Source organism: Callorhinchus milii, unplaced genomic scaffold, assembly GCF_018977255.1.
Source record: "Callorhinchus milii isolate IMCB2004 unplaced genomic scaffold, IMCB_Cmil_1.0 Scaffold7, whole genome shotgun sequence".
Lineage (NCBI taxonomy): Eukaryota > Metazoa > Chordata > Chondrichthyes > Chimaeriformes > Callorhinchidae > Callorhinchus > Callorhinchus milii.
The window spans coordinates 3900667-3972755 of record NW_024704748.1 but is presented as its reverse complement, the minus strand read 5'-3'; the positions used below and the strand labels follow the sequence as shown (position 1 = coordinate 3972755).

The 72089-nt window shown below is 41.8% G+C and overlaps 2 protein-coding genes across 2 annotated transcripts; both read left to right on the top strand.

The window, feature by feature from the left end:
• Nucleotides 1–13094: 13094 nt before the first annotated feature.
• Nucleotides 13095–41907, top strand: shoc2 (SHOC2 leucine rich repeat scaffold protein). The gene is made up of 8 exons (XM_007903610.2): nt 13095–14044; nt 23410–23547; nt 32172–32302; nt 33005–33193; nt 34885–35007; nt 35699–35836; nt 38811–38928; nt 40028–41907. Exons 1-8 carry the CDS (start codon nt 13345–13347, stop codon nt 40234–40236), a joined length of 1746 nt encoding a protein of 581 aa, XP_007901801.1. The 5' UTR covers nt 13095–13344; the 3' UTR covers nt 40237–41907.
• Nucleotides 41908–59678: 17771 nt separating this feature from the next.
• adra2a (adrenoceptor alpha 2A) lies at nt 59679–61831 on the top strand. Its single transcript, XM_042336880.1, has 2 exons — nt 59679–60946; nt 60986–61831. The coding sequence occupies exons 1-2, from the start codon at nt 59908–59910 to the stop codon at nt 61438–61440; spliced, it is 1494 nt and encodes a 497-aa protein (XP_042192814.1). The 5' UTR covers nt 59679–59907; the 3' UTR covers nt 61441–61831.
• Nucleotides 61832–72089: the final 10258 nt, after the last annotated feature.

Sequence of the window (72089 nt, the reverse complement as noted above, 5' to 3'; positions counted from 1 at the left end):
TAATTGTGCAGTATCGAGTGTACTGCCCGTGTTTTTGTCGGCAAACACGTCAGCCAATTTGTGCACAGCAAATCCCACAAACAGTCATGAAGCGAACAGACAGCAATGATTGTTGGGAAAATGTCTCATCCAAAGGACGACGACACCTTTTGACAACGAAGCGCTCCTCCTGTACTGCCCTGGATTGTGATCTTTGACTGTGAGCTGAAAGTGCTCAAATGGGGCTTTTGACCCAGAGGCAAGAGCTTACCAACTGAGCTAAGATGACACCCAGCCTGTGTACGTCATCTGATCTATTTTATTGTGAAAAGTAGATATTCCATTTGTGTACGCATGTGGTTATATTAAAGTTGTCCGTGTCACTCCGAACATAATTACTTCACTTAGAATAATTCAGGATTTTATTAAAGTGTGTGTGAAATATTTTGTGTTGTACTCGGGTGAAATGTGTTAAATGCTTTAGTGAAGATCACCCTTCCAAACCTGGGCAGTTTAAACGGTGTTTTAGCCACATTACGTCAAGTTCATGTACTGTGAGTGATTTACTGGTAGCGAGTTGAGGTGACAAATTTAAAGGCATGGCAAGTTGGTTTATTGGCTTTGGCGTTTTCCTGTTCTCCATAGTATTTTTGGTGCTAAATAAGTTAAACCCTATGGTTTTTGTCTATTTTGAAATTTGGGCCATTTTAATTTTCAGTTACGCTTGACTTGACTATTTCAGCTATGCCTGAATTATTCTATTTTTATTTTATGGTTTCCACAATTAATCTTTCAGTAAGAGGGAAATGTTTTTTCAGCGACCTCTACATATCTCTTTACAGAGGGTAATAATAAATTGTTACATTTGGTATATCTTACCACGTTGAAACTTGTTGAACTGCTTCATTCAGACAGAGTGATTTTGAAGTTACATGGGCAAATCCAGCAGCTAATCTTCACCAGGAATATCCCACAAAGGGCAATGTGATGAATAAGCACTTTTAATCTGTTGTGACACATATCTTTAACATCAGCGTCAACTATCAGAACCTCATTTGAAGTACAGCATCACCAAAATGCAGCACTTCCTCAGCACCAGACTGAAGTATTGGCCCGTATTACAGCTTAAATCTGATGTTGGCATTGAGAAGCTTCTGATGCAAAGCTGAGAGTGCTCGTAATTGAGCCAAGTTGAAGTAGATGGGTTGCTGCACCAGACAATCTACTACAACAAAGTCCCTGTGTTGGTAGCCAGTAGCTATTTCTCTGTTTCTTTCCAGTTCATTTTAAACGGAAATTGCTAAACTGCAGGCTCGATGTGTACATTGCAGAATGATTAAAGAACAAATGTTAGCTTAGACGGAGATTAACTCTAGGTTGGTCTCCACGTTCTGTAATATTAAATTTAGCTGTTGTCAGTTGGGGAAGTTGTGGTAACTGGGTAACTCGTTTTTGCAGAAGTTTATGAAAACTCACACTTGACAGCTGATCAGTGGCGTCCATCTTGTGTTTTTAAAGTATAGCAATGCAGTAGTTTAAGGCAGTGTTTTTACCTAAGCAAACACGAAGACATTACTTTAGTTTAGCAATCGTAATGAAGATCGGTTTTAGCTCAACATTCTAAGTTGTCACCCATGCTTCCCACATCATGGTCTCAGTAAATAAGTACATATTGTGCTATACACAGTGTGACTTAAAAACTGTGGTCCACCACAATTAGCCTCCTTTGAATCTGGTATTCACCTGCAAACCTGGCTTGAGGTGTCAGACGGGCCTATATTCTGATCTCTGCCGTTTTGTGATTATTGCAGATTTAATGTGATTCTTGGTTTAAAATGATAGCAAACTTTTATACGGGTAGGTTGCCACTACTGAACATTGCGGAGTCTTGTAGCATATTGGTTAGAGCACTCACCTCGCAAACGAGAGGACCCGGGTTTGATTCCCAGGCAGGGCGAAACCTTACGCAAGTTTCCTTACTCAACACGCCTCTGTTTACCTAGCAGTAAATAAGAATCTGATTGTTAGTTGATTGATCACTTTCAGGGTGTAATAATCCTACAAATAAAAATGGTCATTCAATCCACAACTGTTTGTGAGACACTGTTTGCAATTGGCTGCCACATTTTGCCCACAAAATGTACAGCCACTTTACAATATATTCTGTAAAGTGCTTTGAGATGTCTCGCCCAAAGGGTAAGCCACTATATCAAATGCAAAGATTATTATTATTTGAATCATCATTTTTGTGATAAGTGGGCATTTTGTAAAGTTGACTTGTGTAGGGAATGGCTGTGGTAGTTTATCGTGAGTAAGTGTTTACAATGCTGAGTAGAAGTATGAAAACAACACAATGGGCTAATGATGCTACACATCCAGTTGACTCCAGTTTTCTCTCTTGGATTTCTCTCTTGTAACATAAGATTAGAGTAAAATAATCAAAGATTATCCATCCAAAACAAGAGATTAGCCCTTTGCTCTTCTCTGCCCTGCCTCTGGGGTCTGGGCAGCCCCTTACAATCATGGTGATCAGCATTGAATGCAGTGTTCCTTGTGTGTCATGACCCAAATGTTGTGCAACTTGAGGGTTATTGCCTCTCAGCTTTGCATCTTCATCTTCTATTATTCAGTGCACGAGACCTCCATCTGGTGACCTCCCTGTCGATAGCACTAAGGCAGCCCTAATCAGAGCCACAAACGACATCCCATCTGTCTGCTCCCTGGCCTCCCCAGCTTCTCTCACAAGCTGCAGATCATCTAGAAGTCCGCAGCCCTCATTCTCATCCGGCTCCAATGGCTTCCTATCCCCCAGCAGATTGACCTTCAAGATCCACGTCCACGCCTTGCTCCACAGCCTTGCCCCACTCTGAGATCTAACTCCACCTCTTTGACAGTGTAGCTCAGCATGGAGTTTGCTTTATTTATTGCTGCCTGATATTGTATGGAAGTAAATCTATGATAAACAAGTGCAGCTGGACTTGCAGAGTATACACAATATAATGACTAGTAAACCTAAATCAGACATTTTTAAATCTGATATATAATCCTGCATTAAGAAACTGGAGCCATTCCCAAAGGTGATCATTTATAGTGCAGTCAAACCCTTTAACATTAAGAATTTAAATGCGAACCACTCTAAACTTTAATGGAATGAGGTTGGAGGAAGGATTTCAATCAATAAAAAAATCTTTTTTGAACCAATAAATCTTAAGCGAAAGGGATAAGCAACATTTTCTCTTCTTCCTATCGTAGTTCTTCTAGTGCCACGTACAATACAGTATCTAGGAAAGAATATGGTTGTGTAAATTCCCAATACGAGGCTTGAAAGACCAGCCTGGATGACTCCCTTCCTTATGACACCCTTCACTCTACACCCTCCTTTGACAGTGTAGCTGAGAACTGGTGAGTGGGATCCCAGATAAAGAAAAATAGCCGTACTTTACAGCTTCATTTTTGGAAATGAGAAGTTTCAATCACGTCATGATGAATCGTCTATACATTTGGTAATTCAAAAAATTTATGGAAGAAACTTGTAGAATTAAAATTATTGGCAGTAAATGTTTCATTTTCCAAAACTAAATGAAATTGGTGGAAATGGAGTGGAGGTTCAGTTGGGGTTTTACATTTTAACAGTTAATTTGCAAGATTTCAACTCAATTCTTAATGTGTTTCTCTTATAGCTGTTGATCAACCTACAGTTTCTAGCATTTGTGTTTTTTTCATCTTTCAATTTTTTTTGTAACAAAGTGATGATGATTCTGGGAATTAGGATTTATGCCTAATCGCCACTTCAAGTGCTCCTTCACCAAGTTCAGGAAAGTGTTGCCTCACACACTGTTGTGTGCTATTTGCGTTTTCTGAGCCACTTATCCTTGTGGACTTGGAGTAAATTTCTTCGAATTGCCACTTACAAATTTTAGATCTTGTGTTCTGCTGTGGGCTCCACAGCTACAAGAACAACTTGCATTTATATATTGCCCTTCACGCGGGGTAGCGTCCCGGAGCTAGTGTTGAGGACTGATTTTTCAAAGGATTCTCAATTTGCATGTGAATTCAGCACAGATTGATGAGACAAAGTTTAATAAGCTGCCTTGTATTATGTTAATGTAAGTGCATGATTTTAAGATGATGACATTGATTCAAAGGTTTTGCTCTCCCCCCTCCCCCCACCGTGCAGTCCTTATAAACCCTAGGAGTACAAGCTACTTAATACGTTTTTTACATTTGCATTTACTACTTCCTCTTTTTATTATCTTTAATGACTGAGGTCACATAAATGTTTTATTAAGTTAAAGAGAAATATTGATCAGTAAATGTTCAATCACTGAGAAATCCTGCAAGTAGGCTTAGGGCTGGATGAAAGGACAATCTTTAAAGGTTACTGCATCAAAGATCATTTTCTTCTGATCTGTTAATACACTTAGAATTGCCTACTATTTTATATTGCAATGGAAATTTAGTTTTGTGTTTGTGGGGGGAAGCATATTATTTTAAGCAAGCAATGTGTGTTTATTTTAGAAGAAAATTAAAACAAGCTGCACAGAAATTGGCACTTTAAACACTGGACTGGAGGGTAGAGAGTGTAACACGATCCCTTTGTGATTGTGGAATGAGGTTTTGTGATTGTGGAATGAGGCTTGGGGTCCCCTGCTTTGCTGGAGCAGTCTGAATGCCTGCAGGCAGCATCGGCTTTGAAGAACGCTGAGAAAGTTTAAACTCTGTGGTAATGACCTTTAGCTGTTCTAATGTGGTGCCAGGCATATTCTTTTCAACTGAGCTGAATACGTAAACGCTTGTTCTTTGCTCTATAAATAGCAGCAACACCTGTGCAAAGTAGAAAGAGTGCAGTGTTTTTTTAATTAAATCTCAGAAACCTTTTTAGTACAGGCTATTTTTTCTTTGTCAGAAATCAGAAAATAGCAAACTCAGCTTTGTGATTGGGCCAGTGGTTAAAATTAAGTCTTTCTAGACCTGAGACATCCTATCAGTAGATTGATTGATTGATTTTTCTTGCATTAATTACTGATCTCATTTTTTTTGCTTCATTTGAATCTTTAAGCCGAGGTTTGCTTTGTGTTTGTGAAACTTCATTGCAAATGGCAGTTGTGACATATACAAGTAGAGTTTTTACATCATTACTGGTTTCCACTGTGTGCTTGCTTTTGAAATGTTGGCAGATCGACAAAAGGGATCGGGGCACTTCCACTTTACTAATGCTCAGTGTTGATGATCATTGTCCATTGTTAGATAAAACAGATTCATATAGGTCCAGTTGCAGCATAAATTTATTTGTCCCTCTATTCCAACAATGTACCTTAATCCTCCCCACCCTCGTCTCAAAACTCCAGCTGTACAAATATGATCTCTTCCATTTACCAAAGGATGTGGCCTCTGCATAGAGAGAGACTATTTGATATTTTGAAAACGTGTGTAAATGTAAAAAAAAAAGTTTTTGTGCGTGAAATCACTTGAGGTAGCAAGTAAAAAAAGAAAAAGTTACTGGCGTGGAAAAAAATCCGCACAATTGGTATAGAAAATGTCACATTGGTGCGGAGATGTTCTTCAGAGTTGGGGGAGGGAGGGGTTGCTGAGTGTCATTGGGAAAGAGTGGAGAGTGCTTTGATCTGCATCCAGCTGTTCTGTACTTGATGCTGACACCGAGTGCCTGAAATGTAAACTTGGGTCTGTTTCTCAGCAGTTGCATCCCTCACCTCAATGAGCATAAAATTCACCTGATTTCTTTCTATTAAAAGCCCTCAGTTGCCTGTCAATTAGTGTCCTTTGGCAATGATCTCGAGTGATGTTGGCAGGCAACAGAAGAAGCTATTGTGTACCAACATTGCGAAGAGCAGACTGCGGTCTGACCAGAATGAATACAAATATTGTTCTTTTAGGGATATACAGTGTGTGGTTGTCAGGCTATAATTGGTTAACTATTAGAGAAGTGACCTTGAAAGTGGGACAAATTAATACGTTTGTCTTAATACCCACTTTGTTCACTAAATTTAGATTATCTGTTTACACAAATGTAATTGATGAACCAAGCAATTCTAATGTCAGTCGTGGATAGCCTGCCTATCTCTTAAGACCCTAGTAAAAATTCATTACAAAAGCAGTGGAGTTTAGTGCAGTGGTTAAAAGCTGTTCATCCCCACCCCTCACAGATTTATTTTTAATCCAAACCTTCCATTGAACTTTTCACCATCAGTGAGAACATTGATTGATATCAGTCTGGCTGCACTAGTTGCGCTTTGAATTATTGCTTACAAAGTCCATTGCACCCAAACCATCTCAATCTTATCAGATTAACACAAGATCAGTCAATCAGATAGGGTACTTTTCTGCACTTGCTGCAGTTTTTTTCGCTGCGTGCAAGAAATGTCCCAAACTGTTCTAATTTACTCTCAAACCTTTTCCGCACCTTACAATTCAGATGTGCTGTTCAGTAAACGTTTCAATCCAGAATTTATCCACAAATGAATCACTAACCAAGTTCATTTGCAATATTAAAAACCTGCGTATCTTGTATGGAGATGCTTATTTGTTTTAATTCAGATTATTATAACATAGGTTGCGGTCATTAATAATCTTAGTCCTTTTTGACTTGATTTTGTTTTCTTCAGTTTTCTAAATCTATTTTTCTGTCATCTTGTAAAACTACAGTGACTGAATATTAAAAAACGGACACATTCTATTTAAATCTGTAGCCCTATGACTCAGTGGCACTATCTGTATTGCCGAATGTATCATTTTAGTGTGCAATCATACCTGTAATAAACGGTTCAGTTATATAGATTGCAGCATTTGTAGTAAATTGAGATATTAGTGTTAATATACCAGCTCTAAATGTGGATCCTAAGTGCCTTGTTCCTTTATATGTAATGCAAAACTGTTAAATCTAAGGGAAGAAGAGAAATAAACGTTCTCAGAAACGTCATTTGTAATCTGCATTGCATTTCCGATTGAATTAAAATCCTGTTACAATAGCAGTGTTTAGGTCACACCTTCATGTAGCTTTTTGTGTCTGAGGTTTTTGTGTCTTTTGATGATGTTTTAAATAAAATAATTCCATTATGTGCCTTAAGTGTTTACAAAAAAGCTTATTATCTAATTACTATTGTGAACTTGTCAGGCCACCATTCTATCCAAGAAAGTTGGTAATTTCCCTTGTATTTTATATTGTCTAAACACTTTTCTCGAGCTGCAGGTTCCCAATTGATCTGTGATTCTTTATGGATCCAATTTAAAGTCATCTTGTGGCCATATACAATGGAGGTGTTCCCTTTTTTCTCTCTGTGAATTGAGTACCGCTGAGTGCAGCACTCATCAAATGGAAAACTACCGTATTTCTTGTACTGCCGGGGACAATCTGCTGAATGTTTTCCAGAGCTCATTTCCAAAAGGATTGCACTAATCTGATGAATTATGGCATTTGCACAGTATGTTCAATCGCCTTAATACTATATGTGAATAGCAGTCGCAAGTGTCCTCCCTGCTGCACAGTAGATGGATGGATTGTATTCCACCATCATGTGGCAATCTCCTTTATACGTGTGTGTGTGTGTGTGTATTATGGTAGCTAAATGATTTGTGGGATTTAAATATTGTGGAGTCCTGTAGCTCAGCAAGAGACCTGGGTTCGATTCCTGGCAGAGCAAAATGTTGGGCAAGTTTCCTTACTCCACACGTCTCTTTTTTACCTAGCAGTAAGTAGGAACCCGGGTGTTAGTCGATTGGCAGATTGCTTTACTGGGGTTAATAATTCCTTCAAAAAAAAATACAGTATATTCTGTAAAGAGCTTCAGATGTCTCGAAGACGTGATAAGGCGCTATATGAAATGCAAGGATTATTGTTAAAAGTAGGCAAAGACACACTGAGGACTTATTTTCTGCTCAGGATTGCGGATAGCCGCATGAGCTCGACATGGTGATTTGCTCTGAATCGTAACATTCCACGTGAGTATTTTGTGTGAACCACTGAACTGGCACATTAAATGATGAGCAGTAGATCAGAGGATTTATCAGGAAACTAAGGACTGCAGCAAACATGGTGATTTGTTCTGAATCTTAACATGTACAGGATATAATGTGTGAATACTGCATACTATGGATGAGGATAGTCCTGTATTGTATATGTCAGTAACTTGGCCTTTTCATGGTGTTGAATGTCAAAAAGACAGAGGCCCTCCTGCTTGGCTCCCGTCAGCGCCTCCAAATCTCGGGCGTTTACAGCATCTCCCTTCATGGATGCACTGTATATCTCAAGGAGGCAATCCTGTTCGACCCTCAAATGTGCTTCGTACCTCACATCCACGCCATCACCTGCTCCGCCTTTCCCCACCTCTGCAGCATCACTCGGCTCCACCACTGTCTCACACCATAGGCCGCCGAGACCCTTGTACACACATTCAGAACATCCAGGCTTGACTATGCAAACTTCCTGCTTGTTGGCCTCCCCAACTTCGCCCTTCACAGGTTGCAGATCATCCAGAACTCTGCGGCCCGTATCTTCTCCCGTACCAGGATCTGCAACCCTATCCCCTCGCCCGACTACACTTATTTCCCATCACACAGAGGATGCAGTTCTAGATCCCAGTCCTCACTTTCCAAGCCCTCCATGGCCTTGCTCCCCACTACCTCTGCGACCTAACCCCCTACCAACCTGCCCCCTCCCTCCACTCAGCGGGCTCTGGCCTGCTTTGCGTCTTCTGCCTCGCCCACCATTGGCATGCGGGCCTTCAGCCACTCTGCTCCCGTGGAGCTGGAACTGTATTCTGCAGTCCCTCCTTCAAAACCCGTCTGATGACCCTCCTCTTCGACCGTGCCTTCGGTCGTCCTCCACCCTCTCTGATCCCGACCCCCGGCTCGCATCCAAAACACTGATTGTTCAGCACCTTGGGATGTCTCCCGATGTGAAAGCGCAATACAAATGTAATTTTGTTGTTGTGTTACTCCCAGTTTTTGCATCCTGTGAGGAAATTACAGTACTTTTTAAATATAGTCTACGCACACTTTCTCAGCTATATTTTTAATATACTGTAGTTTCTGTGAAATGGCTGTGTATTTTAAGTGTATTTGAAATCGTTCAAATCGCATCAAAACAACTCGAAAGCACATGGAAATGCTTTAAAGTTTAGTTACTCTGTATTTGTAGATGGAGGCGACAGGCAATTTGCGCTCCGCAAGGTCCATGAAGTAAATGACCAATTTATCTGAAGAGTTGGCGCCAGGACACTGGAAGAAACTCTTCTCCTTTTTAAATCGTGTCACGGGATCTTTAACATCCACCTGAAGAAGACAGGATCTTCATTTCACCTCTAAGAATAGCACCTATAATAATATAGCACTCCCCAGCAGTGCACTGGAGGCTATAAGTCCTGATGTGAAGCTGAAACCACAACCTTTTGAAAAATAATTAAATTTTGGAAGACAAGTCGGCTTGCCGGTTTCCAATTTTATTTGATAGCATTCGAGATTCCAGATTTTTTTTCAACTTTTCTCTAAATCAAGGAAAGTTACTTCCCGTCGTAAACATTTTTTTCCCATTTTCTAACATGTTTTGAACCATGAAATGGCTGATCGAAAATTGTTGTAAGGTCGCCTGAGCATGCTGTGTGCTGGCAGGGCCTCTAATGCCGCTCACTCACATAGTGCAGGATGTAGCAGCCTTATACAGAAGTTGCCAAATTTTGTGGTAATCCAAAGCAAATCAAGGAAAAATAAACCTATCATCCGTCTAACTTCATGAAAAAGAAAAAATTTAAATCAGGCAGATTTATCTTTATCTAAAGAAAAGCTTTGAGGCACCTCGACAACACGAGAAGGCGCTATATCAAATTCAAGGGTTATTGTTATAAAGCATAATAGAATTGGTGCGTGAGTTGCTTCTACCCACAATGTTTTTGTGGCCGGCACACTCAGGAACCCGGGGTGAACATTGCATGCAAACGGTTGGTGCTTTCAAAAGGTTGCACGTTCATTTTACCAGTAAAGCACACAGTTATAGTGCCCGATGGTTTTAGCAGCAGGAGGGAGGAAGTGGCAGCTAAAGTAAAATGCGAGACAGAATGTTGTCTTCAAGCTTTTCCTTGTTCAGGGGAACAATTCAAAGCATTTAGGAGCACTTGAGTGCCAAAACTCTTTAAATAGTATACAACTAGCCATGGATATTTTCAAGACTGAGGTGGATAGATATCTGTTAGGTCAGGGTATCAAGGGATATGGGGCAAGAGCGGGTAATTGGAGTTGAGGTACAGATCAGCCATGATCTTACAGAATGGCAGAACAGGCTTGAGGGGCTGAATGGCCTACTCCTGTTTCTTTGACAAAATAAAGAACATTCTTTGACGAGCTGAATGCATCCGGTGTGTTTTATGTTAGAAAACTATTTTACATTTATTTAATATTGCTTAATAAGCCAAGGTGCCTGGAAAGAACTAAGGTGGCTTCAACTACAATACATGAAAGAATAGGAGGGCTTCGATGGACTGACTACATGTATTTGTGCATGAATTGACCCGTGTAAATTCGATGTACTCAGTCTAAATGCCGTTGATTGAGAGTTTTGCTATGGATAATAGTTCATAAAAATGTTTAGAAATTGGGATAACATTAAAAAAAACTGAAGGTAAACTTGTGCTTAATTTTCATAACTGAATCAATTGTTATAGCAATTGAGAGAAAGGTCGACTGTATAAGCACGTTTCACTCATTGTCACATTTGCGATTTATCAGGGAAAGAGCCACGGTGTGGATTTGCTATAGAATTCACACTGTTTCCGATCGTCACTTGGGGTTTGTTTTTGAGGATTGGATATAACTGTACCAGTTAAGACGAATTATTTGTACACTGGCAGCTGTCCTAAGAAAGACCGCCAATTGCCTAGGAATACACCTGAAAAGCTGCATCAGCAGTACAAATGGGCAAAAATGTGGCGTGTAAAGGATGCTATAGATATATTGCAATGGGTCAGTGTGGGAGAGGGAAGTAGAAGAATTCACAGCTGCATTTCTTTCTGTCCTCATATGACATCCATGACACCTGATGTTCACAACTTCCAGCCAGAGTCTTTAGTAATGGGGAGTGTGCGCCCAGGCTTACTCAGCGCAGACTAGGATTTGAACATGGATCCTTCTGGACTTTATATCTCGTGACAATTTTACCTTTTTTAAAACTAAGCTATATAATCATTCCTTTGCACTTGTCATATTTCTACATCTTAAATTACCAAGCAATAACAACACATTAGGCATTGCAACTTCTTGTTCAGTATTAGACTAAATTAGACAAATAAACATTCAAAGTTGCAGAACTTAGATGATCAACTATTCAGAAAAATGAATACCCTGCGAAATAACCAACCCTACTGCTAATTGAAAAATAAAATCTGTTATATGGTACTGCAGTTAAGTATTTTTCACAACGTGTATTCTGTCTGTAAAGTCTCTTCCAGCCATTGCTTAGGCCCAAATCTGTTTGCAGTGTTTACTGCCTTATTAAGCAAAAACAGTCACATTGTGTTGTTTTTCAAGGCTGCAACTGTATTTTTATGTTTCAGCTGCTCAGTATGATTGTGGTGTAAAATAGGAGTACGCTTGGTTTCCCAGAGAATATTTTATGAAGTCCAGATTTCTCTCCCTTCTTAATTAATTTGCATTGGCTGTATTTTGGTGCTGTCTAAGACTACGCATAATAGCTGATTAAAGCATAGTATAAATGCCTGATTGTGCAGAATTCTAATGGCACAGAAGACAACTCTTTAAAAGATGCATTGTTAATTTCTTGGTTTGTATCCACTTAGCACCGCTAGTAAATTTGGATGATTTCAAGAACAACTTAAATTCAATTCAGTCAAGCTGTTAACTCGCGCAACGTTTTATCATTGATCATCAAATAATGTTTGTTGAATAAACTTTCAACCTGGGAACCGTAAGGTTAAAAAATTCTGCTTACGCAGTGAAATATGGAAAGAAGCCAGAAAAGCTTAGCTGCCAGTGAACATGCTGGAGCCATTGGGGTGAATTGTTTGAGGTGAAGATACTGGGAAAGATATTACAATATCATTTCTGAAACTGCTACAGAACATTCCTATTGCGATCCAGAAGATAGCTCTACACATTGACCACAGTAGCAATGGTTACGAGCACAGTTAGACGTCAGCCTTTTAACAGCCCTGCTTTTACTTAGAAACCCCTCAAAGTGGTTAGAGTATAATTTTAATTGGTCTATTACGCATCAACCATTCGTTCCTCAACACAGAAGGCAATACGTGACATGCTTCAAAGTACTCTTAAGCCAAATGCTGGCTGGCTGGCTTGATATGCATTTGTTGCCCTTAGATTTTTTTTAAAAATAGTTTTGCAGACACCGGGAATTGATAACTGAGTTACAGCTTTGACGTCAGACATTATTGCCTTTAGTATTGGAAATGTACGCTTTCCAAGAGTGCTTGTGAAAAGTTGCTGTTAACATTTTAAAAACTTTTTCTGAGAGTAATTGCCCAGCACTGTCTAGAAGTCGAGTGAGTGTTGTATGTTTAGTTGCTGGTTTGTTAGCAAAGACAGGGCAGGAGATATTACGACAGTGTCTGTTGTAATAGCATTACTGTATTGAGTATTGCTGTGTAACTGAATTTGTTCACGAAGAATACATTTTGTTTGGAAATGGTGCAGAACTTTGTGTGAGTCTGGATGCTGCAGCAAGTTGTCCAACGCCTATGAAAGGTATCCTAGCTGACATCCACACGCAGGCACTTTTCTGCCCTTGTGATCAGATGCAGAAATCCTGGCGCACTTTGTTTTCTTTGTTGCACAGTATTATAGTTATGGAGTAAGTTAAGATCATCTTACTCAACACTGACCAGCAACTGAACTTGCATTCTTCTGTGCCCAATATAATAATAACAACCAGAACATCGATGTAAGCACATAAATTGGGAGAATTTTTTCCAATGCTGTCTTTTAGTATTTTCAGTATTGCCATTCCTCATTGGGAAAATATTCACACTAAAGAAATTGTTTAAGGTGTCCGCTTTATGATGTGCTGGAAATCCTTTGTGATATACAACTGAATCGCAGGCGCTAACCTTTATTCGTACTTGTTTTCTTGTAGGAGCAATGGACTGATCAAATGAAACCGGGGACTATCGACGTTCAGCATGTGGACGATAGCTACTTTCCAGAACTGAAGACAATGTGCATCAATGGCAAATGTGCAAGCTGGGGCCATATCCACTCGTTGCTCCATTTTACTTGATTTCCTAGAATGTTTTAAATTCAAAGCTTTCAACTTCTGAAGATAAGAATTTGTTCCTTGTTTTTCTGAAAAAAAACTTAAATGATTTGGCTACCTACTTTGCAGCCACTATGAGTAGTACTTTAGGTAAAGACAAAGACTGCAAAGAAAAGGACCCCAAAGTCTCTTTGGGCAAAGACAAGGAAAGGGATACCAAGGCCTCTGGTAGTTTTGGAAAAGAAAGCAAAGAGAAAGAATCCAAAACGAAAGGGAAAGATGTGAAAGATGGAAAGAAGGAATCTAGTGGAGTACAACCCGGAGTGCAATTCCAAGTGGACAATACAATAAAACGTCCAAATCCAGCGCCAGGGCGTAAAAAATCAAGCAATGCCGAAGTGGTGAAAGAGTTAAACAAGTGCCGTGAAGAGAATGCAATGCGTTTGGACTTGGCCAAGAGGTCTATTCACACGCTTCCAACATCAATCAAGGAACTGACCCAATTAACTGAACTTTATTTGTATAGTAACAAGCTGCAGTGTTTGCCAGCAGAACTGGGATGTCTTGTGAGCTTGGTCACACTGGCACTAAGTGAGAACTCGCTCACAAGTTTGCCTGACTCTCTTGATAACTTGAAGAAACTCCGAATGCTTGACCTACGGCATAACAAACTTCGAGAAATCCCTGCGGTTGTATACCGACTGGTTTCCCTTACCACTCTCTATCTGAGGTTTAACCGTATTACTACTGTGGAGAAGGACATCAAAAACCTATCCAAACTTACAATGCTGAGTATCCGAGAGAACAAAATTAAGCAGCTACCTGCTGAGATAGGTAGGTGTGTTTATGTGGATTTCCTGTTCAATATATCATTAATACATTTTTCTTGATAGTTTTTATTGTAGTTGCTAGGTATTTGTGGAATCATTGTTGGGATTTTAGGCTGCAAGTGTTTCAACATGTTGATTTTCTCTGGAGCTCCAAATTTACAGAATGCCACATCACCATAAAAGATGGAACATTCATAAAAGCTTAAGGCAATTGAATTTTTGTGCCTCACTTGGCATGAATGGGATGCTATCCTGCGTGAAGAGCTCTATGTAAATACAAGTTGTTGTTGTTGAATGTATTTATGTAGTTGGTTTAGAGCCAGTTTGAACACGAGAACAAGTCTGATAGTGCTCCTTGTACATCTGTAATCTCCCTGCGTACCACAACCAGAGTTTTCATAATGCATGTCAGATGTTCCTCTTCTCTGTACGTTTACTTCTTTGCAATGCATGGGAATGGTGTGAACTGTGAAGACTGGTAGTATCGGTGAGGATGTGATGCCATGAGCACCAGCAAAGCTATCGATATATGATGAAAGTAAAATTTGCCAAAAAAAATTGTATGGTTAGACAGATTGGGGCGATGTCGGGTGACAAGATGTTGGCAATTGATTTAGCTGCAATTCTAGCTCTGGCCGCAGACTAATTGTCAAATAATTTGCCAACATTCATAGACTGTGATGAATGTGCTTTTGGTCATCTTCCCCTCCCTCTCCCCCCGCCCCCCTTCCTCAGCTTCCCCCAGCGGGTTCCCAGCTGGTTCTGTGATGCGCTTTGAGATGTCCTCCCGATGTGAAAGGCGCTATATAAATGTAAAATTATTGTGAATTGTTGTGAAACAGCAGAACTGGTGTGAGAGGAATTAATGTGTCAGCATGAAATATTATATTGTGGAGTCCTGTAGCTCAGTGGTTAGAGCACTTGCTTTGCAAGCGAGAGACCTGGGTTCGATTCCCGGCAGGGTGAAATCTTGGGCAAGTTTCCTTACTCCACCCGCTTGATAATAATCCCTCAAAAAAAACAATAATAAATTGGTAATTTCAATCCACGACTGTTTGTAGGACGCTGCTGTGCGCAATTGGCTGCTGCATTTCTCCCACAAATATACAGTCAATTCACTTTACAGTCTATTCTGTGAAGCGCTTTGAGATGTCGAGACGATGTGAACAGCGCTATATCAAATGCGAGGATTACTTTTATATTATTATAAGGATGCATTTGGAATGTAATCATTCTCAGGCAAGATTCTTCAATTAGAACCTTTACCCAGAATCTGTGCTGAGAATTCAGCTTTAAATATTTTCACGAATGTGAAGGTTGCAGGGAAGAAAGATGTTTTACTGTAATAAGGATTAGTCATGCATCTAATCCCCATTTTAAAAAAAAGCACTGCCTGTTTTCCAATGATCTACTTACCAGTTTAATTTATTTGCCATTGACCAATTCCAAGTCAGCTGATGTTGCAGTAGTGGTTCTCTGTAAATCACTGCATTGCAAATGCGATTGTCCAACTAAAATTATAGGAAGTAATATTTATTTAAATGTACCTTTTATATAGGGGTTTTGAGTCTAGATTCCTTTCAGCAGTTACAATTTGAACGACATGAATGCCTCATTTAATGTTCCAATTATACAAAGTACCCTTATTTATGTTTTGAAAAATCTTCCAAATGTTTTCTCCCTTTTTCAAACTGCTGACTCCAGTTGCGGTAACAGGTCCATGGGTGCTACATGGCTTCTGGTACCTTGACAAGGCGGTCGGGCCTTCAGCATCTCTGTCCCCACACTTTGGAACTCCATCCCACAGTCTCTTCGCCTTGCTCCCTCCCTGCCTCCTTCAAGACACGTCTCAAGACCCTCCTCTTTGCCTGCAACTTTGGTCACCCTCCTACCCCCTACCATCCTTGCCCTTCAACTCTCCTGATCCCAAACCCCTGCTCACGTCCAAATCCCTGACTGTCCAGCGCCTCGGGATGTCCTCCCGATGTGAAAGGTACGATACAAATGTCAGTTGTTCTTGTTGACTTCATGTGTAAGCCTCGATGGCATATATTAGGAGGCTTGTGTACGTAACCAGTTACAGTCTCTGCTTGAATGTTCACATCCTTCCTTTCCAATCGAGATCACATCTCATTCTTCCAGATTATCAGCCCCATCGTCCTCCAGAAGATGTTAATTTAATCTGGTCCCAGACCTCAACCACCCATGGTAACATATTTCAGTTGTTTACTCTGTGTAAGGACATACTTCCTGGTGCCTTGTCCTAAACTTGCCCTTCACATGCCCTTCTGTGCTGCTGCCTTGGAGGATCTGCAAGCATTAATTTAGGCTTGGTTTCCTGTCCCAATACGTACATTAAATACCTCTATAAAGTTCCTCTGAGATGTATATTTTTAAGACTGAAGAATCCAAACTTACTTAATCGTTCCTTATAGCTCATGCCTCACATACTCATTGCTATTCTCTAATCAGCCTCTCTTAGCTGGATATATGGCATAGTTATTGTATGTAACTCTCCGGATGAGGCTTAACTGGAGCACTGCACAGCTTGAGCATGACGTCTGGAGACGTGAACTTATTTTGAAAAGTAGGTTTGTGCAGTACGTTTCTCTTTTTGGATATGGTGAGCAATGAGTCAACTAACCCCTCTAGGTCTCTTTCAACACCCCCTGAGCAAGTTGCCTCCCATCCATCAAGTGCAAGTCTGGATCTGCTTTCAGTGGAAATGAGCCAGATAGTTGAGGTCTTCAAAATTCAAAAAGTTTTTAACCCTTGAAAGGAAGAATATAAAAGGTGAGAGCAAGGAATTGGGAATGGAGTGGTTAGCTCCAGTGGATGAGTTAGCTCCAGTTTAGGTTCAATGGGCTGAAAGACCTTTTATGATTTCTAGGATTCTACTTGCTTCCTATTTTGACTCTTCTTCCAACACAACTTCTATCTGGCCACTTCATAAACAAATTGTTTCCTATGTTATTGTGAGTGAGACACAAATATGGAATAAATAAAATGCGTAGTCGCCAGCTAATGGCAAAAAATAATGTTGAGTAATCGTTACGAGGGAGAGTTTAATGAAGTTGATGCATTGGTCATATTTGTAATAATAATAATCCTTACATTAGATATGGTGCCTTATCACGTCTTCGAGACGTCTCAAAGCGCTTCACAGAATATACTATAAAGTGAATTGACTGTATATTTTGTGGGCAAAACGCAGCAGCCAATTGTGCACAGCCGTGTCCCACAAACAGCCGTGGATTGAGTGACCAAATTATTATTTTTTAAAAATGGTGTAAACCGAGGGGCGTGGAGTAAGGAAACTTGCCCAGGGTTTCTCCCTATGCGGGAATGGAACGCAGGTCTTCTCGCTTGTGAAGCGAGTGCTATAACCACTGAGCTACAGGACTCCACATGCCCTCTTGTATCCCATTCCTAATGAGGGGTTCATGCAAACTTGTATTCACTATTGTGCTGATCGATTGATTCAGATTTCAATAAAATTGTATCAAAAAGTGATGACTGTATTTCACTATCTGATACTTTAAAACCTCGTTGCCAATTTTGTCTCCCATATTAAAACTGGTTTTCAAAGTACAGCAGCTTAGCTAAATGCAAATTTTGGTTTGGTGTGGGTTGGTCTGATTTCTACTTAGACATCAATTATTCCTTAATAATGCTGAAGTGTTATGTAGATGTTTGGAGGCCTTAAATTTTGAACAAAAGCTTGACTCGACTGTTTATACCTTCAATGTTTTGGTCAGTTCAACAATGCTCTTCATACTGAAATCAATCAACAAACATTTTAGGTTTGAAACATCCACTTGATCCCTTGCAGTCTAATACATAGATGTGCTGAACGGAAGCCCTCTCTGTTCAGATTAAGCTTTTCAACCAACACAATTCTTTTCAGAGCGTATCAAGTAAAAGCCCCAACTACTTTTTCCTAACTACACACTCGCCGTCTTCTTACAACAAGTTCACAATATCCAGATTGGGTTTAAGGAACTAAACTACAGCTTAATAAAAAAAATCTCTCTTCCCTGCCCCCTGCCCAAAAAAGAACTAAACTTTAAATTACTGCAATGCTAACTTCAACCTATGGTATTACGGTAATTTTGATACATGGGAATTGGTTTTTGCGCAACAATGATTTCCCATGGAGGATTTTATATATTTGCACCACAAAGCTATGTAATAAAGGGAGGCATCTCTTTTGGTCTTAATTAAACCTGCAAAGCTTTGCTTCAATTAACCGCTTAGCTGGCAGCGTAATTAAAACACTTTGTACTTGTACAAACCAGTTATACCAATCTGAGCGTCACTTGTAGTGAATCATATAGTACGCAATTAAGGGCTCCCAAAGCACCATTCACCCATACTCCATAAGTTTTAGTTTGAATTTGGCAAATATTTTTTGGAACAGTAACTTATCAATATTATTGACCATATAGAATTAAGACAATAAAACATATGCTTTATATCCAAGATCTGCTAGCTGTTCTGGTTTAAGTATGGATATTTAAGTACAGTATTACAAACAAACTAGGGTTTCGTACAACTTTCTTATACAGTAAACTCCTGGTAAATCGACCCTGGCTTAACTTGTCACTATCACTGAAGTCGTCATGCTGTCAGTATCCCGGCCACATTTATTTATGTATTTATACATTTGCCTAACTCGCCACTCCAGATAACTCATCGCTCAGCCCTTTTCCCTTGTTATGTTATCAGGAGTTTACTGTATGTCCATTATATTGTCCTTTAGTGAAACTTCCACTGTTTTGCCACACCTGTGATCTGTGAGCAATTGTATGTCTATTTATTACATGTGCAGCTTAAATTTATACTTATACTTAAATTTCCTCTGGATTTTAGGTTGCTTTTTACACGAGGGAGCACATGTATTGCCGTTTACGTTGTTTGGATTAAAGGTGCTTTGATCATTTGTGGATTATTACTGTTTACAGTCGTTTACTGCTACTATTAATGTTAAAAAATAAAGTTACAGATGATAACCTTTAACAAGTTAATTATTTTATGTGCTGTACACAATAGCTGTAGCCGAAGCAGGCAGTTAGTTGGCTAACTCCAACTAGTGAGAGGAACTGCATTGTCAGAACAATCCATTAACTCTTCAGAGGTCTGCAGTAACAAAATTAAAACTTGTTGGGGTTGCTTATCTTTTCTTGTGATTTTACTCATTTATAGAATATCCTACTTATTACATTAAGTAATTAACTTATTAAATTATTACCTATTACCATTCCACTGGCTCCCCATCCCTCAGAGGATCGAGTTCAAGATCCTCGTCCTCACTTTCAAGGCCATCCATGGCCTTGCCTCCTCCTACCTCTCTGACCTGCTGACTCCCTACCAACCTGCCCGCGCTCTCCGCTCATCAGGCTCCGGTCTGCTCCATGTCTCCCGCCCGACCCACCCTACCATCGGTGGCCGGGCTTTCAGCCTCTCTGCTCCCACACTCTGGAACTTCATCTCACGGTCCCTTCGCCTCACTTCCTCCCTTGCCTCCTTCAAGGCCGGTCTCAAGACCCTCCTCTTCGATCGTGCCTTTGGTCTCCCTCCCACCTCTCTGCCTTCTCTCACCCCTACAACATCCCCCCCCCCATGCTCAGGCCCCGACACCTGACTGTTCACCGCTTTGGGACATCTTCCCGACCTGAAAGACGCTCTATAAATGTAACTTTGTTGTTGTTGCCGCTGTTAACATAGAAAGTTTGGACAGTTATAAGGGAGGAAACAAATTCAAGGGGCCATTGGTGCTATTTGGGGTTTTGAATTAGATGTGGAATTTATTTCCTTCTCATTTTTACTTGAAGTGTCCACATAAATGAAGCTCTCCTCCCTTCTTCCAACTTCTGTCATTTTTGTTTTGTTCTACGGTTGTATTATTAAGATCTAAGAAAACAAGATATTCTGGAAATAATGAAGAACAGAAAGTTTTTCTGTGTTTCTGGCAGATATTGGCAGATATGAAGGACAATTTAAACCACTGAACAGACATTTTGTAGAGGCAACTACAGTAGATCAGATGCTTGTGGTTTACGTTGGGTAGATCTGATTCCTACTAATGCCTGCATTCCCATCTGTCTAGGACTAATGCATATCCAACAGATTACTCTGTCAAATAGAAATCTTGGTGTATTAAAAAATTAAATGAAAACAGACTGCCTGGTTTTGAACCTCTACTTCATTTTCTGACATTTTTGGCAGAAAATATTAAACATCGCGAGTAATCAGTAACCATCAGTGCCTCAGCAGAATCTCTCATGAGGTTTTTTTAAGTTTGAGAAACTGTTTTAATTGTATTCTATTCAGAATTGTGCAGCTTTCAGGCTACTTTTTTAAAAATATATTTGGTGTCTTTAGGTGTATCTTGGAATGTCTTCAGATACTCAAGTGCTGTAGCTTTATGCTGGGGCTTTCATGCACTGCTTGTAGGATGAATAAGCTTTTGTTTGTGTCTATGCCGTCTTTCCACAAAGTTGTGTATCCAGGCTGTGCTATGAGAAACCTGTGTTGATTATGTCGGAATCGAGCCAGCTCACTGTGGCGGTCTCAGTTGTCCGGTTCCTGAGCCAGGAGGGTCCGCAGTATTCTGCAGTGGAGTCCTGTAGCTCAGTGGTTAGAGCACTCGCTTTGCAAGCGAGAGACCTGAGTTCAATCCCAGGCAGAGGGCGAAACCTTGGGCAAGTTTCCTTACTCCACACAGAGCCTAATAATAATCCCTCCAAAACCAAAAACAATAATAAATTAGTCATTTTCAATCCACGACTGTTTGTGGGACATTGCTGTGCGCAATTGGCTGCCGCGTTCGCCCACAGATATACAGTCAATTCACTTTACAGTGTGTTCTGTGAAGCGCTTTGGGACGTCCTCCCGACGTGAAAAGCGCTATGTCAAATGCAAGGATTATTATTATTATTATTCCAGGGCTCTGTTGGTGACAGCACAGCCAGTCTGACTCTTTGGCAGGACTTGGAAAGGCAGACCAGTCATTGGGGGCAGGGAATCATCCCACTCAGCTCCTGTTAACCCTGCAAGCCAAAGCCCTAATGGTCCTGGCTGGAAAAGCAGCGGGAAAGCTATTTGAGAAACTTTCCCTACATGGTAGGAAGTAACCAAGAACTGCTGGACACACCACTTGTGCACTTTTCATGGTGGCTGATTTAAGTGACATTGGCAGAAGGAGTGGTGTAGGGGAGAAAAAACTTAAAAAAAAAGGGGGGGGAAATTCAAATGCCTCATTGTCAGCAGATCTCCACATCAAAAACATGATGATTTCGATACAAAGCAAAAGGCAAATCTATTTTCAGTGGAAAGGCGAGGCTGTAATGTTTCTATTTCAAATTTCCTGTAGCTGGTTGTGGATAACTAATGGTTGCCAGCTTCATCTATACAGTACAATATTCTCTGCTGACATGATGGTGGTATTCATTGAGCCTGTGCTAACTTGAGCTAAATGGGTGTGAGAATCTAGTCTGGCCTGAAATTGTGGGATATTCAGTTTTTCAGCAAATATAAAGCATAAAAAGGGAAGTAATGTGCGCTCAAAGTATTTCTACTTCCGCTTTTAACCACCAAATTCAGACGCGCTAGGGAACATCATATTTTATTCTTACTGATCTAGGCAGAAATACAATTTAGCATAGGTTAGATGGCGTGAAGCTCCTTTTATTGGGCATCAACAGTGCTTTTCTAGCTCCAGCATCACTCAGGGCTTGTACTTCAGCACGTAGCTGCAATCTGGATCAAGGCACCATCTGCTAGTTCATTAATTTAAATGTGGTTTTGTGATCTGGAGAGAAAAATACATGGTCAGTTGCTCAAAAAAGGTGCTCGTAAACTCAGACCTCGTAAAACTGTATTGGCCTCCCTCCCATCACCTTTGCTGTTTTTCACCACCTGGGCAGTTCTGCTCCTATCTATTTCAAGGTTGTAATTTGCTTTCTGTGCATACCCCAGCATGTCGATGCTTGAACCTAACTCGTGTAGCAGAACTGAAAATTAGAAGATCTGTCTAATTCTCTCCAGCACTGCCTTACCCGCGTCCTTTTATTCTTACAAACTGATTCCACTTTTGAGTAGACAACTTGAATAACCAATAATACAGAGGTTGCTTTTGTTTTTTCGAAAAATAATAAACTTGAGAAATATGATAACAGTAAAAAAGCAAATGCCTAATTCATAAAGAGTTACGGGTAGTTAAAGAGGCCTGTTCAAAGCTTCGGGTTTCTAATTAAGACTAGCTCAATTTTAACCCATATTTTCTTAACAATATCTCAATGTATTTGGCTAACTACACTGCACGGAAATACCTTTTGCCCAACACAGCATTTTCTGCTAGTTGATCCAAATGTCGCCTTCCTTCAACACATCTCATTGCTCTCTGATTGTGTGGCAGTTTTAATTTGAGTTATGCCTTAAATGTAGGATTTTTGTAACTTGGAATCCCTCGGTGTCATGGTCTTTGGGACGTCCTCCCGACGTGAAAGGTGCTCTATAAATGTAATTTTGTTGCTGTTGTTGTCGTCGTCGTCTTGCTGTTGATTATGGATAACGACACTATCAGTAGAATACAAACTGACAAATGCTTGACATTGATACTGGACAAAATAAGTATGGCTTGGAACTTCTCAGGTTGGTTAAGCTACTTTATGGAGCCAAGCATTTGAAGATTGACAATTATGCCCGAGGAGAAATTATTTACTTGCTGTTAATATTGCAATAGGACAGCAACAGTGCTGGAATAAATTAGACGGATTGTCAGGTTGTATTTACATAGAACAATAACTTCTTCAAGATTTCCAAATTCAACGGGTTTGTAACATTTTGCTGCTAATTTCAGTTGATATAAGACTTTTTTCACAACCCTGCCTTTGTTAATCAGATATAATAATCCTTACATTTGCTAATGTTTCACAGTGTGAAGCGGAGTTGCTGTGTATTTCTAAGCAAACATTTTTGTATGACCGCACTCGGCTGTTTAATGTCTGACATAACCAGATTCACTAGTCCACAGATAATGTCATTTCTATGAACTATTAATCCATTAAAGGCAGCATACATTTAGCCTTTCTTTCCACATGACTTGTAAAGTGTGCCCTTTGTGTTGGATGTGTTTGGCCACTAAAGAGTGGCTCCTTTGGTGTCTCCTTTTTAATAAAAAAAACATAATTTATTAAGGGGAGGGCTCGTACGCTTGTGGGGAATAGCATTTTGGGGGCAGGCGGTGGGTGGGCCACGTATTTTCTGGTAAATGTTTAATGAATGGAAATTCTTAGCATATTGCATCAACAGAGAATACTTCAGAATCGACATCTTTCTAATATTTTTCAATTCTTTTTCTGTCAGGTGAATTATGTAGCCTCATAACACTGGATGTGGCTCACAATCAGCTTGAACACCTCCCAAAAGAGATTGGTAATTGCACGCAGATCACAAACCTTGACCTACAGCATAATGAGTTACTTGACCTGCCGGAAACCATAGGTAAGGTATCAAGTTTGCGTGTTTATATGTAGGGTTATCCTATTTTCTAACCATAGAAATTGTTTCATTGCTATGACACAGCTGCAGGTTTCACTTACTGATGCGAATTGTGTTTCATCGGTGGTTATTTCTGCCCTTTACTTGCCAGAGCTCAACTCCATTAAGGTTCTTTAATGTTCATAAGAAGAGTTTGTTTGTTTCCAATGTTTTAATATATCCATTTGTTTGGTATAAAGTATATCAATGAGACTGATTTTTCTTTCCCTGCTTCTTCCTGGATCCACTGTGTCACAAGACGAAATATCTCCTGCACAGAGAGATTTGTAGACATTGCTGATGCTGTTTCACAGTGGCCAGTGCCAGTCTGAGACATATTAGAGAGGGACAGTAAGTGGCTTCTAAAGTAGTTTTCTTTCCTTATGCTGCAGTGGCATTCTAAGATTGGAGATGTTACCAATTGCAAATCCAGTCTAAAATAGATTGTTTTGATTTGGAGCAGCAAAGTAGTTTTAGCATCCAATTTAGATTCTAATGCTGAATGAAGCATTAATCTGACCTGAACAGTAAGGCAACCTCTATTCCATGTCACAGGCAGTTCTTGTAGACTAGATTCCCTGTATTTCATGTTTAATTGGTCTATATTTGAATAACCTTAAATCTCCTTTCCAAATGAAAATTTGTACTCTCTGATTGATATTGTGGTAATATAAATCTTTTAAGACCACATAACTAATTTCAAAACAAGTTCATAGTGACCTTTGCACAAATGCTGTTATGGAAATGTTCATATTAGATTAGGACAGGGATGCTAATATAAATGATAATTGATTTTAAAACCGTATTTAGCTTAATTTGAAATCTTTATTTTTTACTCAAAATAATCGATCAAGTTTATTAACATTTGGTTGAAAGCACACACATGTATATTTGTGCTAGTGGATAAAATGTCTTAAAGTTTGTTCAAAACTGATCAAAATGAATAGTCAGATGATTTGATGTGGACTACTAACCTGGTGAGTTATAAGGTGAAATTTAGTTGAGGGGCTTTCAGCCTGAAGAGTGAAGCTTGACCAATTTATAAATATTGGATAGCTAAGTTTATAGTTTAACCTCTTTGTAAATGATTTTTAAAAATAACGTGTGTGACCGACATGCTGGAGGCTGCTTGACGTAAGTGAAAAGATTAAAAACTGATAAAAGTTGATAATGACATTTAACCTGAAATAAGATAGCATTCCATGACGTTTGTTTTCAGAATCTGATTACTAGTAAATGTACTGTCCAGTAAATATACGGGTTAAGGTCTCAAGTTGGTTTTGGGTTGTGGTATATGCCCGAATAGAACGTTCATTGTGATAAAAGTCTAAACCTTTTGTTGGATGGTATTGGAACAGTTTTACTGTAATTCTGTGTACTGCGGAAGTCATCAATTAACGAGATGTAATCTTTAATTGTCTAAGTACCTCTATTAAGAATGCAAGTTTTCGTATTGGAATTGATGCAAAAAAAAGTTTGTGTTCATCAGTGCGTTATTGCTTCAACAAATCTTACCCTCGGGACTGCTATTGCACTGACAGTGTTTTCTTAAAACCCCAGGTGACTCGCAAAAGCCTTGCAGTTTGATAAAATTCTGAGTTGTTTGTTGTATTTTCTTCACTACAGTAGGGATATAAACTTGGATTTGGGTGAAATGTAATGCTGTCATCCATCGCATGCAACACAATTTCTTGATATACTGTAGTTTCTCTATCTGTTTCTTTCCTGTGCTCTGCTCCCCCGCCCCCACCACCAGATGGTTGAATTACTGCAGTACTGCAGCACCACTGAAGGGTATTGAGCCATGTGCACATTCTGTATTGAATACAATACAGGTTAACGTTAGTCTAACCAGTATCTTTAATGGTGCTTAATTTGACGAAAGCCTTCTCAAAGATAGACAAACTATTCATTCTCATGTAGTGTATTACATCCCCTGGCTCAGCGTCGAGCTCCGCCACTGCCAAACGTTCTGAGATGTTACCCTGTCTGAGGGGCTCGATAGAAATGCATGTTGTCGTATTTCATCCTGTACAAAAATATTGTTCTCCCCACCTGGATTTTTGGGGAAATATTAAGCAGTAAGTGTTTGGTGTAATTAAATGATTAGTGAAATTAAAGGATTAAAAGTGCAAATTGTACTTCTACCTTTTTGTGGGCTGCATGTTTTGCTGGGGGCTTTCCAATTAAGATTTATAAATGGAAAGCCATATGCCTTTCTAAGAGGATTAATGGTCGGCGTGCAGTCTAGAGGCTTGATTACAACAGCTTGCAGCCAATTATGGGCCAGGGCTGCGGGAAAGAGAATCTATTTTTGCCGTTTGTTTTTGCACGGCTATGTTTTTGTTTGTTGAGCAGATATTGGATTGGGTGGGAACATGAGTGAAACACGTACCTTTCACCTCTGGAACCCTTGTTTAAATCCAGCATTGACAGATTGGGTGAAAGACTGCAATCTGTACTCAAGTGACTGACTTCTGAAAGGAAACCACAAATTCTAATCAACTTCTCACCTGATTAACTTCACTAACCCCAGTAAACTATCCAAAAGCTAAACTATAGAGTAAACCTTTTTAATTCTGAAGATGACAGGATGGGCTATCTTTAGTGGTTATGGGGGATAGTCGGAGAATACTGTAATTTGGTATATAAGAGGGCTTTGTGGAGAAGGAGATTGGCTTTTGTCTTTTTCTTTTGTGTTACACTCATTTTGCTGAGGGATATCTATGCCCAGGGAAGGGATGTAATCATGTTACTACTTGCAGCTTCCAGCATCAGGATCCAGATCAGATAGACAACAGCCTTGGTATAGAATTAGTTTCTCTTACTGTACTGTATAAAGTGCTGAACTGTAACTTCTGTTTAAGTTTTCTCATTTCGCAAAGCATAAAAATTTGCTGGCGAAAGAAGACCAAGCTCCATTTAGTTCGCCTTCCACCATCCTGGCAGTCGCTTGACATGTCATGTTCCCAAGCTATATACTGAGGATACAACAGCATTGCTTGTATCCTCAGGCAGCTAAATTTTGCCCTGAGATTACTCGAAGACATTTTAAGCAAAAGCCTGAACAGAACAAATTGTCTTATCCCATCTAACCAGACCAGGCTTGAGGAACTCTGGTACAGTGGTATTCTAACTCATTGTATCCCTCTGCCTCCTGTTTGACCTAGTTCATGTTGTAATTGCTAATGTACAAATTACTTTTACTATGACTGTTCTATTATAAAGGAGGGGATTGTCTATTTGAAGGACTTTCTATTTAAATATTGCTCATTTATTTCAGGATTAACCTTTGTACACAATATTCCTTGTAGATTGTTCTGGAGTTTCCTTTAATGGTTCGTTCCACTTGAAGTTCACAAGTGACATCCTCTCTATCTGTGACCAGGGCTCCCTCTGCCTCCTTGTCCTCCTGGACCTCTCTGCCACGTTCGACACAGTCATCCACCTCAGTGGGACCTCACTCGCCTGGTTCGAGTCCTACCTCACAAACCGCCAGCAGTACATCTGCAAAAACGGCTTCTCCTCCCGCTCTCACCCGGTTACCTGTGGGGTACCCCAAGGATCCATCCTTGGCTCCCTCCTCTTTCTGATCTACATACTCCCTCTTAGGGACGTCATCCGCAGACATGGGGTACACTTCCACATGTATGCGGATGACACCCAACTCTATTTTCCCACCTCTCTTTGCGACCCCCAGTTCCCCACATCCGGTCCCTCACCAGTACCGTTTTCTTCCACCTCCGACGCATCACCCGTCTCCGCCAATACCTCTCTCTGAAAGCCGCTGAAACCCTGGTCCATGCCTTTGTCACCTCTCGGCTGGACTATTCTAACGCCCTCCTCGCCGAACTCCCCTCCACTACCATCCATAGAATCCAGATTATACAAAACTATACCGCCTGCATTCTCACCCGCACCAAACTCCGCTCCCCGATTACCCCAGTCCTTTCCAGACTCCACTGGTTGCCTGTCCCAGAGAGGATTGACTTCAAAATTCTCATCTTGTCTTCAAATCCCTCCACTCCTCTGCACCCCCCTACCTCTCTGATCTCTCTCCTCAAAACAGTGCCCATTGCCTTTGTTCCACCTGGTCTGGCCTCCTCCTTGTCCCCCGAATCCTCCACTTCGCCCCGAGGCTCTGGAACTCTATCCCCCAGTGTCTTCGCCTTGCTTCCTCCCTCTCCTCCTTCAAGGCCGGTCTCAAAACCTTTCTCTTTGACCGAGCCTTCAGCTCCCCTCTCGACTCTCTTCCCCCTTCTCGCTCCCTCCCATCCCTCCCCTCACCCTGACATTTCCCCCCTCCTCGCTCCCTCCCCTCACCCTGACCATTTCCCCCAATGCTCGGGTCATGACCCAACTGTGCAGCGCCTTGGGACGTCCTCCTGACGTGAAAGGCGCTTTATAAATGGAATCTTGTTGTTGTTGTTGTTGTTGAGGCTCTGGAACTCCCTTCCTCACTCCCTTCGCCTTGCCCCCTCTCTTCCTATTTTCATGTCTCGGCTGAAGACCTTTCTTTTCAACCGCGCCTTTGGTCACCTTCCTCCCTCTCCCCCTGGCTCAGCCCCGGGATCCGTTACTGTAAAGCGCTCTGAGACGCTGTCTGGGCGCTATATAAATCCAGGTTGTTCTTGTTGAAGCAAAATCATTCAGATCCTGCTGACTCAAAACTATAATAATAATAATCCTTGCATTTGATATAGCGCTTTTCACGTCGGGAGGACGTCCCAAAGCACTTCACAGAACACACTGTAAAGTGAATTGACTGTATATTTGTGGGTGAACGCGGCAGCCAATTGCGCACAGCAATGTCCCACAAACAGTCGTAGATTGAAAATGACCAATTTTATTATTGTTTTTGGTTTTGGAGGGATTATTGTTAGGCTCTGTGTGGAGTAAGGAAACTTGCCCAAGGTTTCGCCCTCTGCCTGGAATTGAACTCAGGGCTCTCGCTTGCAAAGCAAGTGCTCTAACCACTGAGCTACAGGACTCCACGAGTCCTCCATCACAATGCACAACAATCCTGAAAATTAGTTTAATAAAACTAAGGGAAGTTCCGAAGTTTGCTCTGATACGTTCACTCAGTCTGGCGAGAATGACGTGCATTCATGCGGTTTGTTTACATGGTGCAGCTCTACCTGTTACTGCATTGGCTGCCTCACATTGACGTCTATCTAAGTTAGTTTTTTTGTGAAAACTCTGAAAGCTATTGAGAAATGTACACCTCAAGGTGAGGCTCATCTCACATAAAATACCATGACTGCATGATATTCATATCAAGCCGACAATGATTGTGTGTGCTTTAAAACAATTTGTATGTATTTAGTGTAATATGCAGCTTGATACAAACCAGAGAATGAAAATAAAAATACAAGCAATTAAACCATTTCATATCGATAGAAATTGAAGTTTAAATGGGTAGGGTTTTCTTTGTATGTCTAATCATTTAATACTTTTAAATGCTGAAAATCTCTTGCAAAACCACATTTTCCTCTTTCTGCCACACTTGTATTCTGTTGCATTTGTTTGTCTTTCGTCCCTTGCCTTATTTCTCAACTAGCATTTTCACATAATGAATTACTTAACTGTAAGTCGCAAATTGTAGGGAAGACGGATTTTGTTAGGACTCCCTAGAATATCCTGACATGAGACCAAGTGAGGCAGACACCAAGTCCTTGAGAATAACTCTTGCTCTGCATTTCTAACATTCCTGCGCTTGTACCTTCATTATTTTGTGGCTTTTCTAATCGGAGGTAACATCAAAGAAAATGGCTTCTATGACTTTGGCCTCCTTTAACCATTGACAATTTTAATTGATAAATGGCTTCTAGTGTGTTTTGTGCATTATTACACAATATTTAAGCTGCTAAATGTAGAACGGTCAATTCACTCATCACGTGATTTAATATTAGAAAATTAAAGTGTGTGTCGCCGTGCAAACTTTATCCAGTGATTTTTTTTTAAGTAATTGTTTTTTTTTGAGGGAACTATGATTTTACCCGCTGAAACCAAGTGAATATCTGAAATGCACAAACAATATCAAGTCAGTTATTTGAATTTCTACTACGTGGTGTGCTATATTTCAATCCTTGATGGTTTAACTTTTGCATTTGTTTCGACAAATTGGCCTGTTCTGAGCTCAGGGCTTAACTTGCCCGTATTTTCTACAAGCTCAAACTGTGTACTGTAACTTTCCTGGGATAAGTAGATTTTGAGGTGAAAGCCACATGATTTTCAAAAAGGATTAATGTTATAGTCAGTTCATTGTATTTATCCTTGGTAGTCCTTTAGCAAGACTTAATTAGAGGTGCTTTCAGTCGATACTTTAACAGCTGGCTGTTGGGTAATAACACAGTTGTAGCATTGCGTTTCTAGAGTCTATAGTGTGGCTTTTTGATTTTCTGTTGGTTCCTGGAGGTATGCCATCTCACGGCTGGGTAAGCTGGTTTAGTGCTGAATCTTGGAACCTTCCACCCAAAGCACAGGTTGTTTACAAAGAAATGTTTACTCCCAGTGTTTTGTTATGCACAAGAAGTTGAGGAGCTTGATGAAATTCCACATTTGGAAACAGAAATACTAAAACGAATCCAGGTTTTCTCAAGGCCCGAAACATTTGGCTCAGATGGGGGGCTACGAGCCTCCAAACCTGACTGACTTCATTATGATGTCTATCTTTTTGGGCAGATGATATTCTACACTTAGAAACTTGTTCTTTAAAGGATCACTGCATTCACTTTCACAAAAATGCCAAAAATGCCTCTTCAAGCATCATTAATCTCCAGTTTCTAGAAGGAATTTATCTGCTCTCTTTAACTCTCTGTTGGAAAATCCTTTCTATCGGACTTGATTGTAAGGTTATCTCCGATTTCCCCGAGTTAAAGACTTCTCCATTTTGTAATATTTGGGACAGTTAGGAGGAGGGAAAGGTAGCTTATGACCAGCCGAGTGGGAGGCAAAACAAAGTACATTTAACAAAAGCTTGCCTGTGCACGTTTAGAGTTGGAACCTGCTGACAGTCAATTGACTTGTTCAAATGCCATGAACCATTGCAGCTACTTGAGGGTAAGAAAACATTTCAGTTGCTTGTGAAACATTGGCTTGTCAAATCTCTGCATTGAACTGCAAAGCAGCATTGTACCAGGTTTCCTAATAAAGAACGCACATGCATTCATCAGGTCACTCCCTTCGCCTCCGGTAGCAACCTTTTAGTTTTTTTTGATCAGCTGGGGGTGTGACGTAATTGCAAACCCATTGCCATGCTTAAGAATGCTCAAACTAGACAGAGAGAGAGGTTCACGTGTACATTCCCACCTATGCTTGCAAATTTCCCTGTGGCTGGAATGGAGGGGAGATTCCAGGTTCGCTTCTCTTGAGTTGCTCAGAGCCACTGAGTGCCATTGGGGAAATCAGCATTTGAAATACCACCTCCACCAACTTGTACTTATATAGCACCTTCCATGCAGGGTTACGTCTCAGAGCATTTGAAAGTGTTGGTTGAAGAGAGGCAGTGCAAGTTTGCGCCTTTTTTAATCTCTCTGTCGATGATAACTTGTAAGTGGCGTTAAATCATAACAGGCAATCGTGCTTTTCGGGTGTATGTATGAAGCCGAAGAAAGTAAATGCTGCAGTAAGAAAAAGTGCTGCCCATGTTAACACCTTCAGGCATAAGGTACCTTTCTTCCCACAAACTGTAATTTGTGTGACTGATCGCTTTGCAATTTTATTGACTGAATGGAGCAGTGCATCAAATCTGTGTGATTTATTGTGGCATTTAATGAAACACTTTAAGAAATGGGTACTTTGTAGAGCAAGATAACCTTACTCTGCTCAATAAATGTGAAAACCTCAAAGTAGTTGTCTGACCAAACAAAAGGTTCTGAGTGAATAAACCAAGTAGTATTTTATCCATTGTTGAATTCAGCTTTGATAATCCTTTATCTTTGCGCTTGGTCTATATTGAAAACTCTTCATTCTTTTCTAGATTGCAGAGATGCTCCTTTACTGAAAGTTTTCTGGGAGCCAGTAACTCTTTCGACTCTCATCTTCTTTGATGTTTGCAAATGTTAAAACACAAACATGCAAGCAAAGTATGTTTTAAAAAAACCTATGTACTGTGAACCCAATTTCTGGTCATTTATTTATATATAATCTGCACTTTTACTTTAAAATCAGAAACTGTCAAGCCTAATTATAATGAAGATTCTGAGACATTGAACCCAGCTGACTGCGCTATAACGAGGTTTCCTGTATTCCTTTAAATTACTGTATAAAATGTACAAAATTTTTATGAGATGATTTGTAATAAATTGCTAACACATTTGAAACAAGTGGTTTTAAAATTAGCAGCTTTCTTGTGGTTGTGGTTTATCTTTCAAGTAAAATGACTGCACAGCAGAGAATTCAAGTTGATGTTGCGGGGGAATGTAATTAGAATTTAGTACATCAGCCAACTGTTTCTTACTAAAGGGATACATTACCCGGTGCAAAAGAAAATGTTTTCTTTGTAAGCCTTGGCTTGCGCACAAAAAAATGCAATGTTTCTAGCCGTGATCCTGATGTTCATACTATTAATGGTTATATTTCTGCAGGTAATCTGTCAAGTCTGAGTCGTTTAGGTCTGAGATACAACAGACTGTCAGCTGTACCCAAGTCACTCGCCAAGTGCAGTGAACTGGATGAACTTAACCTTGAGAACAACAATATCTCGACCTTACCAGAGGTAGGAAATGAATAGCAAAATTTCTGAGGATTTCTTGAACGTTTAAAATGTTTAGATACATTTCTAGATTAATCATAATTAATGATAATAATAATCCTTGCATCTGATGTAGCGCCTTATCAACTCGTCAAGACATCTCAAAGCACTTCACAGAATATACTGTAAAGTGAACTGACTTTGTATTTTGTGGGAGAAATTCCACAGCCAATTGCACACAGCAGTGTCCCACAAGCAGTCTTGGATTAAATTACACCATATCCTATCCCTAAATTTTTAAAGATGTAAAGATCCCTGTTCTTGTAGCATAAAATATCAGTTTTAGGAAATGTTTGTGAACTGGGGATAGATTTCTCAGTTGTTGTGTAACATCAACAAATGAGAAATGTTGCTGGATATAACTACGTTTGCAGAGTAAATACTTGTGATGGTGAAACCAGATTATTTTAGTTGTTTCTCAAAAGCCCTTTTCCTGTCAGGATTGCACTCATTGCTTTTGAAATAAGCCGTGGCAAGCGATATTGCTTTTGTTGAAGTCAAATTGATAGAAAAAGGATTTGCATCACTGAAGGGTATTTTACCTTGTTTAGACGTTAAACCGAGGTCCATAAATGTGTTGTTCTGTATGATTAATTGTACATGTTTAGAAATAGGAATTGTCCAAGTTACCATGATATGGTATTAAACTTTTATCAAACAAAACAGGGTCTTCTATCAAGCCTTGCAAACCTGACCAGTTTAACCTTAGCACGGAATTGCTTCCAGTCGTATCCAGTCGGTGGACCCTCACAGTTCTCAACGATCTACTCTCTTAATATGGAGCACAACCGCATCAATAAAATCCCCTTTGGAATCTTTTCCAGGGCTAAAGTGTTGAGTAAGCTGAATATGAAGGTAGGTTTTAGTAAAAGGTGGGTATAGCTGCTTAAGGAAGTTCTATTCCCAAACCCTGTACGTGATTCTAGTGCCCAATTATGGTAGGGAATGTTAATGTTATATTTGCTATTGAAATCAACTCATTCAAATGGCTTCAGCAATTGAGCTTTGTGTATTGTGATGAAAGTTACAATATTGCACACATTTTAACAGACCAAAGCTTCAAAATTTCTTCATGCTTTCAATGTTTTAAATATGCAGTCCTATAACTTGCAGTTCAGTTTATTTTCTCATATTTCAAATGTGCATTAGACGGACGCTATTGGCAATCTGGTATTTGTAATCTGCTGTGCTCTACTTTGACTCGTTTGCCTGACTGTTTACATAGATTCATAATTCACGGTTACACAGTGGAATTTGATTTCATTCAGCGGCCTCTCTGCACCGTGTGTATAATAGTAAAACTCACATAAGTCACATCAGTTGGGGCCATAACATTTCATATCACTCGAGCAAAGTATGAGTTACAAGCAAACTTGTGCAAGTCACATTATATACAAACTTGATAATGAGCCTGATTTGCATGCATACTTAAATGCAGCCGGTAAGTGTGCATGCGTTGTTGGGTGGGGTCTTCATTTCCTGCAATTCAGTGCAGCCAGCAAGTGCGTTAGCAGAGTTTCAAGTTAAGATCATTTGCTTCATAAGATATGACTAGTGCAAAGAAATCTAAGTGTTTTTTGGTCCAAAACTGAATGGGACTCAGGTTTATGTATGACTTACAAACGATTTATAAAGAAAACACTTTAAGATAAGATTATTGACCTCACTATTAACCATCTAATGAAGATTGCTGTTTAAAACCACATTGACCATCATTCCAAGATGCATTACTAAATGTAGAATGTATCTTCATGTGAGATGACCTGCCAAATATAGCTTGCCTTTACTAACTGATAGAAGAATCCAAAAAAGTACAAGAAAATTTCTGTTTAAATTGCAGTTGGGTAGAAGCAAAGTGAGCTCTTTCATTTATTATTATTATTACTTGTAGAAGCAGATGCTTAAACTAGTCGTTTTAATTTTTTGCACTATTGCAATTCACCCATTAACTATTTCTGCTTGTTTCTTATAAAGTAACTTACGGGTTTTACTTTCAGTGTGGCAATTGGCTCAACAGGGATTGAGATATAATATAATTAATATAATAGAAATATTATTAATAGAATATAATATTATTAATAGAATATATGTCTTTCGCCCTAGCAACCTAATAGAGCAGTTTACAGAGGCAGTATTTTGTTGGAGATTTTTAAAATATTTTTAGAATTTATTTTATGCCAGAAGAGAGAGCACACCCCAAGTCAACATGTTCTTATTAAAAAGGAGAGTTGTAATCTTTCAATTTGTGTAGCTTTTTAAAGTAATTTTAATGTCAAATCGGAATTTTTTTTGATCAATGAAGGAAAATGTCATTACCAAAATATTTTCTCCTATTGAATATTGTTAAACATTTTGTTTTTTGTATCAGAAACTTACAGATATATACAACTTAGAAGAGCATGTATTAAAAACAAAAAGCTTGTGGATTTGATATTTACTTTGAATGGTTTCAAAAGTGAAACTAGTCTAATCCATCATTTGTGTTATTTTCGGAATGCTTCCATTTTGCGTTATGGTTAAATAAATTGTATTTCTGGATGTTTCAGGACAATCAGCTAACTTCACTTCCATTGGACTTTGGAACCTGGATAAGCATGGTGGAACTAAACCTTGCCACTAACCAGCTCACAAAGATCCCAGAGGATGTGTCTGGACTGGGTTCATTAGAGGTGAGGAACAGGAACATGAGTTACTCTTACATAGGTACCCTGACAGGTGTGAAAAAGTGGCCCATGCAGTGTGCTCGTTGGATAACAGTAATTTGGGCACTCAATCCACGACTGTTTGTGGGACGCTGCTGTGCGCAATTGGCTGTCGCGTTTCGCTCCCAAAATATAAAGTCAATTCACTTTACAGTATATTCTGTGAAGCACTTTGAGACGTCTCGAAGACGTGATAAGGTGCTATGTCAAATGCAAGGATTATTATTATAATCTGAAACGTCGGAATGTCAATTTTGGCAATCGGGTGACATCCATTTTATTGGCGTGCAAGGGAAGTGGTGGTAATTATTTCTGTACCTGTATACTTTCCAATCCATTCTTTCTCTGAAAAAGCTAATCTATTGTCACCATTGTGATTGGAACTAGTTTTGCTTAGCCTTTGATTTGCGGTTCCCTATCTTGGATGCTTTGATCCGCAAATAATAGTTGAGTCCACCTGCACTGATTAGTACTTTTGTTCTGGTTTCTGATTTAGAATAAACTCCCTCCAGTATAATTCTTCAGCAGTGTTCTTTCTTCTCCTTGCAACTTCTAATAAACTGGTATGAAAAAAAATACAGTTGCAAGCTATTTGCAGGATTTGGAATGGAGTTGAATTTAATCGTGTATAGTAACTATTCCAATGGTTCGTGTCTAGGTTCTGATACTATCAAATAACCTTCTGCGGAAATTGCCTCATGGCATTGGGCACTTAAGAAAACTGCGAGAGCTGGACTTAGAAGAAAATAAGCTTGAATCTCTTCCAAATGAAATTGCTTACCTTAAGGATCTACAGGTGAGTGTTTAGAACGGGACCTAATAGTAAACGACCATCCTTTCCTTGGGTTCAGGACATAAACACAACCTTCTGAGATTGCTTTGTTGATTCAATCAAAAGGGCTTGCTGCTGGCAAATAGAATCAGTCCAAATGATCCCAATTGTCAAAGCAAATCATAGAAATGATTTGGCTTTATCAGGCAATTGCATTAGACAATACAAATTTACATTTATAAAATGCCTTTCAGGTCAAGAGGACAACTCAAGGCACTTGACAATACGCTTGATATCTGAGCTGAGGTGGGTGGGTAAGGCAAAGTTGACCAAATACATGGTCAAAGAGGTAGGTCTTGATGGACCTTGAACGAGGTGAGAGGGAGATAGTCGGAGCGTTAATGGTAAATCTTGAGGTCTTATTTGGATTGTGTGCTATCAGCGCTTGAGAATGTTATATAAGTCAGGAAAACTATTGTCTCAGCGATTTACTAATTTTCTGCAAGATAATTCAGAAGGTACAGGGTTAACACAAACTTCTGAATATTATAAACATGAATTGAACAACAAAAGTAGAATGTGACCATCTATGTTAGTGAAATGTTGCTATTTTTCCTTTAAAGTACAGTATGTGCTTAGAACATTTAGACTTGATTTTTTATCTAATCAACGTTTGTTCTCAATACAGAGAATCGTATCAGAGATGAGTTATATTTAACTGAAGGACTTGACTTGCTTAAGTATTTCATTTGACATTTTGATCAGGATGATCAATGTACCTTGGAAATTTTAAATTGCTTATCGTAGTTAAATATATTTTGAAACATCCCATGTATTTCATACAACAGAGGTCTACACTTTTTTCTCATTTGACAAGGCACAGCCTTACTTTAATAAATGCCAAGTAACTGAACCATAGGATCTGTTAATTGTGATAGATAATCTTTAGTAAATGTCGTTACTTTTTTTCCAAAATATATCAAAGTTGGTATCCCACTAAGTGACATTTGTGTCTCTTCAGATTTTCCTACTAAGGAAGTGTATAGAAAAATGCATGGAAATTTTAGATTTCTCAATCATACGTATCTTTCTAATGACCCTGGTGAAAGTTGCATTAAAGTCTCGTTTTTATTAAAAAAAAGCATAGAATTAAAAGTGATTTGTCTGCTAAGATTAATTTTGACTTTCTAGGCAGTTGTTTACAGTGAATATTTACAATGCTTTCTATTAATCTGTGACCACATAAAGGATATGTGTAGTATAGCCTATTGCTCTCACTTAGAAAATTATCACATTTAAGTCGATCATTCATGGTTACACAAGGAAACCAAAATGTGTAATTCTGTTCTTATTTAACTTGCTGATTGATTCAAACAGCATTTCAAGTCGTCTGATCAAATTTTTTTCAAAATTTAATGTTAAACCAAACCAAAAACGTGAAGAATATACAGACCACATCTTATTATTCCGAGGACCAAAAATAATTAATGTGAGAATCTTTGTAATTGAGGTTTATGAAATGGAAACATTTTTTATCACCCTGAGCAAGTACATCGGTGGTTGATAGATAAAGTGATTTTATTTCTTCTGGTAAGTACTTAGTTACAACGATTCTCGGAAAAGCTTTATAATAATCAGAGGGGATTTTGCTGGCAGTAAATATTAATTTGTTCTCCCATCTGTTTGATATTTCAAATCGGACAGAAAATGAAAATAGCTTTTAAAAAAAATGAGCTGTTTGAGTAAAATGCATTATTTAATTAAATATTTTTAAAAAAAAATTGTTTGGATCTGTATTGTGTGTGTGTATATGCAAATTGCATTTTTTTGGAGGAAATCCATCACCGCGCTTAAGATTATTCAAAACAAACTGAGAATTTCATTCAATCCACCTACACATGGAAATCCCAGAGATAGATGGGAATTATTTTTAATTCAGTAGGTGAAGAGTAGAGTCGGACAAACCTAATTTCAGGCCCTATGATTTCTGGTGCATTTGAACGTTTCCCTTTATATTTCATTTACGGGACAGGATTTTACTTTCAGTTCTGTTGCTCTGAAATCCAACTTGTCACAGTAATTGAGACTTTTCACAGAGAGACAAAAACAGTTGGTCAGGTGGTAAGTGTCGACAAACGTGATTTTTCTGGGGTGTTTTGTTTTGCATTTCTTTTGCTTTTAATTTATGGGAGGGGAGAGAGTTGTACTCCTGATGCATTGGAGTATCTGTTGTACCTCTTTCCTTATCGTGGAGTTTCTTTTAACTACAAAGCTTTTTTTTTAAACTCCTACGACTGAAAGTGAAATAAAATAGCTTCAAAAAATGTTCAGAATTTGCCCTAACTGGGGCTTTGTTCCATTGTAGAGCACACAGTTCAGCTCTTATTTAGTTGCATAACACAGGACTGAATGCCTGATATACTAAACCAACTTGATCTTGTCTCTAGTCTTAATGCTATTGGAAACTGATAACCAAACTTAAATTTTCATATCATAATCTTGGAAGGAATAGGGATGTTTGAGAGAGGCAGCAAAGCTATTGTCTTTTGAAGATAATAATCCTTTCATTTGACATAGCGCCTTATCACATCGTCGTGATGTCTCAAAGTGCTTCACAGAATATACTGTAAAGGGTAGTGGCTGCATATTTTGTGGGGGAAATGCGGCAGCCAATTGTGCACAGCAGTGCCCCACAAGCAGTTGTGGATTGAGTGACTAAATCATTATTTTTTTGAGAGGGTTTATTACCCCTGGAAAGTGATCCGCCAATCGACTTATGCTAGGTAAGCAAGGCGTATGGAAATTTACCCAACGTTTTGTGCGAGATAGCTGATGAAAATATTGAGCAGTTACTGTAGGAGGTTGTACAGGTTATATATTGAACTGATTTCATTGATCTCTGTATAAATTGAGATCTTGAAACATGTTTTGAAGTATCCTCCGAGCACAGCGTTTTTAATAATATTATTATTATAAATTATACTCCTTTCTCTTACAGAAACTGGTCCTGACAAACAACCAGCTGACCACACTTCCAAGGGGAATCGGTCACCTGACCAGCCTGACCCACCTTGGCCTAGGAGAGAATTTACTGACTCATTTACCTGAGGAGATCGGTAAGTTATTTTTCTTAATATACTGTACTCCTCAAAGCTAACTCCACTGTCTTGCTCTCTCTCCCCCCCCCCCCCCCCCCCCCCATATCTGCAACCTATTAAAGCGTTACCGACCTGTTCGCTCCTCACCCACTCGGCGGGCACTGGCCTGCTTAATGTCCTCAGCCCTACCCACTCATTGAAACCAGCTCAGGCTGATTATAAAGGGGGTTTGGGGAAATTATATATCCCAACCACGTGGCTATAATGAAGCTCCATTGTATATAGGATCCATTTCCCAGTGGTTACTTGGAGGAACCATAGAATATTTGGGGAACTTTGTACTCTCTAATACTTTGCATTTTAATCACTGGTTCAACTTGTCTGTCTGCTTTGGTTTTGCTATTTCCTTCTGATCCCAATGCTCACCTGTATGTTGCGAGGAGCCTTAAAATGGATTTCATTGAAATAAATAAAGGTAACCACACAATAGAAATCCACTGTAAAAACACATTGAAAAGATTTGCTGCAGTCAATCAAAAGCAATACCCTCTAAAGCTTGGAATATGCTTTTTCTATACATCTCTTAAAAAGCTACTGCTTTTTTGCACTCTGAAATGGAGGTAACAAATTAATTGGTTATTTAACTTGGAATATGTGGTAACCACATTCTTTGAGTGCCAGCATTTGGATTACAGTATTGCGTAGTTTGTGTATATATATATAATGTGTGTGTTTCTATGTAGCGGTTGGAACTGGACTTGTTTTTACAGTAAATGTGAAAGGTTATGTCGTGCAATGTATTTTCCTCCTTCCCTGCCTTGACTTGAAATGAAAAGGCAACTGTAGAAGTCATGCTGGTGACTGTGTGGGACTGGTAATAACTTTATTCTTTGCACTTGAAAAGTGAAAGTTTTTGCACCTTAAGCTTGATTCTACTGTACATGGGATCTCATATTTTGTCTTGGGTCTGGTGACTAAAATAAATACTGGTGGCGTAACTCGGGGAATTTAGGATGCATTCAATGTTGACAATAATCAATTTTAATTAATAAAAAAAAATGCCAGGATTATTATTGAGGTTTTGTTCAGTGTAAGTTAAGCACCTTGTATTTTGCAGGTACACTGGAAAATCTGGAGGAGTTGTATTTAAATGATAACCCAAACCTGCACAGCCTTCCCTTTGAGCTGGCCCTCTGCAGCAAGCTGTCCATCATGAGCATTGAGAACTGCCCGCTCAGCCACCTCCCTCCACAGATTGTAGCCGGTGGCCCGTCCTTCATCATCCAGTTCCTGAAGATGCAAGGCCCTTACCGAGCCATGGTCTGACCCGAGTCAAGATGTTGCATACACTGTACAAAATATAAATTGCATTATTGTCATTATATATAAAAGCAATTTTACTAAGACTGCAGTATGTGTTTCTGCTAATAGAGGAATCGTAGCCATTTAGAATTTTTTAAAAACCTGCAAAGAATTCAAGTGCTGGATTGAGGTTTCCTCACAGAATTAAATGGGTGTACGTCAGTGTAAGCAGTACAGTTTTTGTGTGTGTGCGTGCGCGTGGGGAGTGGGGGGATTATCTTGTGAAATCATAAGCATGGTTTTTGATAGTACACGTTTGAGATACTATCTGCGTATTTAATACACAGCGTAGTATTTTCTTTATAATTATCTTCTTGTGCTTAAAATGGCAAGTGTAGGACCAGGGAAATCCTTGCCTCAAGATGTACATGCTTATCCCACACTTGCCCCTTTCCTGCTGGCTACCTTGCACCTGCCCAATCCTTAGCCTTTGTTTTCTCTGTAGCCAGGGTCTAAATCATTGCAAAGGGCTTGAAGTGTTCCGGCTCTGCCTCTCCCAGACTGATTGGAATCGAGGAGGAAAGGGAAAGCTTAGGCGAACATTATTAAATGTCTAATAAATAATCTAAAAACTTATCAAAGGGTGAAGTGTATGTGTGGTGTGGGCAGGAGGTGGGAACAAAGAGAAACTGAGGTGAAAATAGGTGGAGATGACGGGAACAGTTTAAGAACGTATGTCAAGGGATAGAACAAAACTTAAAACCAAAGAGGGAAAAAAAAAGGAACCTGCAGAACATTATACAGGTTTCTGTCACACGTAGGTCTTCGCTATTTTTGAAAAAGACTTCCTGAATGTTTTTGGGGAGTAAATACTTTTTTCCCTCAAAACATTTGTGTCATTTCCAAAAAAATTTCCATACCTACTCACTCACTGAGATTTGCCAATTGATTTCAACAGTGTTGAAACTGACAGGTGTACATATAATGTGGATACTGGTCATGTAGTGCATTGCTTAATAGTTCTCCTATATTGTGGCGTCTCTAGTGAAAACAATATGGCTTTCAAAGTGGTTTATATTCCACTTCTATTTTACCCCTTCCCTCTCCCCTTGCAGTGAGAATAGATGAACAGCTACAGAACTGGAGAGCAATCAATCAAGGAACGTTCTTGCACTCAGCTACAATTGTCCCAGTGACCCAATAAGAGTATGTGGGGGGTGGGGGGATGTCAATGTAGCGAAGCAATTAACAAGTACTTGTAATACTTCCCTGTGGAAAAAAAATAAGTCTTGACCGTTTGTTGTGGGGCTCTGGATATATTACATATGTACCGTTACTCCAAAGCCTTGTGACACAACAACCTTTTTCTTCGACTCTTTCCAAGCATGCCTGTTGGCCTGTATCAAACGTTTGCTTTGTTATTCCGGGGTTCAGTATTTTTACCAACCCTTCATGCTGCATTGAAGCATGATTTTCTTCATACTGTGTTTTTTGCTGCTGCTGCTGCTGCTGCTGCTACTGCTGCATGCATGTGTGTTTTTGAAATATTTACAGGTTTTGAGACTATTGGGAGTATGAACAATTCCTTTCAGTCTCTTAATGTCCAGTGAAACCATGGTAAGGGTTATGATCATTTGTTAGGAAATGCTCTATAAATGAAGAAATGCTTACTATTAATATAACAAAAAAAACTGTCCAGTGTTCATCAGAAGAATGTTTTTTTCTCTCCCTCTCTCCCCCGTCCTCTCTCTGAAATGGTTATGCCTTTCTACGCACTTTGTCTTTGAGGAGTTAACGTCTGTGCATATCATTGCATGCAGTCATTTTTTGGGGGATACAGGAGTACAGAAGGCTAACATAGCATCATATGATGTGCAATTCTCTAACCAGAAATAATGCTGCATTCTGAAGGCTTGAATTTCACTGGCTACGTTTTTTTCCCTGTAAAATAAAAATGCAATTTTATCATTTTTACCCACCCTTCACAAAAAAATTATCAAAAACTCAGAAGTTGCACTGAAATGAAATACCACTTCTATTGTCTCCCAGGTGATAGGATGCTCTTTTATGAATTGGCAGTCATTTGTCCTTAAATTTGCAATCGATTTAAGTTCATCAGCATCCGTCGGTCAACCGATATCAAGTTCAAAGTTGCATGCTAACGGATGCTGTAATCATATTGCCGAGGTTAACATATTACTGTGTCGTCCCACCTCTTTACGAGAGATTGGATTGTACTGTACTGTCCTGCAGGAAGCGATGGGATAATTTGTTGGGTTTCAACATTGCCATGAAGTTGGTTGTAACTTTCAATTACAATTATCTTGTAAAATTATGTTGTTTTCTGTTGCTGTGATCGTGTTGTTATGTTATACCTCTGAATTATCCTTGTTTAAGAAGCTGATATCCAGCTTGAATCAAGTGCGTTTATAGGCCCTTACAGTTCTGCCTTGGAAAAACAATCCCAGCGGCGACGAGCCTCAAGGTAGAAATGACAATTAACCTAATTAAAATGTGCAAAAAATGTATATACGTAATCCATACACTTTGATGCTACCTTAGCCTTTGGTAAAACCAGTGGTCCAACAGTGACTAAATTGATTGTTGTTCCTAAGTAGAAAGGCAGGTTGCTTCACTAACCTGTTCACAAACTTGCATTGGAGTCCTGTAGCTCAGCGGTTAGAGCACTCACCTCGCAAGCAAGAGACCTGGGTTTGACTCCCAGCAGGGCGAAACCTTGGGCAAGTTTCTTTACTCCACACGCCTGATAATAATTCCTCAAGAAAAAATAAATAAATTGGTCACTTCAATCCACAACTGTTTGTGGGCAATTGGCTGCCGCATTTTGCCAAAAAATATACAGTTAATTCACTTTACAGTATATTCTGTGAAGCGCTTTGAGATGTCTGGAAGACGTGAAAAGCGCTATATCAAATGCAAGGATTATTATATTATTGAGAGTAGATGAAACCCCAGGCATGGTCGATTCAAATGATGCCATCGTTTCTGAAATACAAGTCAGTAACAGTAGGTCAACAATCCTGCAGTTAATAGATTTTTAGAGAAATCCATCTAATTGTCTGTACACCTTAAAAGTATGTTAATTGCATTGGATTAGTACAAAATTGCATTTGGTGTATAACTGTGGTGTTTATTCCAGTGTATGAACTGTAGGGTGTTATTTGTATTGTTTTAATGGCACATCAAGCTATCGGAGACCCAGTGTGACACGTCAGTTATTTTTCCTGTTTTTCTAAAAGTCTGTAGAAAAATTGTGTTCAGAACCAATGTCTCTGGTTTAGATTTTTTTTCAGTGCTGTCTCATCCTATGTTTTCCTTGCTATAGTGTATAGAAAAGAGCATGATCGGCATTTAAGCATCAAAGTTAGTAACAACACAAAATGTTTAGCGCCTGTCAAATTCTGTGATGAGCCCTAACAAAAACTTTGTGCTTCTGGTATTAAAAGAAAGCAAGACCTATTTTTGACCCATACAAACACACAGTGATGTTTTGAAATCTCAGTATTCGCTATCTCTGCTCGCTCACTAGTATTTTCTTAAAACATTTGCACAGTACTGTACTCCCTTTCTTTCCACTTTAAAGCCACATAGTTGAATTTATTTGTAAATGTTTTTTTTTTGGGGGGGTGTGGGGGAGTCTTTAAAAAGGCATTATGGTATTTATTAATCAGTATAATATTTTTGGACTCCTGAAACTGTGGCAATGGGGCACTATATAGTTTCATGCTTTATATTATCTCTCGTTGATAAGTGTAATAATGGGGGAGGGGGGATAATGCTTTTTGAATTGTAGTGTAATGGGATGGAGCTAAATTCATGTCCTTTGAAAGCCACACAATTGGTGCAACGTGTAGATAAATTTTGAGGCCATTTGTTACATTGGAAGACAATGAAATCATTCTCAAAACTGTAAAAAAAAGTGCATGACTTCTTTATAAATGGTAAATCGCAGCTGTCCCAATGCTTCATTGGTCCTGGTGAAAGTGTACGATGCAATTCCAGCCATTGCCTGTACAGTATGTATAACCAGAAGTGATTTGCCCCAGCTCTTGTTAACAAATATCGCACCTTCTCATATCTAGACACACACAGAAAATACTGCTGCATCTTATCAGCAGCAAAATTTCGCCCACAAAATGCAGTCAATACACTTTCCATTGTAATCCTGTGAAGCGCTTTGAAACGTCTCGAAGACGTGATGAGGCACTATATCAAATGCAAGGATTGTTATCAAATCGACTCTTAATTTCTGCAGGGCTAAATTTGCGTTCCAGACAATATCTCCCCTCAAGGCCATATCATGGGCATTAATGTATTTAGCAGACGGTATGAAGAAGGTTGCATTTGCAGCTGACTCCAACTGTTTTGGGGGCTGCCACTCACGGCCCCCTAAGAAGTTTGCTGCTGTGACTTCTGCATAACTCTTGATATTCTTAGTATGACCCAGGCGAAGTTTAAATGTTGGAAACTAATGTTGAGGGCAAGTGACAGGCTATCTATTTTGCAACTTTTACTCCTTAATTTTTAGTTGCGCTCCGCTCTACGTGAAATTGAAGTCGTCATTTTATGCAAACATATCCTTCAAGACAGCAAGTGGCTTATTTTCCATTGGAGTACTCTGTATCAATCTCTTTAGCTGATAAAGAATGCAGTTTAACTAATCAACAAGCAGTTTGTGTGCAATTATCGACTAGATTTAGTTTCATATTAAGTTTCATTTTCCTTTTATTTTAAAAAAAAGGAAAGATTTTTACCAGACAGCACAAAATATTTTTGTTTGGTACTAAAATAAGATCCACACATCAAAAGAAGAGTGTACAAACCAGCCAACAAAACATTTTTTTAATAAAAAAAACAGTTGTATGTCATATCTATTACCTTGTGGGTTTTTGTTTATTTTTTTTGTTTTCAGTGTGTCAATGCATTCATTATAAATAGTATATTTGTAAATGAGGTGTCATTGAGTCTTTGGCAACTGTTGCATGAATTTTGTTTTTTTATATATATATAAAAAGGCTTAACTGTACAATTGGCTTTGATTTGTGGGAGAAGGGGGTGATTTTTGGCTGCTGTTTTGGAAGGTACATACACTTCCGCTATAACATTAAAGAAAGACCATTACTATTTCTGTTCAGGTAAAGATTTCAGAGAAATATCACAGGTGATAATTGTATATCTGATTTGCTATTTTATTTTGCACACGAGGAATTGACATTTAAATGTGTTGCCAATGTTCCTGGTGTAAACAACATTAAACTATTCTGAAACTTTGATGATTCTACAATGTCTTTTTCAATGTTGATCAAAAGAACAGTGGGAGCCCATTGAGTGATTGTCATTTTAGTTGTAAAANTTTTTTTTGCGGCAATTCTATAAATCTTTACGCGCAACTAAAACTAAAACCTTTGAAAAAGGGTCAAATAACAAATACAAAACGCTTAGGCTTCTTAAAGGGACAGAATCCTTTTCAAAATGCATATTTATTATTAAAAAAAGTATTGGCAGCAAACTTTGCATTTTTAAACAATCTCAATATAAAATTAATTTGTAGTATTATATAAACTATTTTCTTGCTTCTACCTCTCTTTTCTCTCTTCCCCCCTCCTCCCCACTCAGGAACAAAACTGGTCACAGCAACAAACCTGCACCGTTCGTGTTGCATTGGCAACTCCTTGTTATGTGCACTTTAGTGAGGAATCCACAATCTATTGGCGGTCAGATCTTCAATCTCTCTGCCCCCAGCCTTTGGAACTCCATCCCAAAGTCCCTTCACCTCACCCCCTCCCTTGCCTCCCTTAAAGCCCGTCTTGAGACCCTCCTCGACCATACCTTCAGTCACCCTCCTAACCCTACCCTCCCTACCTTCCAACTCCCCGATTCCAACCCCCAAATCCTTGACTGTCCAGCGCCTTGGGGCATCATCCCGACGTGAAATGCACTATACAAATGTAATTTTTTTTCCCATTCCCTCCTTTTCCCCACTCTTCATTGTGCCTGGGTTAGACTATGCAGTACTCCATCTGGTGGCGGAGAAGATGATGGGTAAAATTCAACCAGAGGTGAAACCCAGCGCAAGAGCTGGATACCAAGTTCCTAGGATTGACTCCTGTATTGAACCATAGAACCATATAATAAAATAATGCTCACATTTGGTGGAGCGCCTTCTGTGATAGGTCAGGAGGACCTCCCAAAGTGCTTCACAGGACATACTGTGAAGTGCAGTGACCGTGTTTGTGGTATATCACACATGGATTTTCAATTGATTTTTTTAAAAAAAATTAAATGTTTATGGAAGGGCAGTGGTGTGTTTCAATGAGTAAATGGAGGGTGGTCAGGTAAGATAAGAAAACTGGTTACGCCCTTGAAAATGCTCCACGCTTAAAAGTATTTATTTGAGGTATCCTAAGTTCACCGTTTTAGCCTAAACTCGTTCCCCGTTTGTACAAAATACAATGTGACCTAACCTTGCAGAGGAAGTGTTGGAACACTCCACGAAGCACTGGAATCTAACCAACAACTACGTAACCCCACAAATGTTTTGTCCCTGGGTGATTTAATATTGAATGAAGACTTGTGATTTATTTGACCCTTTCTTTCCCAACCATCCATTTCCCTCGATCCTCTATATATTCTTTTAAGTAAATGTCGCCCATTGAAAATCCAAATCCATCCTCCTTTTTCTGACTCATTCATTTAGATGCCTATCTTGGATTCAGATGGATGATAAGGGATTCTGCCTCATCTCTTCTCTCTCTCCCCCCGCCCCCCGCCTCCTCGGCCACTGTTCCATGCAACATTGAACTTTTCTCTTATCATCCCTGTTTATATTCAACATTTAATTTCCAATTAATCTCATTACGTGAAGTGTGTCAACATTTTTACATTAAAGGCACTGCAATCAATGAGTGTTTTAAGTTGTTGAAACCACAAAATGCGCAAACAATATTTTTAACAGTTGAGTTACACTTAGGTAAAGATTTTGTGCCTCCTATAAGAGTAAAAGTGGTTAAATACTAAGGTCAAACTCAGGAGTAAATGACCTGTGTGCTGAGATTTAAAGGTATCATTTTTTTATGGTGGGGAGTGGTGGGGGAATGAACAATCTACCGTTGGATGATTTGGTGTTTCAGTAAATAGTTCATCAAACTGCCTTGAGACATCCTCCCGACATGAAAGACATTATATAAATGGGCCGTATTCATCAAACAAAATGCTCGTAACACTACAGCTTAGTTCTCAAATTCCATTCTAGTCATTCGAATTTTAAAAGGTACAACACCACCACCTTGCATTTATACAGCCCCCCCCCACACACCCCTTCACACGGGCGAGCGAATTGGGAATTCTTAACAGCGGTGTAAATCGAGGGGGACGATGAAGGCGCGGTCGAAGAGGAAAGTCTTGAGGTGTGATCTGAAGATGGCAAAGAGGGGGCAAAATGGAGGGATTGAGTCGGGCTGTTCCAGAGGGTCAGGGCATAGTGGCCGAAAGCAACAGCTGGAACAGTCCGAGACACTCTGCTGTGTGAAGGAGGCTATATACCTCCTTGCAAGTTGTTGGTGTGCGTTTCACCTGGCGCAGGGAGGGTTAGACACTCGATTGGAAAAAATCTTCATTTCCCAGCATATTTATTGATTTAAATTTGATGAGATTTAAGTGTACCTCTGGGTGCAGTAAGGAAGGAACCAAAGTATAAGATCATTAATGTCATTTGGAGGAAGATAAACTGGATGACTCGTTAAGAGTCAGGAATTTTACACTGGCTTTCTGAGCTTTACTGTTTGATAAAGTCAGTGCAATAAAATTGTACCAAAACAGGAGCTGCAACATGCATGACTGACTGCAACATGAAATCACGGCTTGTGTGTGTTTAAAGGGCACAACCCTGAATGTAATAAACTCACAATGAGCCTTTTAAGTTAGTCGGAGAAATATCAAAGCGATCCATTTCTGTGTGTGCTACTGATCTGAGATGTTTCTTAGACAAACACCAACATTTACTTGGGTGATTTGTCCTTCCAGCTTTTTTACCATCCGCCTGCACCCCTCTTCCCACTCCTCTCTCCAAAGACGCTATATAAATCCCATGTCGTTGTTGTATGTCTTTGGTCTTCCTGCACAGTGCTAAGTCAGTTGCATTTTGACACTGAGCCAATCCATGATAAGTTCTGAAAGTTTGTGTGCACCCATTAGAGGTTGAAGCACAGTGCCTGGCGAAGCATATACAGTATTTCTGTCGCTGGGCAATTTTGTTAGACTAATTCTCACTGGCTGGAGTGCAGCTATCTTCCCATTTGAGATTTTTAATGAGAGCTTCCATTCCCTGGGTCAGTTGGACGTTTTAAAAATAATGTAAACTGATAACTCAAACCTGGCTTACCAAGTATGTAAGTCGTCATTCTTTCGATAGCCCGGATGCATTTATTTATGTGTTTATACATTTGCCCAACTTGCTATTCCAGATAACGTCTCACTAGAGCAAAATGCAATTCCCACACTGAGTGTGTTCTGTGAAGTGCTTTCAGATGATGCGTTTGATTTAGCGCCTTATCACGTCAACAACAACAAAATTACATTTGTATAGTGCCTTTCACGTCCGGGGGATGTCCCGAGGCGCGGGACAGTCTGTGTTTCGGTCCAGTGTTTTGTAAAGTGGATTGACTGTATTTGGAAGGTGAAACGCGGCAGCCAATTGCGCAGAACAGTGTCCCACAAACACTCATGGACATATGTCATGGGTAAGCCATGATTTTGCTTTTATTTGTCCAACTGTTGTGGGTCACTCATTTGGCTTTACTCAAACTCTGGAACACTCTTCCTCTATCTCTCCGCCTTGTCAATTCCTTCCCCATCTTCAGATCGCGCCTGAAGACCATCCTCTTCGACACTCCCCCCCCCCCCCCCACCTCTCCACCAGCGCCGTGCTCCGCCACGGTCAAGCGCTCTGGGACGCTACTCTGCATGAGGGGCACTGTGTAAAAACAAGTTGTTGTTGTACTAATGCTACAATAGTAAAATAGATTTTGTCTTACTCTTGAAGCACTATCAGTGCTGGAAATCTCAGCTTAGTGAGGCTCTATTACCTTTAAGATAGCACGGGGACTTTTATTGGTATCTCAACATAATGAGCCTCCCCATTGCTTTATAATACACCACGAAGCATGCCTCAGTTTCTTTTTTTAACATTCCCCCTTTATCCAATCTGCCTCCCGACACGTTCTGAATGGACACTCAGAGATGATTTTCAATTCCCTTTTTTGGAAAGAGGGAGGGAGGGAGGATGGCGGTGGGGGGAAGGAGAAGGTTGGTGCGGAGACAGAAAAAAATGCCAAACCACCTTCTGAAGCAGCTTTGTAATGACAGCAAGACTCAGAGGATGATACACCCACGTGTCAACAACCCAAAAAATCTAGAAATGACGCGTGCTGCATGGAGGTGAGTTACGGGCCAAACATTGTGTACAATTTACACTTACGTGGCACCTTTCACGTCAGGGGGACGTCCCAAAGCACTCGACAATTCCACGTGGTCCCTTGAGACGAGTGTGGGAGCCAAGGAGGGGAGGGTGAGGAGTGGAAAAGATAACCCAAGCCGATTTTTTTTGTTGTTATATCTGTCCACTCTCAACATTCACTCATTTGAGTTTGGTGATAGCTGTTGCTCCAATGGTAAATCTGCCTACATCTTACTTTTAAAACACCAACAATCAGTGGTATAAGTCTTAGCTTAAGTCGCAGTCCCTCCGTCTCGACCCTTCCCTCGCCTCCTTCAAGACCCATCTCAAGACCCTTCTCTTCGATTGTGCTTTCGATCTCCCTGCTTCCCCCCCCCCACCACCCCTCTCCCGCCCTCCACCCTCTCCGATCTCACCCCCCAGCTTGGGTCCGAAACACTGTCTGTCCAGCGCCTTGGGACATCCTCCCGATGTGAAGGGCGCTTTACAAATGTAATATTGTTGTAATCGAGCTGTGTTGCTTTTAAGCACATTGAGGCACCACCCTGCCCAAGGAGCGCGATATAAATGCAAGAACAAGGCAGACAAGACCTTGGTTTAGCATCTTATCCAAGGGACGCCACCTCCCAACAATTCAGCGCAGCGTAAACTTAGACAACGTGAGTTCAAAGTCCCCAATGTGGGTTTCGAACCCACCCCCTTCTGACTCGGAGTGCTGCCAACCGAGGCAGGCTGACACCAGCCATTTTTAGCACCTTCTGACCTCTATTTGGGGTCCACAGCATTTGCTTGTGTAAAACATGTGTAAACGATAAGAGTTACAGGTGCCATTAGCTGTGCGATCAGTAAAAAAGTTACAGCCTAGAACTTTGGTTGGCGGCTTGCTTGTACTTCGGGCCTGTGTGTTCAATGTGTGACACGATGGGAGGCAGTTTAGTACGTTGAATGGACTTGGGACGGTGTATCCAAGGCCTTCACACTGCGGTGATGTCAATAATCTAATCCTCAGAATGTTTGTAGCACTAATACTGCTGTGTTTCCGGCACTGAAGCCATCTCCTCTCATCCCATTTCCCCTCCGCTTTACAATAACCCTTTCGTATTATTTTTGTTGTAGGGTTATCAGAGTCCTGTAGCGTAGTGGTTGGCATCCTCGCCTCACAAGGGAGAGGACCTGGGTTCGATTCCGAGTTGGGGCGAAACTGAACCTTTCCTTACCACATGCATCTCTGTTTACCGAGCAGTAGGTAGGAAACCTAATGGGTTGTTAGTCGATTGGCGGATTCTTTTCTGGGGTTAATAATCTCTCCAAAAAAAAATTGGGTCGCCTAATCCACGACTGTTTGCGGGACACAGCTGTGCGCAATTGCCTGCCGCGTTTCGCCCACAGGAACGCACAGTCACTCCACTTTACAGTGTATTCTGCGAAGCGCTTTGAGACGTCTCGAAGACGTGCTGAGGCGCTGGTATCAAATGCGAGGAGTGTTATTATTATTCTTATTATTACTACTACTACTACTGCGGTAGTATTATTACTACATTTGGCAGAATGAATGTCAAAACTTTCACATTTTGTTCTTTCTTTTGGCCAAATAAGCAACAGAAAAAACTGCAGCGATGGATCTGATCCGACTATCGATTCTGGCCGGGTTGATGGAGCAAACCAAGCGAGGCTGTGAGTTTCCAGACGCTAGGTGGCGGCGCTCTATGGATTGCAGAAGCCCCCCACCCACAAAAACCCCCACCCACCCCCCACCCACCCACCCTCCCTGTTTCAGTACTGCCGAGGGCCGCCGGGTGGCAGCAAATCCTCGCTCTGTCCGCAGTGCTGAATTGGTCCTGTGCGAGAAGGGAGAGAGAGCTCAAAGGACATCTTTGTCTGCAATAGAACCACTGCAACCGACGCAGACACCCACAATCCTGGATTCTTTTGAATGCAGCCGTATGTTAGCGTGCAATCCTTGCATTTGATACGGCGCCTTGTCCCGCCTTCGAGACGTCTCAAAGTGCTTCACAGGATAGACTGCAAAGTGGAGCGACTGTACATTCTGTGGTCCAAACGCGGCAGCCCATTGCGCACAGTCGGGGTCCCACAAACAGTCAGTCGTGGATTGAGTGACCAAATTATTATTGTTATTATTGTTTTTAAAACTACAGAGGTATGGGGGAGGGCTGGGGGGAGGGGGGGGGGAGCGCGCGGGGCGGTGGGGGCGAAATGGGAAGGTACGTGGGACTGAAAGGATTGCTCGTTAGCACGGACACGCTGGGCCGAATGGCCTTCTTCTGTCCTGTAAATGAAACCCAGCCCCATGGAACAACTGATTTGTCTTCCACAAACATTGAAATGAATGAGACCAACGGCTCCCAACCACAGCGAATAGGCTGCGCACACACACAGACACACACACAGCCACATACAAACACACAGCCACATACACACACACAGCCACAGACACACACATACACATACAAACACACAGCCACATACACACACACAGCCACATACACACACACACAGCCACATACAAACACACAGCCACATACACACACACAGCCACAGACACACACATACACAGCCACATACAAACACACAGCCACATACACACACACAGCCACATACACACACACACAGCCACATACAAACACACAGCCACATACACACACACAGCCACAGACACACACATACACAGCCACATACAAACACACAGCCACATACACACACACAGCCACAGACACACACACACACACACACAGCCACATACAAACACACAGACACACACACACAGCCACAGACACACACACACAGACACACACGCACAGCCACATACAAACACACAGCCGCATACACACAGACACACACACACAGCCACAGACACATACACACACAGACACATACACAGACTTGCACGTAATACATGTGAAAAACTACATTGTTTTATTCAAAATGTGTTGAGAACTTCCATTCTTCCTTCTATTCCGAGGTCAGTCTGGAGAGGCAGAGGACAAAGCCAAGTTTCCCTTTCCCATCTCATATCCCCTCATCAGTTGATTTCCCACCACCCCCCCCCCCCCCCCCCCCCGCCATTTCCACTTCCTTTCCCCACCCACACACACACACTCCATCCTTCTGGTGCCAAATGCGAGCATGTCATGAATCTCCTCCTGACTGAGATAGATAAATTCCGGTGTATCCCCAAACCCCTCCAATCCACCATCGATGGCTGTGCTTTCAACCACTGTGCTCCTAAGCTCTTGAACTCCCTGCCTCAACCCCTCTGCCTCCCCCTCCTATTCATCTATCCTTAAATCCCAGTTTAAGATTTGCCTCCTCCACCGCGCCTACAGTCAGGTTCCCACCCACTTCCCCCTTCTCCCTCGTCTCTACAGCGACACTGCTTAGAGCTCCCCACCCTCAAATCCCACCTAAATCCCTCTCCCCCCGGCTCGGGGTCAGACTCCAACACTGTCAAGCACTCCTGGACACTATCCCGTATGAAGGGCGCTATGTAAGCGTGAGTTGTTGTTGTTGTTACACAGCGCTCCGAGATACTATCCTGTGCGAAGGAGTGCTGTATAAATGCAAATGACTTGTTGGCCTTGAACTACATCTTAAGAAAGAGCGATAAAACAACTTTAATACATACTTAAAATAATTCCAAACATCATACTTTCCTACGGACATCCCATCCCCACATTAGCTGCAAAGCAGTGGGATAAATGGGCAAAAAGAACAGTGTGATGGCTAGGACTGGGTTTCTGTCCTGTTCTGACCATCACAGCACTCGACAGACACTCATTGAAAATGTACCCACACACACACACTAAATCCAGCCTTGGAGTAATATCACCTGCGTAAAGTGCACTTGAACTCTCTCCGCATGTTAAAAAAAACAACAACAAACCCGGGAACTCATCATCAACACTTAAAAGGCAAACTGATGCTCTACAAGCTTTAAATATGTTCAATGGTACCTTGGCTCCATTTACATTTTCAAGACTGAGGTGTACAGCTATTTGTTAGGTCAGGGTATCAAGGCATATGGGGCAAAGGCAGGTGACTGAACTTGAGGTACAGATCAGTCATGATCTTATAAGATGGCAGAACAGGCTCGTGAGGCTGAATGGCCTCCTCCTGTGTCTAACAGAGAAGGCAACCATCTGAACCTTCAGCCTATATATATATATATATATATATATGATGGTTTGCAAGGATCCAGGCAACGAAATAATCAATAGTAACTAGTAATAAACTCTGCATTCTCACTCACTGGAACATTGCCATTGTTCCCAATAATAAGCATTGTGGCTTTATTTGCAGTCAAATAAAATGTTGAGACATCAAATGAAAGCTCTCCACTGACTGCGGCTCTGTGTCGCTGCTCAGCTGTGGTGAGACAGAGAGACAGTGAGTGAATTGAGTGAGTGACCGTGTGAGTGAGTTGAGTGTGTGAGTGAGTGTGAGTGAGTGAGAGTGTGTGTGAGTTGAGGCGAGTGAGTGAGTGAGTGAGAGTGTGTGTGAGTTGAGGCGAGTGAGTGAGTGTGTAAGTGAGTGAGAGTTTGTGTGAGTTGAGGTGAGCGAGTGAGTGTGTGAGTGAGTGTGTGTAAGTGGAGGCGAGTGAGTGTGTGTGAGTTGAGGCTAGCGAGTGAGTGTGTGAGTGAGTCTGTGTGTGTTGAGGCGAGTGAGTGAGTGAGTGTGTGTGAGTTGAGGCGAGCGAGTGAGTGTGTGAGTGAGTGTGTGTGAGTTGAGGTGAGCGAGTGAGTGTGTGAGTGAGTGTGTGTAAGTGGAGGCAAGTGAGTAAGTGTGTGTGAGTTGAGGTGAGCGAGTGAGTGTGTGAGTGAGTGGAGGCGAGTGAGTGAGTGTGTGAGTGAGTGAGTGTGTGTGAGTTGAGGCAAGCGAGTGAGTGTGTGAGTGAGAGTGTGTGTGAGTTGAGGCGAGTGAGTGTGTGAGTGAGTGAGTGTGTGTGAGTTGAGGCGAGTGAGTGAGTGTGTGAGTGAGTGTGTGTGAGTTGAGGCGAGTGAGTGTGTGAGTGAGTGAGTGTGTGTGAGTTGAGGCGAGCGAGTGACTGTGTGAGTGAGTGAGTGAGTGTGTGTGAGTTGAGGCGAGCGAGTGAGTGTGTGAGTGAGTGAGTGAGTATGTGTGAGTTGAGGCGAGTGAGTGTGTGAGTGAGTGAGTGTGTGTGAGTTGAGGCGAGCGAGTGAGTGTGTGAGTGAGTGAGTGAGTGTGTGTGAGTTGAGGCGAGCGAGTGAGTGTGTGAGTGAGTGAGTGTGTGTGAGTTGAGGCGAGTGAGTGTGTGAGTGAGTGAGTGTGTGTGAGTTGAGGCGAGTGAGTGACTGTGTGAGTGAGTGAGTGAGTGTGTGTGAGTTGAGGCGAGCGAGTGAGTGTGTGAGTGAGTGAGTGAGTGAGTATGTGTGAGTTGAGGCGAGTGAGTGTGTGAGTGAGTGAGTGTGTGTGAGTTGAGGCGAGCGAGTGAGTGTGTGAGTGAGTGTGTGTGAGTTGAGGCGAGCGAGTGAGTGTGTGAGTGAGTGCGTGTGTGAGTTGAGGCGAGCGAGTGAGTGTGTGAGTGAGTGAGTGTGTGTGAGTTGAGGCGAGCGAGTGAGTGTGTGAGTGAGTGAGTGAGTGTGTGTGAGTTGAGGCGAGTGAGTGAGTGTGTGAGTGAGTGTGTGTGAGTTGAGGTGAGTGAGTGAGTGTGTGTGAGTTGAGGCGAGCGAGTGAGTGTGTGAGTGAGTGAGTGAGTGTGTGTGAGTTGAGGCGAGCGAGTGAGTGTGTGAGTGAGTGAGTGTGTGTGAGTTGAGGCGAGTGAGTGAGTGTGCGCAAAATACTGCCGTGCGCAATTGTCTGCCACGTTTCGCCCACAAAATACACACAGTCGATTCCCTTAACGGTATATCCTGTGAAGGGCTTTGAGACATATCGAAGACGTGATAAGGCGCTGTATCAAATGAAAGGATTATTATTATTTTACATTTATAAACGGTCAATAAAGCAAAAGCATCAATTATTTGTCAAAATCTGACCCTGGTTACATTTAGTGTGTGCACCATTAGCAGCTGATATCAAACTATATCTGGTTTACCCAATAATATAAACCATTGCAGGGAGTCTGCTAACAAGTGTGTGGTATATCTTGCATAACAATAATAATAGTAGTAATAATAATAATAATCGTGCCTTATCACATCTTTGAGACGTCACGGAATATACTGTAATGTGAATTAACTGCATTATTTTGGGCGAAACACGGCAGCAGTGTCCCACAAACAGTCGTGGATTGAGCGACCAAATTACTTGATGCGACTTACGTGTGGTTTACTAATCTGTGACAAAGTCTAACTAACCATTGTTTGAGTAGTTATTATCTGCGATTGAGTCCAGGCTCCAGCGGGGGAGTGAGCACCGGTTCTCATAGACACGATAAGCCGAATGGCATTTCTGTGTTCAACAAACATGATATGATTCAACACTAATTGTGGCAAGGACTTGCACTTATATACTTCCTCGCACATAACAGTGTGATTCTAAGCAGGGTGGGAGATGGGAGGAGATGGTGGGAGATGGTGTGGGAGGGTGGGGTTGTAGCATTACATTACCGAAGAACAAGTTGAATTTATGAATTTTATCCTCAAATAGATAGACTGTTCTGGGTTTATTGTATGTATTTACTACAGTGTCAGGATTCAATATAGCTTTTGCTTGACTGACACCACCTATGTTCACTGGGTTAAGCTGGGACCCTCTGTATAGACCTGCTATTGTAAGTTCAGTGCATATGCTGAATTTTTGCATTCGACGTCATTGGGGCGTCTCAAAGCGCTTCACGGAATATACTGTAAAGTGGACTGATTGACTGTGTATTTTGTGGGTGAAACCCGGCAGCCGATTGCAGCGTATGGTTCATAGACAGACATACATAGAGTTATTGCACCTTTACTGGACTTGTTCGAACATAGTTAAAGGCTGATAAAGATGATTGTGTCCTTGGTGTTGCTACGAGATTGCAGTGCAGATGCATTTCCATCACGATTGCTAGAATACAGTATTGTGGAGACTCCTCCATTTAAACACTGTGGATTTATTACGCACTAACTATTATGTAGAAGGTCATTGCTAAGGGTCCACTTGTATGATCACTCATATTCTGACAACCTGGCTATAAAGACTAGAGAGATCGCCCTTATAAACTGATTGAACCTGTATGTTTCCCATCGTTTTCCGATCGATCTACTCATTATCTGGAGAGAGAACTGAATATACCGGTCATTACTGGCTGCTGAAACCCACTAAGGGTCTTCCTACGGTTTATCAAAGTCTCAGTGCTTTACTGTGCGCTCACTGAATATTGTCAGTGGTTTTGCATTGAACACAAACTCACAACCAAAACGCATTATACTGGACTGGTTCTGAGTCACTCTCAGTGTCAGTCACTTTACCAGAGGTAATAATAATAATTTGGACAACGAATCCACGATTGCTTGTGGGACGCTGCTGTACACAATTGGCTGCCATGTTTCGCCCACAAAATATACAATCAATTCACTTTAAAGTATATTCTATGAAGCTCTTTGAGGCGTCTCGAAGACTTGATAAGGTGCTATATCAAATGCAAGGATTATTATTATGGTCACATAGTCAGTCAGTGCAATATGTATAAAGAGCTCCGTTTGAAAACAAAATGCATATTTTTAGTTTACAACCATTCTAATTTAATTCTAACTCATCTCATTAAACAGCAATAACAAAACCACATTTTTTTAACAGTAAAAAATCCGATTAAAAAAATAATTTGTCCTAATCAAATAATTAAAATGTAAATTTGATCAAATCTAAGAAACAAAATCAAATTTTTTGAAACAATTGCACATCTCGGCAGATCAACAGCCCCTTTTTTGGGGGAGCGGGTGTTGTTAAAAGAATATATTCTCTTCGTGCAGTTTATAAAGGAAAGTGTTAAAGGGAGAGTGGGAGAAAGGATTATAACACTGTCACGGTTCAAAATAAAGTGTGTGAATTCAACATGACATGACTTGTGATTTGCTATGAAAATCTGGGAGAGCGAGAGATGTCATAATAATAATCCTCGCATTTGATACGGCGCCTTATAATAATAATAATAATCCTTGCATTTGATATAGCGCTTTTCACGTCGGGAGGACGTCCCAAAGCGCTTCACAGACCACACTGTAAAGTGAATTGACTATATATTTGTGGGCAAACGTGGCAGCCAATTGCCCACAGCAATGTCCCACGAACAGTCGTGGATTGAGTGACCAAATTATTATTATTTTTTGTAGGGATTATTACTCCGGGAAAAGCTATTCGCCATTCGACTAACAACCGGGTTTCTACTTACCGCTGGGTAAACAGAGGCGTGTGGAGTAAGGAAACTTGCCCAATGTTTCGCCCTGACCCGGGAATCAAACCCAGGTCTCTCACCTGCGAGGCGCGAATGCTCTAACCACTGAGCTACAGGACTCCTCGGATGTTGATCCCAGGGAGACCAACATTGTTGTTTTATTGTTGGGGTGGGGGGTGGATTAAAAGAAAATCCCTTTGTGTCGAGGATAAAGGTTTTCCCAGCATCTCACATCACAAGTCATGTCATGTTGATGTCAAACACTTTTTGTTTATTAAGCTGTCGTAATGTTATAATCTCCCCCCTTTCCCTTTAACGCTTCCCCTTTTTTTTTTACCCGAAACCCAATCCACTGCCCCCAAAACGTACAAAGGTAAAGAGGAAAGTGTTAAATATAATAAATGCAATTATAATGTGATTATTATAATAATTATAGCATAGTATAATAATCCTTGCATTTGATATAGCACCTTATCATGTCTTTGACACGTCTCAAAGCGCTTCACAAAATGGTCTGTAAAGTGAATTGACTATATTTTGTGGGCGAAACACGGCAGCCAATTGCGCACAGCAGCGTCCCCACAAACTGTCGTAGGTTGAGTGACCAATTTTTTTTAAAAAAATGATCATTATAACTATTCGGTTATATAACTACAATCGAATAACCATCATAGCATTATAATAATAATTCCGATCAGATGATCTCATCTAACAATCAATATAATAATAATAATAATAATAATTATTAGATTAGATAATTATAACATTATAATGATCAGATTATAACACTAATGGGGTAGAATTCCTGGCTTGGCTTCCTTAGGGCAAAGACTTTTGTTTTTGCCTGGGTGGGGGGTGGGGGGAGAGTGGGGGGAAAAGCTGGGAGGAATGAGTTAACGTGGGAAGGAAGCATCATTGGCGTCGAGGTTATAAAAGCGAGTTAAAGCTCAAACCAGGCTTACTCTGTCTCAAGCAGCTCCTGTCTCTACCCTACACTGGCTCCAAGCACACGGCAGTCTGCTCTGCTCCGCTCAGCACCGCTCCATCGCGAGCTAAACAAACTTGGCATTTTATTCATTACTATTCCTTCTGTTATTTGGGGATCAAGCCATCGGACGAGCAACTGTTTTCGAGGAACAAAACAAGCCGAATAAAAAAGAAGAGTGAGACAGAGAGAGAGCGAGAGAGAGAGACAGGAGGAAAAACTCTTATCTTTCAAGCGTTCATAGAGATATTCAGGCGAGTGTGTGTGTGTGTGTGTGTCTGTCTGTTTCTCTCTCTTACTCTCTCTCTCTCACACGCACACACACAGACGGTACCGTGTTGTTAGTTCTCCCCAGCCTATGGATTTGAAGTGAAGATAGGGGATTATATTGGACTGTAGTTTACAGAGAAAGAGAGACAGAAAGAGAGAGAAAGCGACAGAGAAAGCATGTAATCTCTTCTGTAAGCTGAGAGAGACAGAGAAAGAAAGAGAAAGCATGTACTTCCTTCTCTAAGCTGAGAGAGACAGAGACAAGACAGAGACACGGCGAGAGAGAGAGAGAGAGAGAGAGAAAGCATGTAATCCCTTCTGTAAGGTGAGAGAGACAAGCGAGAGAAAGAGAGAGAGAAAGCATGTACTCCCTTCTCTAAGCTGAGAGAGGCAGAGACACACAGAGAGAAAAAAGAGACAGGAAGAGAGACAGGGCGAGAAAGCATGTACTCCCTTCTCTAAGCTGAGAGAGACAGAGAGACAGAAAGAGAGACAGAGACAGAGAGAGAGAGAGACAGAGAGCATGTGCTGCCTTCTGTGAGCTGTGAGCAGGTTGAGGATGCCAGTGATTCCATAGTTAACTTGAGGAGCGATGATGAACTAGAGAGCAGGGTGATGCCTTCTCCACGTGCCTCTCCCACCAGCACAGGCACCACCCTGGGTGTGGGCACCACCACCAGCACCACCAACAACAGCCTCTGCCTGTGGAACTGCAGCTCCTCCTGGGTGTGGAATGGGACGCCGGTGCCCGTCGTGGGGGAGGGGGAGGTTTACCCGCTGGAGCCCGCCCTGGCCCTCATCTCGGTGGTCTCCCTGATGATCGTGGCCATCATCTTCGGCAACGTGCTGGTGGTCATCGCCGTGTTCACCAGCCGAGGGCTGAGGGCCCCCCAAAACCTCTTCCTGGTGTCTCTGGCCTCGGCGGACATCCTGGTGGCCACGTTGGTCATGCCCTTCTCCCTGGCCAACGAGCTGATGGGCTACTGGTACTTTGGGCCAGTGTGGTGTGAGATCTACCTGGCCCTGGATGTGCTTTTCTGCACCTCGTCCATCGTGCACCTGTGCGCCATCAGCCTGGACCGGTACTGGTCCATCACCCAGGCCGTGCAGTACAACCTCAAGAGGACTCCGCGGCGGATCAAGTGCATCATCGTGGTGGTGTGGGTGATCGCCGCTGTCATCTCCTTCCCCCCCCTGGTGCCCATCGGCAAAGAGACGGGACAGGAGCAGAGCCCCAACTGCCGGATCAACGAGGAGGTTTGGTACGTCATCTCCTCCTGCATCGGCTCCTTCTTCGCCCCCTGCATCATCATGATCCTCGTCTACGTCAGGATCTACCAGATCGCCAAGGTCCGCACCAGGCACCCGCCGGGGGGCAAGAGGTGCCAGGAGGATGGGAGAACGGGCGTCCCTGCCGGGGTTGGGGCCGCTGCCGCCGCGGGGGGAGGGGGCAAGCAGAACGGTTTCGCCGACAAGGAGATGACCGCCAGCAAGCCAGCGGCCAACGGCTCCAACAACGGCACCGAGCTCGGCCGCCCCGGGCCCCCGGCGAGGGGGCGGCGGGGTCGGGAGGAGGAGGAGGAGGAGGACGAGGAGGACGGGTTCAAGATGGACGAGTCCACCTCCTCAGACCACCAGGACGCCAAGAGCCCCCGTGGACACCCAGCTCAACGGCACCACCACCGAGTCTCAGCTGACCCGGCCAACGCCTCCCCCGCCGGGCTCGGGGGTCAGGCCGAACCCGGCCAGCCGGGGGACAAGGGGGCCAGCGGGCTGGACAGGACAGGGGCGGGGGTGGGGGGCGCCGGCGGGGGCGCTGGCGGGGGCGGGGGGCCGGGGGCGGGGGTGGGCAGCCCCAAGGGGGGCCGTTGGCGAGGCCGACAGAACCGGGAGAAACGGTTCACGTTCGTGCTGTCGGTGGTGATCGGGGTGTTCATCGTGTGCTGGTTCCCTTTCTTCTTCACCTACTCGCTCACGGCCATCTGCAAGCAGTCCTGCCCCGTGCCCAAGAGGCTCTTCAAGTTCTTCTTCTGGTTCGGCTACTGCAACAGCTCCCTCAACCCCGTCATCTACACCATCTTCAACCAGGACTTCCGGAGAGCCTTCCAGAAGATTCTCTGCCGGGGGAGGAGGAGACAGAGGGTTTAAGAGAACTAAATCGGACTGTTTCTTTTGCTCTTTCCTTCCCCGACCTCCCACCACCTCCCCGCTTCGCGCGCGCCCGGGCACACACACCATTCAGACACACGCAACATACACACACTGCACATACCTACACACGCACACACACACGCGCATACACGCATACACACAAAGGAAACTTCTGTACAGCCCGTTTCTCTCGGTTCGACCATGTCCCGGTGTAATTTTTTTGCATGCACTGTTAAAAATATGATAATAATAATAATAACAATAAATAAATAATTAAAAATGTTTTCTAAAAAGTAATCGTGTTTAGCTGACGCAGCTTAAGGGAAAGGGTTGAATTCAAGAATTAACACACACACACACTAAAGCCCGTGTTATTATATAATAATAATCCTCGCATTTGATGTACAGCACCTTATCACGTCTTTGAGATGTCTCAAAGCGCTTCACAGGATACACTGTAAAGTGAATTGAATTATTACTCCTAGAAAAGCGATCCACCAATCGACTAACGACTGGGTTCCTACTCACTGCTGAGTAAACAGAGGCGTGTGGGAGTAAGGAAACTTGCCCAACCTTTCGCCCTGCCCGGGAGTCGAACCCGGGTCCTCTCGCTTGCGAGGTGAGTGCTCTAACCGCTGAGCTACAGGACTCCACAATGCAGTGTTCAGTGCAGAGCAGGCAGTGCTATCACAGCGCCTGTGTACGTGTGTGAGAGAGAGAGATAGCGTGTTGCATCCTTTATAAACTGGCAACGTTGGTAAAACTGTAGATGCAGATTGGATTCGATCTCTGCAGCTCTCGCAAACATCGCCCTAACAACGCTGTAATGTAGAATGTAAGTCTGCGATACGCGGTGGTAGTCAACACTTTCTAACCCCCACAGTTAAAGCCTCGTCGGCAATAAGCTATAATAATAATAGTAATAACCTTTGCATTTGATACAGCGCCTCACCACGTCTCAAAGCGCTTCGCAGAATGTATTGTAAAGTAGAGTGGCCGTGTATTTTGTGGGCGAAGAGCGGCAGCCAATTGTGCACAGCAGCGTCCCATAAATAGTCATGGATCGAGTGATCACATTATTATTATTATTATTATTTTTTTGGAGGGATTATTACCCCTGTAGAAGCGATCCGCCAATCGACTAACAGCCCGATTCCTACTTACTGCTGGGGAAACAGAGGCCTGTGGCGTAAAGAAACTTTGCATTTCGTCCTGCCCGGAAGTCAAACCCCGGTCCTCTCGCTTGCAAGACAAGTGCTCTAACCAATACGCTATAATAATATATTATATATTATCCCCTCCCAGATAAAATGGGTCATTAACTTGACGGCTGCTTGTGGGTCATCATCACCGAGTGCAAATTGGCTGCCACAACTCCGCAGCCACTCCACAGTAAATTCCTGCTAAACACTCTGAGGACGTGATAGAGTGCTGTGCCAAACTCTGGGATAATTATTAATCCAATCGTGCTCTGCAGGTGATGGCAGGAACATCTCTTGCGAACTGAGTCACGTTCTCGGGCGACAGTAACCGACACTCGCTCTCAGTTGCCGATCTTCCTCACTCACGGTCCTTTTTCTATTAAATCCTTGTAGACACAGTGATCGCTCGTGTACTGGGGGGAGAGCTTTAATTGGTGGTGGTCATTGGGTGGTGGGTGGGGTGTTAGCAATGTATTGGTTTGTAAGTTACAGTGATGGGATATATTGTATTAAGGGCTATTGGGAAAGGAGTTGAGGTACAGATCTGCCATTATCTTATATAATGGCGGAATAGGCTTGAGGTGCTGAATGGCTGAATCTTGAATGTTTCTGTGTTTATTCTGTTTCAACTGATGTTTCCTGGTTTTACTGTATTTGCTTTTCAATCCATCCCCCCCCTCCACCCCTCAACTCCACTCGGACTTCAGTCTTTACCATGTATTAAACAAAGCCACATTAAAACAGCTGTCTTCTGTTCAGCTAAATAATAATTAGTAATTCTTATCATCATAATAATAATCCTTGCATTTGATATCACGCCTTATCATGTTATCTTATCATATTTTGCTGACCGTTTGTTTTTTTAGAGGCTACTGACACATCTTTTGACACATGTTGTGAAATTTCCAGACAGCTTAAATGGCTGAAGTCTGTCTCACTTCATTTTTATCTCCCCAAATCCCCTCTCCCTCTCTCACCCCGCCACCCCCCCACCACTCCGTCACCCCTCACCCTCTCTCCCCCCCTCACCCACCCCATCCTTCATGAGCATTATGGAAATAGGCCCAGAATTTCACTTTTATATTGACCAATATTATTATAAATAACAATGATCCTTCCGTTTGATATACTGTAATGTCAGTATATATACAGCGCAATTGCATACAGCAGTGAGTGTCTAACGTGTGATCGACAGTAACACAGTGGTCTTTGCTCGCCAGGCGTGACGAGCAGAGCGTAAAGGTTGACATTGGGTAACGACTAAATGAATTTCCTCTCAAATGGCTTATTCCACGTGCCGTCTGTTTGATATTCGAGCAGCAAGACAGCGCATTCTGACAAGCAAAGCCGGTGCAGGAACATACCCACACGGATCACAGAGTGGGAAACACGGAGATGTGGCTCCAATAATAATGACAATAATCCTCGCGTTTGATACAGCGCCTTATCACGTCTCTAAGCGCTTCACGGAATACGCTGTAAAGTGAATGGACCGCGCATTTTCGGGGCTGAGACGCGGCAGTCAATTGCGCATCAATAAGGGTTTGCACAGGCTCCTCTCTGTGTGATGCCGGCTGTAATGGATCTCCGGCTGTTGTGAGTTATGATCCAGTGAGTTGCCCTTCCTGCTCAGTCACAAGGGGATATCTCCCAGCGCTGTTTTGTTAATGTCCATTAGGCTCCATCGTGAGCCTGATCATAACTTGTCCACGGTGAATAATGGTTTGTGAAATAGCCATCAATCCTCTCTTCACCCAGGGAATCTCTCGAGTTCAGGCTGGCTTCCTGGCCCGTAACAACGGCTGCTGAGAAAGTGATGGAGAACGAGACAGAGACAGTTGGTGGAGGAGGCAGTGTGGTGTGTGATTGTGCTGGGTTTTGGGACGCTGTAGCTCAGTGGTTAGAGCGCTCGCCTCATAAGCGAGCGACCTGGGTTCGATTCGCGGCAGGGCGAAACCTTGTGCAAGTTTCCTTACTCCACACACGGCCCTGATAATAATCCTTTCAAAAAAACAATAATAAATCGGTCACTTCAATCCACGACTGTTTGTGGGACGCTGCTGTGCGCAATTGGCTGCCGGGTTTCGCCCACAAATATACAGTCAATTCACTTTACAGTATATTCTGGGAAGCGCTTTGAGATGTCCCGAAGACATGAAAAGCGCTATATCAAATGCAAGGATTATTATTATTATTATTATTATTATTATTTTTATTATTATTATTATTATTATTATTATTATTATTATTATTATTATCTGACAAGCAGAGATAAGGTGTGTTCACCACGAAGGGAAGGGAGAGGTGAATAACTCGCTGATCTGATCACCTTGTGGGTCCCTTTGTTGCTGGAAAGGGATGGAAAGGACGCAATAAGTAAGTAAGTGAGTGAAATGGGGAATAAATAAGTCCCACATCGGGACTCAAGCTTATAATCTGGGCTAAAGTTCCAGTGCAGTTGCTGGGGGGAAAAGGGTTAGGGTTAGGGAAATGAAACATTTCTGCGTCTGCATCCGTTCAGGCAGGCGGACCTTGAAGATCCCCGCGGTGCTACTAGTACGACAAGGGAAGGGAGTCTCTCCTGGTGTTATCCCTAAACTTGGAGACCTGTAGCGTAGTGGTCAGCACCCTTGGGCGTTCGATTCCCTGGCGGGACGAAGGCTTAGGCAAGTTTCCGTACCCAGCAGTAACTAGGAACACTCTTGTTAGCCGTTTCGTGGATCGCATTTCCGTAGGTAATAATCTCTTCAGAAAAAAATATAATTTCATCACTCAAATCCACGGGCTGCTTGTGGGACCCTGCTCTGCGCAATTGGCTGCCGCGTTTCGCCCATAAAATACACGGTCACTCCACTTTACAATATATTCCGTGAAGCGCTTTGAGACGTCTCAACGTCATGATAAGACGCTATATCAAATGCAAGATTATTATTATTATAAATAAAATGAGTCATTCACCTGCATATCAAACGCTATATCAAATGCAAGATTATTATTATTATTATTCTTATTCTTATTATTATTATTATGAATAGAATGAGTCATTCACCTGCAGGCTCTTATAGGGCCACCTTATTACTGGTACTGTGATTTCAGTAAGATGTTTAGATGCCTGCAAGATGTTTTTATTCTGCTCTCTAGCAATTGAATAAAAAGTGTTGTTACGTGATAGAGAGAGAGAGAGAGAGATTTGTTAGGGCATCACGCAGTCTGTGTACATCATGTTTTGTTGAATTGTACAGGTTCCAGCTGGTTGAGTAGATGATTAATGTCCAGTTTCCTTCAGAAGTCACGAGGTACAAGATGCCTTTGTTTTTTTCACTGGAGCCAATTATTGAATCTTGTCGGGATGTGATGGAAATAAAAAGGGAGCCGGGAACACAGAGTTTAGAGGTTGATGCACTAATCGAATAAAATCACAGAATATTACAGCACAGAGGGAGGCCATTCGGCCCATCGTGCCTGTGCCGGCCCTTTGGAAGAGCGACCCGATCAGTCCCACTCCCCCGCTCTTACCCCACATCCTTGCAATTATTTCAATTGGATAGCACCTATCCAATTCCCTTTTGAAAGTTGCGTTCCAGACTGTAACAGCTCTCTGTGTATTTTTATTTAATATACAGTCAATTCACTTTACAGTAAATTCTGTGAAGTGCTTTGAGACATCTCGACGACGTGATAAGGCGCTGTATCAAATGCAAGGATTATTATTATTATTATTATTATTCCCAGTCCAGGCTGACACTCCAGTTATGCGCTGGGGTATGTATGCTTTGTTGGAGACGCTGTCCTCCGGATGTGATTGGTGGGAATAGTGGGAGACGGGGCTGGTGAGGAAGATTGACAGCAGCAAACAAGATGGGAGGATGGACCAATAACAGTGGAAGGAGGAGAGAGGATGTGAAACAGCAATAAAGCAACATCTTGAATTTATACACAAGACATCATCTCAGAGCTCTGCACAGCGCCGGGTTGGACGCTGAGCAAGAGGGAAGAGAGAGGTATGCCTTAAAGTTGGATTTATAGATAGAATAAGAAGGATGGGGTGTAGGGATTGAAGTAGGGGGTTCCAGGGCGCAGTTACTGAAGGCACGTCCACTGCTGGTGACGTGGAGACAAAGCTTTGCACTGCACTGTGTCGGACTCACGCATGGTTGATAATTTATGGCTGTTTGTGGGACGTTCCTGTGTGTAACTTGGCTGTGAGCCCGCTCACCACCATGCTACAGGACTCCATTAACTTTTAGCTCCACATTGAACGTGAGTTAATAATATATAATAATAATAATAATAATAATAATAATAATCCTTGCATTTGATACAGCGCTTTTCACGTCTTCTCGACGTCTCAAAGCGCTTCACAGAACAACACTTGATTTGAAATGCGAGTGACGTAGTACAAATCACTGGCCACACCCACCAAACCCTGTCCAAACAAAAGCCAGGGATGCTAACTGCGTTAGCTTCAATAAGATATAAAAAAATAGTAATAATAACGCGGTCACTCAATTCACGACTGTTTGTGGGAACGCTGCTGTGCGCAATTGGCTGCCAACGTTGCGCCCACAAAATACACAGTCGCTACACTTAACAGTATATCCTGTGAAGCGCTTTGAGAGGTCTTGAAGACATGATTATATCATTATTATTAATAAGGCGCTATATCAAATGCAAGGATTATTATTATTATTGTTGTTATTATTATCCCCGTTTGCTTTTGTGGCCCCGTGATTGACCTCCGCGGCTTGGCTGTGTGGGAGTCTCGGATGGGAATCCTAAGCATCCCTACCCACAGGAGAGGGAGCCTGGTTTCTGACGCTGTGTAGAAAGGTGTTTGGTTTTGCGCAGTGTGATACAACGGCAATTTATGGACCAAGCGGACGAGCTCCAACCAGCGGTCACTCGCTCTGCGATGCAGATGCTAAAGCCAACGTTCTTCACTCGAGACCCTGAACAGCATCAATCTCGCCCCAAAAATACACTTTACAGTATTTTCTGTGAAGACGTGATAAGGCACTATATCAAATGCAAGGATTATTATTATTATTATTATTATTATTATTATTATCATCATCCTCATCCGGCTCCACTAGCTCCCCATCCTCCAGAGGATAGAGTTCAAAATCCTTGTCCTCGCCTTCAAACCCCACTACGGCCTTGCTCCTCCCTACCTCTGACTTAATCCCTCTGCTCAACAGACTCCGGTCAGCTCTACGTTGTCCCGCCCGGCCTGCCCGGCCCGCCCGGCCCACCCCACCATTGGCACTTGTGCCGTCAGCCTCTCTGCCCCCACCCTTTGGAACTCCTTCCCGCAGTCCCCTTCGCCTCGCCCCCTCCCGTGGCCTCCTTCAAGGCCCGTCTCAAGACCCTCCTCTTCGACCGTGTGCTTTCGGTCACCCTCCTACCCCCCCCACCCTCCCCGCCCTCCGCCCCTCCTGATCCCAAGGAGTTTTATAAATGTCATTTGTTGCTGTCAAGGTTGCTCAAAACGACTGCAGCCAAGACTGCTGCAACGCGCTGCGGGAGAGGATTCAGCGTTTGGGCTTTTGTGATTGGAATGTGATCGGGATTTAAGATTAAAAAAAAAATTCTTCTCGAAATTTAAGGTCCTGCAGATGCGGATTTTTTTTGGGAGTTCCAGCGTCCAAACAAAAGCTGTTTCCCTTTTTTTTTTGCAACTAAGATGAAGAGGTTTCCACAATTTTAAGGCCAAAATCTGGGTCTCGGCTCTTGATATTGATCCATTGCCTCAATCCTGAAACGTGGTCACAACCGTTTGTGGGGACGCCGCTGTGCGCAATTGGCTGCCGCGTTTCGCCCACAAAATGTACAGTCAATTCACTTTACAGTGTGTTCTGTGAAGGGCTTTGAGACGTCTCGGAGACGTGATAAGGCGCTATATCAAATGCAAGGATTATTATTGTTACATTATTATTATTCCGGTTGAAATTGGTCTTGAAGGAAGAGCCTTAACGGCAATAGAGAGCCTTGAAGTTCCAGTGGTATGAGTGTCAGAGACCGAGTGTAATAAAAAAGAATGAATTTCAATTCAAAGTGTCAAAGACGTGACATTAATGGAGATAGGAGTTTTAAAAAAATGATAATGATCTTTGGATTTGACACAGGCGCCTTTTACACCTCGGAGGCTGGTCTCAAAGAACATGACAGGATTCATCCGTAAAGTGAGTCACGTGTAAAGTACAGTGACTGTATTTTTGTAGATGAACGCGACAGCCAATGTGCGCACAGCAATGTCCCCCAAACAGCTGTGAAGTAAATACATAAGCAGTTTTGTCTGGGGGATTGCAGGCCACAACTCCTGGAGAGAGAGACTCCCTTCTCTTTTTGGACGGTGCCACGAGCTCGCAAGCGAGAGGACCTGGGTTTGATTCCCGAGCAGGGCGAAACATTGGGCAAGTTTCCTTACTCCACACGCCTGTTTGTCTGTTCACCTAGCGGTAAGTAGGAACTCGGTTGTTACTCGATTGGCGGATTGCTATTCCGGGGCTAATCATCCCTTCAAATAAAAAAAAATAAAAAAATTGGTCACTCAATCCACGACTGTTTGTGGGACACAGCCGTGCGCAAAAATGGCTGCCGTGTTTCGCCCACAAAATATACAGCCAATTCACTTTACAGTGTGTTCTGTGAAGCGCTTTGGGACGTCCCCTCGACGTGAAAAGCGCTATAACAAATGCAAGGATTATTATTATTATTAAATGGCTGCCGTGTTTCGCCCACAATATACACAGTCAATTCATTTGACGGTATATTCTGTGAAGTGCTTTGAGACGTCTCGAAGACATGATAAGGTGCAATATTATTATTATTAGTCTGCAAACAGTCTTGGGCACAGATATCTATTGGCGGCCGGATGAACAGACAAACTTGAGCTGAAAGACGAAATGGATTGCAAATATATTTTACTGTTAATTAACACGGGAACAGCATGAGCGGAATTCATGTAGGAGTTTATGCAGAAATACTCGCTTGCATGAATCTTGCATTTCTTTGGGGAACAGTCCCGTCTCTGGAATCATTTGTTTTTGTGGATAATGCGGTGGATGGCACTGCGTAATTCTGTCTGCGGATGAAATACGTGAGATGGTATTCATAATAAGAGGCAACTTACTTAGCTTTTTATTCCTTAATTTGATTTCTCTGGTAATATGGGAACTGTGAGGATAGTCCTGAATTTTCATAAGCTGCACATTTCTAGTTTATGGTCGTAGTAAGCCAATATAATAATAATAATAATAATAATAATAATAATAATCCCTGCATTCGATAGAGCACCTTATCATGTCGGTGAGATGTCTCAAAGCGCTTCACTGGAAATACTGTAAAGTGTAGTGCCTATGTGTTTTGTGGGCGAAACGCGACAGCCAACTCGTGTCCCGTAAACAGCCGTGGATTGAGTGACCAAATTCTTCTTATTATTATTATTATATTATAATATTTAGATTATTTCCAGCGATTATGATGAGATCATAAGAAGGCATAGTGTGGGAAAATGTCACTGAGCTCTCTTCCTCCATATATCATTGCAAAGACCACCCCCTCACCTCCTTACTTCCCCTCCTCCCCACCACTCCAGCCTGACCTCCAACCACGATTATCAATGCGCTTCACAGGATATATTGTAAAGTGGATTGACTGTGTATTTTGTAGGCCAAACACGACAGCGTCCCACAAATAGCTAGGACGCCAATGCTGACTGAAGGCCGAAATCAGTCATTTTAAGAAGAATATATATGCCTAATTTTTTAAAAATCTGAAAGTTTGATGCAATGGAAAGAATATTGAAACTGAATAATTGAACACAGTAGGATTTATTCAACGTTTAAGCAGCGGATCCTAAGCTTGCAAATTGGTTGCCGCTTTTCACCCACGGAATACGCAGTCAATCAATCAATCCACTCCACAGTATATTCTGTGAAGCACTTTGAGACGTCTCGAAGACGTGATGATGTACATATTACTATTATTGAGTGGAGTCCTGTAGCTCAGTGGTTAGAGCATTCGCCTTGCAAGCGAGCGACCCGTGGTCGATTCTCGGCAGAGCGATACCTTGGGCAAGTTTCTTTACTCCACACGCACGCCTGATACTAGTCCCTCAAGAAGAAAAAGAACAAAAACCACTAATAAAGTGGTCACTCAGTCCACGACTATTTATGGGACGCTGCTGTGCCAATTGGCTGCCGCGTTTCGCCCACAAATATACAGTCAATTCACTTTACAGTCTATTCTGTGGAACGCTTCGAGACGTTTCGAAGACGTGATAAGGCGCTGTATCAAATGCAAGGATTATTATTATTATGTCGCATTTTTGAAGGACGGCACCTCCGACAATGCAGAGCTCCCCAGCGCTCCAGTGGAGCCCTGTGGAGGCACAAACCTTCTGACCCAGAGGCCAGAGAGCGACCGACTGAGCCAGGCTGAATCTACGTCTCTGCCACGAAAACAAATTCATCTCCAATGAATTGGTCTCTTTACGTAAGTGGGAGCCCTGGGGCCCAGGGGGCCCCGTGTTTATCGCTGTCACTTTTGTCCGTGTAACACCATTCGCTTTGTTCCTAATCAAGTACGTTTTGTAAAACGCTCCGAGGCGTTTGCTTTCACAACAACTTATGTTTATTCAGCGCCGTACACATCGGGCGGACCTCGCAAAGTGCCTCTCACAACAACAACAACAACAAATTACATTTGTACAGCACCTTTCAAGTCAGGAGGACGTTCCCAAGGCCCTGGACAGTCAAGGATTTGGACCCGAGCTGCGGGTTAGGATCGGGGCTGGGGATGTGGGGGTGGAGTCCAGGGAGGGTAGGGAGAGGAGGGTGACCGAAGTCAAAGAGGAAGGTCTTGAAGGCGTGCCTTGAAGGATGTCAGAGTTGACTTGGAGGGCAAAAGGCACGATAGAAATGCAAACTACTATTATCACAATCACCCCAGTTGCTCTTCTCTGAAAACAGCTCCCCCACACCTCTCACCCAGACTGAACACAAGACTCGGTTGACCTGTACGAGGTTAGGATAAGTTTCAGCGAAGACTGAAATGTCCTCGAGGCATGTTGGAGATACCATGTAAGATTTCATTATCTCCATCGATAACTTGACGCCGGCCGAGCTGCCAGTCACAGAGCCTTAGAAATTCTCTCGTCAATGTCCCTCAAATCATCCTTTGCCACCTTCATTATCTCCATCGATAACGTGACACCGGCTGTCTTGTCTCGACATCAACAAGAACGACAACAACTTGCATTTATACAGGGTAGCGTCCCAGAGCGTCGCCTCGCAAACAAAATGACCCGGGTTCGATTCCGCGGGGCCGAAACCTTAGGCAAGTTTCCTTACTCCACGCGCCTGTGTTTACCCAGCAGTAAGTAGGAACCCGGTGGTTAGTTGATTGGCGGATCACTTTTCCTGGTGGTAATAATCCCTTCAT

Coding starts and splice junctions, on each gene's coding strand:
- shoc2 (XM_007903610.2), top strand. CDS start 13,345: ATGAGTAGTACTTTAGGTAAAGACAAAGACTGCAAAGAAAAGGACCCC. Junction 33,194..34,884: donor TGAGTAAGCTGAATATGAAG/GTAGGTTTTAGT, acceptor TGGATGTTTCAG/GACAATCAGCTAACTTCACT. Junction 38,929..40,027: donor TCATTTACCTGAGGAGATCG/GTAAGTTATTTT, acceptor TGTATTTTGCAG/GTACACTGGAAAATCTGGAG.
- adra2a (XM_042336880.1), top strand. CDS start 59,908: ATGCCTTCTCCACGTGCCTCTCCCACCAGCACAGGCACCACCCTGGGT. Junction 60,947..60,985: donor CCAGGACGCCAAGAGCCCCC/GTGGACACCCAG, acceptor ACCGAGTCTCAG/CTGACCCGGCCAACGCCTCC.